The sequence below is a fragment of the Haemaphysalis longicornis genome, unplaced genomic scaffold, assembly GCF_048455015.1.
Source record: "Haemaphysalis longicornis isolate Haplotype H1 unplaced genomic scaffold, Haemaphysalis longicornis Haplotype H1 scaffold_140, whole genome shotgun sequence".
Lineage (NCBI taxonomy): Eukaryota > Metazoa > Arthropoda > Arachnida > Ixodida > Ixodidae > Haemaphysalis > Haemaphysalis longicornis.
Window position 1 is genome coordinate 383,614 of NW_027526246.1, and position 72,089 is coordinate 455,702.

A 72,089-nucleotide genomic window follows, 5' to 3' on the forward strand; every position below is an offset into this window, starting at 1 on the left:
ACTTGGATGTGCACTCCAAGCTGCTTACCAGCTGCGGTAAATCAGTGCTGTCGCTCACAAGGCCCAGAGACCCGTGACAGCCGCTGGAGCATTCAGCAGTGCTGCTGCCGTTGTCCCCCCTCTCAGATTCCTGTGATAAGCGAGCATAATTGCACTGTTAGACAAGGTTTATTGAGTGCATACCCTTCTCTCATTTCAAAGCATCCAAGAGAAACGTGCACATGATGAAACTCTACCAGCTGGAGGCAGACTTTTCTCTCTGGATTGGCTGCCAACATGCACTGAGAATGCACCAATGCTGCTGTGTTTCAGTAAAAAGCTTAGTTATTACAGGTAATGTTGCTCTGCGCTAAAATGAAAAGTGGACGCCTATTCGCGTTACAACAATAGTGTTGAAAACTCAACACGCCATTTGAGTATTTGTGAGGTAATAGCCGTAACTTTGCGTATTTGAAGAACATTTTGTGCAAGAACACGGCCAATCCCTACGGTGGGGCTATGTGCCACGAAGAGGAAGAAGAGGTGCTAGAGGATTCCGGCGAAGGGGACGGTGTGTTCTGAATTGCTCGGCGGTGATCGTGAGCAAGAGGGCCGCCTTCAGACCGGACGCCGCTGTTCCAGTACCGGGTACGCGACCGTGGTTCCCCTGCGACGGCCTAGAAGGCGACGGCCAGGGAACGACAGCACGGACCAGCGCCCCACGGCCTGCCCACGTTCGAGGAAGTTCCGCCGGTGCGCCGAAGACGCTCCAGCCAATCTGCACACTCCCGAACAGCTCATCCAACACGTGAGACTGCTGCAGTTGGCCAACTTGACTTCCGTTCAAACGGACTCGTGCTTCTTTTTAGTTAGCAGCCCTGTTTAGTTTTTTTTTTCCGTCGCTTCTTACTCCGCGTGTTTCTGCTACTACCCAACCCCATAAAGCGTGCCATCTTCTGTTCTTCGCCATGTTCCGGTGCCCTGTCTCGTTATTGTCCCGTCCGTAACGCTGGGGATCGTTAGAAGAGCCTGTATTCCATCACAGTATTATAATGGGGCCATTTCAAACAAGGCGGTCGGGACAAGTGTGAAGCAGTGCATGCATTTTCGCACACGTCGATGTTGGTGGTTGTCCCTATCCTCATCAGTCACGTCACAACACAAACACACAGGCCCATAAAGGTATGTGTGTGGTTACTGCTTTAGTGCAGTAGGGCTAAAAAAAGCAAGACAAATAACACCCAAAATATTAAAGGTGAAGGCCTGGCGTGCACTGAAAATGTCACAGCGAAATCTGCCTGGAAACAGAAATATGCTTACACCAGGTAGAACAGCTTGGGCTTCCCGGAGGTCGGCAGATACCCCTGCACAAATTCACAAAAAAATTAGTTACTACTGGCACTGAAATTCCTTGCAATACTTTAGCACCATCGTGCTGCCCACTAATATATTTACGGTTAAGGCAGTTCAGTATATACCATTCTAGCTGCAAACACCAAAATCAGGCAGTTGTCTCTCACTGCACAAATTCTAACTGCACATATACAGGGGCAAAAAATACTATCAGTGCCAGCCTTTATTCCATGCAGGGGGAAAATGGGCAGCGGCCGAGGGAAGATTTTTAGCTTTGGGCTGTTCGGTGTTTGAATTAATTTGGCTCTTGGTAATATGACAAATACAAACATGGGAGTCCCTCTTCGGCTATTAGGCTCCCGTGTGGTCAATCACGAAAACCTAAGGATCAAAGCTCACGGTTACAGAAAGTGTAAACTGCCGCGACGTTCCCAGGGCAACACGGCAATCGAACTCATACGCAAGTTCCTTTATCTTCAAACCATACGTATCGAGGTACCCCACCATGAAGGCTCGTGTGGAAACTTTAAAGTGGCAGAAAGGAATACCAATAATATTGGCTATATTTCTACTCAGACCGGGCAGAGAGCGCTGCAAAAAGAACGCATGTCAATGCAGCACGTATACCCAACCTTTGAAGCGCCCAACAAGTTTACGTAGCCTTTAGTGAATTTAAGAAAAAATGAATATTAATACTAATAGTTATATTCGCACTCAAATCGGGCGGAGCCAAGCACAGACCACTGCAAGAAGCGCTCATGTTAACGTAGCCCATATCCAACTTTAGAAGCGTCCGACAAGTTTACGCAGTCATTAGTGCATCTAAAAACCCAGCACATCTGTCTACACTTCGTTTCACCATTCATATCTGCTCACTACACCCCCTAAACATTCCAAGAAACGTGATGCCTTTTGGGCTATGCACGGCACCAGCAACGTTCTAAAGAGTCATGGATACTGTGCTAGCTGGCTTGAAGTGGCACACCTGCCTCGTATACCTCGACGACGTTCTGGTATTCTCCCGGACTTTCGACGAACACCTTGCAAGGTTGCAGTCTGTACTCGAGGCCATCCGTACGTCGGGGTTAACGCTGAAGCCTGAAAAGTGCCGCTTCGCGTACGAGGAACTGAAGTTTTTGGGCCATGTCGTCAACGCCGCGGGAGTCCGGCCTGATCCGGCGAAAACTTCCGCCATAGCGAACTTCCAAAGACCGAAAGATAAGAAGGGCATGCGGAGATTTCTCGGACTATGCGCATACTACAGGCGCTTCGTCGCAAACTTCGCCCGCATGGCAGAGCCACTCACCCACTTGACGAAAGATAGCACCCCTTTCAGCTGGGAAAATGCCCAAGAAACAGCCTTCTGCGAGCTGCAACAATGCCTGCAAAGCCCGCCTGTGCTCGCGGATTTCGACGAAAATGCCGAAACGGAAATGCACACGGACGCCAGTGATATAGGCTTGGCTGCCGTCCTCGGGCAAAAGCAAAGCGGGTGCGAGAAAGTAATCGTCTATGCCAGCCGTGGTCTGTCCAAGGAAGAAAGAAACTACTCAGCCTCTGAGAAAGAGTGCCTCGCTATTATATGGGCAATTTCAAAATTTCGCCCATACGTGTATGGAAGACCATTCAAGGTTGTGACAGACCACCACGCGCTGTGTTGGCTCGCCAATTTGAAGGACCCCTCTGGCCGTCTTGGTGGATGGAGCTTGCGCCTGCAAGAATGCCACGTTTCAGTAGTCTATAAATCCGGGAGGAAACACTCCGACGCCGACTGCCTGTCCCGCGCCCCCGTCAACCCACCACCACAAGATTCCGTTGAAGACAGCGCGTTCTTCGGAGTCGTGACTGAGAGCGACCTGGCCGCCCAGCAGCGTGCCGACCCCGATCTACGCGTCATGATCGACTACCTCCAAGGATGCAGCGTCGCCGTGCCCAGGGCCTTCAAACGCAACTTACCTGCATTCAGCCTGAAAAACTCCGTCCTCGTGAAGAAGAATTTCAGCTCCGGAACGAGAGCAAATTATCTTCTTGTGATCCCGGCAGATCTTCGTGACGAAATTCTGGAAGCGTGCCACGAAGACCCGTCTTCCGGACACCTCGGCACAGCTCGCACAATTGGGAAAATCAAGGCGAAGTACTACTGGCCCCGCCTTGCATCCGACGTTACCCACTACGTCCGGATCTGCCGTGACTGCCAACGACGAAAAGCGCCACCGACGAGACCCGCCGGACTTCTGCAACCGATCGCCGTCCCATCTATGCCCTTCCAACAGATTGGAATGAACCTTCTGGGCCCGTTCCCTACATCCCGATCCGAGAACAAGTGGATTCTTGTAGCGACAGACTACATGACGCGCTACGCAGAGACCGCCGCACTTCCGAGGGCGACTGCACAAGAAGTCGCAAAGTTCGTCATAAGCAAAGTTGTGCTGCGACATGGAGCCCCGGAAGTCCTAATCACGGACCTCGGAACGGCCTTTACTGCGGAGCTGATGCAAGGGATATTACGCTACAGCAACACGGATCACCGAAGAACGACGGCGTACCACCCACAAACGAACGGACTAACGGAACGCCTGAACAAGACAATCGCGGATATGCTGTGAATGTACGTCGAAGTTGAACATAAGACTTGGGACGAAGTGCTACCGTACGTCACCTTTGCGTACAACACGGCTATCCAGGAAACTACGCACATGACGCCGTTCGAGCTTGTCTACGGAAGACGGCCGACTACGATGCTCGACGCCATGCTTCAGCACGTAGAAGCCGACGACATCAACGCCGACGTCCAAGGATACCTTCAGTGTGCGGAGGAGGCCCGCCAGCTGGCTCGAGTTCGTACAACGAACCAGCAGCTGGTGGATGCCGTGCTGTACAACCTCCGACGCCGAGAAGCCGAGTACCACCCTGGGGATCGTGTGTGGGTTTGGACTCCCATCCGTCGACGCCGACTAAGTGAGAAGCTTCTGCGACGGTATTTCGGACCCTACCAGATTCTACGACGTGTCGGCCAACACTTACCTACGAGGTGATCCCCGATGGCGATTCCGGAACATCACGACGACGCACGCAGCCCGAAGTCGTCCACGTAGTACGCTTGAAACCGTACTATGCAAGATAACGAACTTTTTTTTGTTGTTCGTTCGGACTGTGTTTTATTTTAGCATCGGGTCGATGCACTCTCAGAGGGGGGGGGGGGGGGGTAATGGGGCGAACCATGTATGGGTTTGATTATTTATTGTTTGTTTTTACTGCCGGGACACGCCCGGCTGTGTTATCTGCGTTCCAAACGAAGCGCGTCTTACATTGGCGTTCTTTGGCTTTGGCGTTCTTTATGCCGCACGGGCTATCACATTCAGATAAGCAGACTGTTTCGCCCTACCGCCACTAGCCCAGAATAATCTTCTGTGATCTACAATGTTCTGGATGTGAATCGACGTTTCCAGAAACACTTGCGCCGAAAAATAAAAGCCTGCAGAGCAGAGGCCACGGCATTCATTCTACGACACTCGCCTGTTCTAGTCACTTTGTTGAGCGCTGCTTCGCCGCCTCTGTATTCTTTTGAGTTGTTAGGGGAGCACAAGTTCGCTCCAATAAACTTGTTTCTCCTTCAAGACAACTGCGTCGTCCTTGTCTTCGTGACAATATGGGCCCGTAAGAATTCATATAGGTCCCTATATGAATTCTTACAGGCCCGTATGAATTTTATGGGACCCATATAAAAATCATAAGGTTTTTTTCGATAGGGTCGTGCGTGCTGGGGCACCGCCAGGGGGCTACATGGTAGCGCCCCGGGTGTTCCTGATAATTCCCCTTCGAAAGCCACAAACTGTTGGCGTATATTCACCAAGCATGTATGCTTGGTCGCCTCATTCAAACAAACGCTTTGGCGTCTCAGCCAAACAAAAACTTTGCCCTGTAACGCCCACTGCCCTTAATTCACCCTACCCTGTATCAGTCCCCCAACTGCCCTGCTTGTGGCTTGAAGGACAGCATCATTCATACCATGTGGGCATAAACAAATATCACTTTTTAAAAATAATATGCCCGTTGGCATACAAATAATCTATTTACAGGTACAGATAGGCACTCGTCTCTCCGAGGAAAGCAAGAAGGGAGTGGAGGTGGGGTCCCCAGAGCCAGAGCTGGAGGTCAAGGGTTCTTCTCAGGTGGAGGCCTGTGCCTCTAAGGTGTCGACTTCTGGCTCAGTCCAGTGAAGGACACACCCATAATAGATCATCCGCTCAGATTGTTCGGCAGTAGCCGTGCAAAAGGGGCAGGTGTCATCGACGTGGCATTGTAGCGTGGCGGCCGCGTCCGGTTCACAGAAGGTAAAACAGCCACTTTAACGCCAATTCTGCGCAGCAAGACATCTTCCCAGCGAGAACGTTTACCGGGGAGGTCCGTTGCACCAGTGGGATGAGGGCACGTGTGGCGCGACGCAGATCTTCCTTCCGTTGGAGAAAGTTTTATGGCGGACTGGTTGTCTGCATTGGCAGCGGCCGAGGAATAGACCTACGGTGACAAGTTCTATTCGCTACAATGAGAGCGCGGAGCTTATTCCGCCGAATCCACAACAACCACGGAGGGCAGGGTACGTGTCTAGTAGGGTGTGGATGTCCCTTGAAATAGTGCAATTGTTGAATACTCGGCGCAAATCCCGTATCCCCGCCGTGGAGTCCCGCATAAAGATGCAGACATAGTATGAAACTCTAGGGATGCAGAATGGAACCCAATGGGCCGCTCTGTAGGGTCGTCGTGAGTGCCTGTAGGCCATCCCGGATGGCTGTGAGCTCCGCAAGTAGAGATGGCAGGGTGCGGATGGTTTGGTAGAGGCAAGTTTGAGAGACGACTGGGTAGACAGGACACTGCATCACAGATAAAACAGCATCCTGGGCGCCAGAGCCCACGAAGGTCTCTACCACCTGGTACCGGGTCTCAGCCGTCAGTAGTGGTACTCTCGCACCTGCTTATCTGGTCGAGTGAGTGTGAAGACGAGTCAGTGGTCGATTGTCCGTAATCTCTTGATACAGCCATGGCGTCCTGGTTACAGGCCGATCTTATGAAGCGGGTAACATCCCATGTAGCTAGCTAAGGCCGCTGTTAAGAAAGAAGAGGCCACTTAGGAACGGCTTCCAGTTAGTAGAGAATAAAGAGTAAGTAGGTGTGACGATAGCAGAAAACACCCGGCCCTTGTCTCCTTCTCGCGTTATTTCACAGCCACTGCCTATGTAACAAAAGGACGTTTGTGCATACAGGCTGAGCTACGTAGCTCAACCACTTCGTCAAGCGTGTTCAGGTGAGCCTCAGCCTGGAGAGATCGTATCGGGGTCAGCCTAAGGAGGCAGGTGGTCGGGCGCATCGCGGCTCTGTTAATGGCCTCAAGTCGGGCCCACTCCGTCTGTGTCATGTACTGGAACTGCGCCTTGTCGAGGCTGAAGTACTGACCTTCCACGAGACTTCTGCAAGGTGCATCGAATCCGATCAAGAATCTGGCTCGCTTTTTATCGGGGAGGTCGAAGCCACATGGCAGCTGACTTAGAGGCCGAAATTTCCAACCCTAGCATGCGAGAGATGTGGCAGTGCTTACGGGTTGGCTGGAGAGTTAGTTTGATTGGAGGAATACCCAGTGGCCCGACGACCCTGAGAACTAGCCACAGGCAGAACGACTGTTTTTCCACTGAAAGTGTCCGTGCAGCTAATCCGCACGACCTCGAAATTGGAGACGGCGCTGATTAGCTGCAACGGCAAGCTGCAACTACCGGTCACCACCCCCTCCTAACTGCAATGTGCAAAAAGGCTTATTTTGTCTCTCTCTGCATGGTTCAAGCACACGCGTTATTAGGTACACAAAATAGGTGGTCGAGCAGCTCAAGTTGCGCGAGCCATGGCACCTGTAACGGTGATCGCGCACCGGGAACGGGCGCGGGCCGCGATGCGTGCGGCTGGGATCGCGTTTCAGGAAAGGGCAACAGCAGTGCGGGAAGTGGGTGCGAGGATGGATATGAGAAAGGCGGACGCAGCGCGTGCCAGGAAAGGGAAACAGATGCTCCAAGGGGAGGTGGGCGGATGCCGCACATGCAATACGAGCCGTCCTGAGAGGTGAAGGAGGCTCCTTCACAGGAGGCTCCTGGCGATGGCTAGCAGGAGTATAAAGATTCGGAGGGTGGTGGGTGGCCAATGGGGTGATGAAGGGGGCACGGCCGGGACCGCAGAGTTAACTAGAAGGCAACAACAGCATATCAATAAAAAGCTCAAAATCAGATCAAAAAAGGTCCAACTGGGTTCTGGCCTTCATATTCTTAGGGAAATTTCGAGCATCCCCCTTTTTTTGTCTAGCAGCAGTACCCGGTAATGCCCTGGTGGGACATTATACCAAAATGTGTCTGACATAGAGTGATTCGTTTCTTGTCATAATTACTGTCCAATGAAGTTTACGCAGTTAGGAATTCCCGCCGGCTGGGAATACAGAAAACCGCCGGAACTTATGTGTCATAGGCACTAATCAGAAACCAATCCAGAAACGTCAGTGTGCTCGAATGACTGCGTACGTGTGGAGCATTTTATCTCAGTAGGCTTCGCAGATAACTAGCAGTCGCAGTTTTAATAGCCAATAGCGGGAGTAAACAGCGATGCCCAGGATGGCCAACCTACCAACGGGTAAATCAAAAACAACGGGCAGCTTCGAGCTAGTGGCGCGAATATTGGGCAAAACGGCGAACCTCGCTTATTTTTGGTTCGGCTAAGTTCATGCATGGTTATGTTTAGAGACTCGGCCAAGTTTTTTGCGTGGTTATGCTTGGAGATTCTGTTAAGTTTTCGTCGTGGTGTGGTCGCCAGCCCCCAAAGAGCAATGAGCACTCTGTCATTAAAATATGTACAATGTACGCCAGCTCGTAGCTTCAGATCTTCTGCAACTCGCTGGCGTCTCACCGCCCTTTCACCGGCGCGATATTCTGGATTGGACCGAAGTCGTCGCACCCCCTTCTTCAGTAGCGACGCGGTGGCTTTCGCACATTGTATCCTTTCTCCGGGATTGGCGCTCTTGATCTGTCGCCCCATCTCTCTCTTCATCGAAGACCCGGAAGTTGCATCTCACACAGATTTTTAAACTTGCCGCTAAAGGTTCTCCATGACTGGCGAGCCCGGATCCTTTTATCAGCAAGATTTCCCACCTCTCCCAAAGTCAACTACTCTAGCACGCGCTAGAACAGGCGGCAACCATATTCGCGAACTCGGCCTCTTCAGCGAAAGCTTTCCCGTGTTTCCCACTCGAAGAGCGAATGCGCATGAACTGACTAGGAGAAGAGCACGCGAGAATCACTCCACGAACATTAGGCAGAGTGTTTCCGAAGGTCCAGTGGTGGCGGCGCGCGCGATGACGCCATTGCTAGACGAGGTTTTCCTTCGCATTCTCACCGGCTTAAACAGCAGCGCTGCTAATATTGAGTTACTATTTTCTTGTCATAAATAGTTCGTTTCCAGTATTGTTACCGTCTTCGCTGATTGAATGGGCTCCTTCCGAACGCATCTGGTTCAGAAAACGGCTAAAGCTAGTGTTTTCAAGGAACAACCCCGAAATAAATAGCACGACGTTGTACTCAAACGGCAACATACGCGTGGGTAGTTTTTGCAGAACGTTTCTGAAGCGCCGATTTTCTGAACCTCAAAACGATCCCGCTTGCAAAAAAAAAAAAGTTGTGTGCTTTCGCCTTAGCAAAGAATTTCAGAACTGTTTATTACTTCACGTTAACGAAGCCAAACGAATACAACATGAATCGAGTGTGTTACAAAAACTCGCAGAATATTTATTACACCCGCAAAGTGGCCCAATATTTTCCTGTATTTTATTATCACTCATACGAATACCCGCACGCTGAATTCCAGGAATTCCCGAAATTCAATTACTGACGAGGTTGAACAAACTGACGTAGCGCGAAATATTTTTTTCCAGATGTTTACAATAAATTTTTGATTCATAACTGTTTATTTCGATTTTGCAGTAAACAATTATTAATGGCAAAAATCTTAAGAACAGAATATACGTGTTTCTAAAAATTCCACAACCAAAGGAATGTAGCCCTTAGGGTAAATGTGTAGCTTCCGCAATCCCACGCGGATATAAATGAAAACCTTCTTGGAAATACTACCACCACCAGCAACATCATCATAATCATAATCGAAAAAAAAAACGCTATAGCCGTCGTCGCCGGGAAGTCATCATCTTCATCATCATCGTCATCATAACTCTGTCTCACCACGGCGCAGCCACCCTGCGTGTGGACGTCGACAGCCCTGTTCTGAAGTGTAACCAGGAGCATTCCGGGCACCCTCCTTCCTGCGGGCGGTGTCGAGGGCCCTGCAACCTGGCGTCCCGAAGGCAGAATTCCCTTTGCAGCAGCCCGACATCAAGATAGTGGCCTCGCCGACAGCCGCCCCACCGGCGGCAGCAACAGCCGCGAATTCGAGTTGCCCCAGTCTGCTGCGACTGAACCGGCGAGAGGAAAGACATCGAGGCCGCTCTGTGACGGCAGTGGTGCGGTCGAGTCTCTGCGACCATCTCCGTGCCGATTCCTTCGCACATTCCAGCACCGGAGCTGCCTCGAACACCGGCTATACCGGGAAGCCAAAGAATTCGCGCGCCCCTCCTGCCGACCGGCGTACTCCCTGCACCGCCTTTCCAAGAGAATTTGGTGCAGGGTCTGGGAGACGGAGACAACAGAAGAGCCCATGTGGTTTGTGCCAACCCTCATTCTTAACAGTGTTATCTGGGGCTCCGTGGAAATGGGTTGGATGTACTCGCTGTTCAATTACTGCCCCAACTGGTGGCTAGCCACGCCGAGACTGGCATGTGCGCTGTTCGACGCAACCATCTTTTGCACATCATTAGGCCGCTTAGGCTTGCAGGATCTCTACGAACCACTTGCCCACTGGAGGCACCCGAACACCACTGTTATGGGTTCCATGAGCGGCAACCACTTGGAAGTACCGGAAACATTTGTTAAACGGCTAGCTCACTCGGCGACAAGGACAGTTACCGTTGGAAACACGTGTGTGTCCTTCCCTTCTGCGGTTGTACTGACGTGACCGATACACTGAGTGCCATCATTTGCACGCTGGCTGTGCCCTCTCCTAAAGTGTAGACCGGGGAGAGCAGCGCCATTATTAAAAAAAACTTTGAATACGTAGACTCTAAGCGTCCCGCTTTTGTTTTCCTGCAAAACATTCAGTGCCGTACCGCTCTGTGAAGTTGGATGGCCATCTGAGCTGTTGTCGGTTATTTGTAGGACACAAACCCTCACTCAAACAGCGCTTTCGCGCCAGCGACGTAGTGTGTTTTCCGAGTGCGGTATTCGGAATCCCCGACGGCATGCGTGCTTAAGCCCGTTCTACATGGTGCGAATTTACCTGCCAAAATCGCGGCTGCAGCGCCACTCGTGCGGCAAAGCAAAACGATTTTCATAGCTTCGGCAGCACCACAAGTCAATCGTTTCGCTGCTCGAGTGGCGCCGGAACAGCGAATTATATATAGAGAGGGTAATTCTCACCACATAGAATGGGCTTTAAACTTGGTAACTGCTGCCCGACCATCCTCGGTTTTCTCCTCCACCGCGTTCTCGCATACTGACTTTTTTTAACAGCTAAGCTGTTTAGCAAATTGTAATTTTTTCTGCCCGCACTTAAGACAGTTTTAGTTTAGCGCACGCATCAACGTAGCGCACGCAAGCAACTTGCGGGGCGCGAGAGCGCATGCGCAGTACCCAAGCGGGAGCTGCCTACTTTGCGTGCGCCCGCAAGTTTGGGCTTCTTGCGTCACAAGTTTTCCGGGCTTTGCGGGCCGTACGCGAGGCCCTTCCCGTCCTCTTTCCGGTCTCTCATCCGCGAAACGAAAGGAACAAAGGAATGGCGTCTCCCCCAAAACTGTCTTGCGGCTTCTTCTGGCTAGGTTTACGCCTGCCCATGGGGCGGCCTCTGTAGCATCCACCGTGGTCCCGCGTAATTCGCGCCAACAGCGCCAAATCCTCCCCGACTGACACGTGGGGTCTGAAAAACGTTGTATTAATTGTCATGGCAACAAGTGGCTAGGAGAGAAAGGGGGCTGTTGACGTCGCGGCCGCTGCTCACGTCATTTTTCGGCGGCAGCCGGGCCGCCGCAACCGACGCTCGCCCAACTTTCGCGCCTGATGCCGCTCCCTGATGGCACTGATGGGCCGATCGGGAATGGCACCAGGCGCGAATCGCACGAGGCGCGAAAGTTGGGCGAGTGGCAGCCGATGCCTCGGAACCAGTGTTGTACGGAACGGCGTTACAAGGAACGGCGTTCCAGGAACAAGCTACTTTTTGGAGCAACGGAGGAACGCCACCGTTCCATTATAAGGGTCGGTGGAACTGTAACGGCACCTCGTTAGGTTTTTGAAGGAACGGCTGGAACGGCGTTCCTTCTGCAAATGTTACATCGCTAGAAATTGGCTGTTTTTGATGACAAGGCTCGAGTACGAAAATCCGCAAGTCGCTACTGTGATTCTCTTCCCATAAGCTGGCCAATTTTCCCGCCCTTCCGCGGGGCGTGCTTCCTCGAGGGTCAAAGGCAGAATAATAACGGAGCAGCGGGCCGCCACTTTTGCTTGGTTTCGCGCCGGTTGAGCTTACGCGGCGTTGGACGGGTGAATAGCGCAGCCGCGAGAATTCTTTTCAACTTTCTTCGTTTGTCTGGGGAGGCCGGGATGCGCGTCTGGCTGATAGAATTGTTCCCTGCCGTGGAAAGGTTGTCTAAGTCCGAGCGGCGCGGCAGGCACCTTTTGAAACCACGGTATACTGCCAGGGGTAATTACCGCATTATTGCGCGAGAGGCGCGGCTGCGTTGTTTTAGGGAGCGTTGCGCTCGCTGTGAGGTCGTTCGAAGGGTCACCGGGATTTCAGGCTCACCGGGTAACCTGGAATTGTTTGGGATTGCGGGTTTGGACCCCTCAAAGGAAAGCGCGAGCTCGTTGTCGCCAGTTGCTTAATCCCAAGTTGTGAGCTATCATGGATCCCAGACAGTTCTATGGGAGACAAGGCGACCAGCGACATAAATACAGAGCTTGCTGCGGTGACCGAGCAATCCGGCGCAGATTTTGCCACCTCGTCCGCGCACGAGGATTGCTTTTCCTTTAGGCAGCAAACCCTTCCAGCCGAGGCACAGGATGAGCTGTCGCGCTGGTGCAAGTTGACTACCCGCTGTTACAGATGAACACCATCGCTGCCATCATTGATGCCACTCTCTTTAAAGCAGCCATTCACAACGCTTCTTGTTGAATCGCTCTTTTGTTCTTGATTTTTGTTTCTATGCCCTTTGTGTAAAAGAACTGCACCTTATGTATGTATCTTGCCACTCCTTTCTGTTATGCCCTATGGGCCTTGAAAGTATTTTCAATAAATAAAATAAATAATTAAACAACTTCGAGGGAGTGAACCAATTTTTCTTAAAGTAGAACAGTGTACGTCAGTACCCTGAAGCGCTTTCGTGGAATGGCTCTTCAACATCGCCAACGAAGTGTTCACGGAAAAACGGGTTCGCCAGTGCAACTCTTGCTGAGTTCAAACAAGGGACTCTACTTTGTTGCGACTATGCATTCGGGCATTCTTTTCCCACTAACATTTTTCACATTTTTTTCATTCAGCCTACTCTTTTGCTCTTGTGCCATATCCTGTAACTTTGTTGTGTAATTATCTTTTTTCTGCTTGAAGAACCAAAGAATTTTTCGTTTCTGTACCACGGCACGTGTTTTGTTGTTTTTTCATTACTTTTATTATTCGTGGTTGTTTTTTTTAACTTTATAGTGTTACACTATGTGTCGGACTGTATTTTTATAGTGTAGGTGGTGGTGAACGTTTATTGGATTAACAGGGGAAGGGGAAGGGGTGTGGGAAGCCTCCTTAGTCCAGAAGGCCTCGTGACCGCGCTGACTGGAGAGCCCGGGAGACCAGGGAATCTTGGCGGGCTGGGTCCAGGCTGGTCAGCTCATTCTCCTACTGCTCCAGGGAGGAGGAGGTGAGGGGATTAGGTGAGTATGGGCAGGAGAATACTAGATGGTAAATGGTGAGAGGGGTATTGCAGTGCTGGCAGTGGGAAGTGTAGATGGTGGCGGGAAAGTGGTGTAGGATGGCGTGATTGAAGAATGTGCCGGTTTGTAGTCGGCGGTATGTGTAAGATTCGTAGTTGGTGAGTGTGTGATGAGGAGGAGGGTGTGTTCTTCGTGTGTGGGTATAGTGAGATAGAAGGGCATTGGAAGTGGTGTCGAGGGGTGTGAGTAAGTCAGGTGGGGATAACTGAGGTGTCCGGCCCGCCGGTTCCTTGAATGGGAATGTCCGGGAGTGAAGCGCTCGGGCGCCAGCATGGGCTGCTTCGTTCTTTGGGAGTCCAGCGTGACCAGGTGCCCAAATGAGTGTGATTGTAAGATGTTCGGGCAGCCGTTGTAGGAGAGGGATGGCCTGAGGTGGGGCAAGGCCTGCTTGGTAGAGGCGGCAGGCCTGTTGGGAGTCGGAGATGATTGTTAGGGAGTGAAGTCTTGAGTGGGTTGTTGCGGCGTGGGCGATTGCTATGTCTTCGGCAGTGTCGACCTTGCATGAGCGGTATGTAGCCGCCGTTGCAATCTGCCCTGTGGAGTTGAGAGCGACAAGGGTGGTGCGGGTTGATGTGAGGTCCTGGGCGATGTCTGTGTAACGAATCTGAGGGTCGGCTTCATATTTCTTATTGATGTAAAGGACTCGTGCCTCCCGCCGGCCTCGGTTGTAGGGGGGGTGCATATGTTGTGGTATGGGAGTCACGCGCAGTCTTGTCCTGATGCTGGGCGGGAGGCGTTGGGGCTGCTCCGCATGATTCGGTGATGGGCAACCCAGCCCGTGGAGCACTGCCCGGCCTGCTGGGGTGAGCGCTAGCCTTCGCAGTTGAGAGGCACGTTGTGCCTCAATGTGCTCAGCGAAGGTGTTATGTAGTCCCAGCTTTAGCAATTTATCATTTGATGGGGGCAGGCTGAGTGCCGTTTTGTAGGCCTTGCGAATTAAGGCATCAAGCTTGGTGGTTCCGTGCTGCTGAAGGTTAAGGTACGGCGTGGCGTATGTCATTCTGCTCAGTAAGAGCGTTTGCACTAATGGGCATGTGTCCGGTTCCGTGAGGCCGTGATTTTTACTGCGTAACCTGCGTATAAGGTAAATCAGCTGTGTGATGGATGCCTGCAGTTGCGGGAAGAGTGCTGCTCCGGTGCCGTCATGATGGAAGGGGACTCCAAGGATCCGGAGAGTAGGCACTGTGGGTATTGGTTGGCCTAATATAGTTACTTGAGGGTCGGGGGTGGGTGGGGTAGCGAGTCCTCTGGACCGTGCCCTGAGGATGAGGAGGGCGGGTTTGGCTGGTTCACAAGTGAGGCCTCTGGGACGAAGGTAGGAGATGGTTTCGTCCACGGCTTGTTGGAGAGCGTCCTGTTGTTCGCCACTGCAGCCAAAGGTGGTCCAGAGGGTACGATCATCCACATATAATGCGTGTCGGAGGTTGGGTATATTCGCTAGTTTGTCCGGCAGTTGTAATAGAGCGATATTAAAGAGCAAGGGGGAGATTACCGACCCCTGAGGCGTCCCCTTGGTAGGCGTGTTGAGAGTTGGTGACGTGAGTGAACCGAGCTTGATGGTTACCGTGCGTTCGCTGAGAAATGCTTTGACATAGTTACGGGTATTTCTAACCACCGGAACTGATTCGTCCGTCGAGACTACATACCTGGCTATCTTTGGTTGTTTCCTTTATCTACTACGCGGGTCGCGTTCGGCATACTTTGCAAACCTTGTGCGTAGATTTCGTGTGTGACTACGTTGTTGACTTTTATTTTTTCTTGTTATCCTCTTCCAACCGGAAATTGTATTGAGAACCTCGTAGTCCTTACTTGCTCTACTTTGGTTTGTTACTCGCAAATTTGTGCTGTATGATCCGCAAAGCTTCACTTTTTGTAACCGCCTTACTAAATTCCCTGCAAAGGGGCCTGTAAAGTATTTTAAATAAACTGTAATTTTAAATCAGCATTCATTAAAGGCACATGTATTGTACTTGTCGGCGCGGTTTTAATGCAAGACATTTAATTACCTTCCAGCATGTAACTTTCTATTCGCATTTCTGAAGCACCGTAACCTTAGTGCGTATTTGTAAGACCGAAGTGGGAAGTGTCATATGTGTTGAACCTATAATAGAAGAGCACCGAAATCCCAGTTAGACATGTCTGGAGTTTGTCCTGTGCTCCCTGGAAAAAAAATCGTCTAGGAGCGTTTCTTCGGATTCTTTTTATCTCCTAATAAACTGCTGCTGGCAGTGTTCACATTCCTATAACATACGTAGTTCGATGCGAGTTTTATCTTTCTCACTTAGTTTCGCCTCAGGAATCCGACACCATATTTATTTTTAAAAATGAAATGTAACGTTAATGTACCGCCACTTTCCAATGTTCAAAGTGGAACTGGAACGCGTTCCTTTCGCAATAAAGGAACTTGTAACGAGAACTCGTTTCAAAATTGGGGTCGGAGGGGGGGGGGGGGGGGGGGGGGGGCGAGGAACGAACTTTCGTTCCTGTTTTAGAGGAATGTGTAGAACACTGCTCGGAACGGCCGCCTCCTGTCGCTGGGCATGCGTGTGCAATAACATGTTTATAGGTGAACGAAGAAAACATGCAGGTAATAGTGTGTTTCGTGGTGTCGAATTGTTGTCTTTGCCGCGGTATTAATTAGAGCGTTACGAACACATTATTTTTGCTTTTCTTTTATTCAAAATTTACATGAGGACGCCTTTGATTCGAAGGCATGAAAACACAAGTACTACACTCGTTTATTGCATAGATATTTTATGTACCCACTATTGCACTTCAAGCAAAAATGTAACATATGCAAATTCAGGCATACAATATTCCACCGTAGGAAAAGACGTGCTAGATACACATTTAGCCACAAAATAATTGATTACGAAAGAAGAACTTCGAAAATCCTTGTCACTACACAAATTTTTGCTAGCGCACGCGTCGGCGGGAAAAGAGTAGAACTTGAAAGTTTTGCTCAATGTATACCCATTCCTTGGGCACGCCTCGAGACAGGAGTGTTCCTTAGACGTTCAAAAAATTGTTTCAGTTCAGAGACACAATAATCGGGAACGTATAGTTAAAAACGAAGCATGCACAAGTATGCTTCAAGGCCTGCAATTGCGCCGGTTTACGCAAACACTGAAAGAAGGCGTTGATTCGGCCTTAACCTGTATACACTTCAGAGAAACCATGTTCGCACCAACAAAATGCAGCGAGAAAAAATGTGTTGCAACACATTACCCGTACTATAGACCACTCTTTGCTGGATTCGAAGTACAAAAATAATGCGGAACCACGTCGTATTTTCCCAGAACACAAATCCAAAGCACCCGGCCTTTTTTTTTTTTTAATTGCCAGTTAAAGCGGGATTCACACGACGGAGAAGCCCTCTCTTTTTGGCCCGTGGGACGCGCTCACCTGACCGGTTTTAGGCTCCGCCCCTTGGTGGGGATAGCCCGCGGTGGCTCCGCGAAAGAAAATGCCTCCGCATGTTTTCTCTCGACGACGGTGGCCCTCGGCGGGGAATGGAACCTGTTCCTCGGCGCTGTCGTCTGCTAGTGACTCCGCGTAGCTCCGCACGTGTGGATGCGCCGCCAGGCCGGATAATCCGGTCACGTGCTGTTGACGTCACATATCCGTCCGCCTCCGTGAGAGGGTTTCTCCGTCATCTGAATCCCGCTTAACAGTCGGCTTCACGGGGGCGGGAGGGGGGTGGAGACGCGCAGAAAAAAAAAGCGTCCCCATATTGTAAACCGCATCTACCGAGCTCATTACTTGCAGATATGGGCTAGGTTGTCAGAAGCTACCCTCTAGCTCGTGTCAGGGCGATGCTTATTATCTCATCCTGTCCGATACGGCACAACAATTCCAACTTTAAAACTAGGGAACCTAAAACCCTCTTTCGAAGATGACAATGCGTGGGCGCGTTTATAAAATGCACCAGCGAAAAGCAGGTACTATTATGAGCAATATGAAAAGAAACACAGGAACGCATAGAAAACACCCTCAGACCCAGGTATGCGTGATACGCAGCGGCTGCCGTCGAAAACAAAGTGGAAAGGGGGATGCTGTTCTAACAACTGTTCCCATTCCCGCCGTGCGTCTTATCGGCTGTCGGACGATACCACATTATCCGCCAAAATGACGTAAGCTGGTGCTTTGTAGAAATCCCAGCACGGTGGGAGTGCCAACAGTCAGTGGAAGAGCACCCTCCTTTCCCCTTTGATTTTAACAGCGCCATCCGCCTATCGCTCCGAGTATGTTTCGAGGCTTTGCCACGCGTTCCTATGGTCCCTTTCATATTGCTCATAATAGTACGTGCCCTGCGCAAAAATGTTGCTTTCATAGGCTACACATGTGTTTACGGCAGCCCTTATATTACGGGTACATACTTAAGCTAGCAGAAGGACTCTGCTTCTCAATCTCAATTTCCTTTTTTCGTTGTCTCCAACCCCCCCCCCCCCGTCTTCCCCATCACACGCATACGTGCGTGCGCGATTTTGGCAGCGGTGCTTTTTGCCTCCTTGATTGCCTTATTGAAGGCTCCTTGATAATCATTGGACATCACCTTGAATGGGGCGTACGCTGTGACGGGTCTTTCTCGTTCCGAGCAAGTGTTGCCACGATTACGGTGAACGCTGGAGTTTTTCTTTTCTTTAGCCAATCTTCCTAAGTGGGTATGCTTGGCTTGACAAACGTGCGCCGGGGACGCTGGGCGGTCGTCGCGAGGCACGCACACGCGAGCTTTAGGAATTTCCTTGGTTTTGTTGTTCAGGGATGTGGCTGGCGGAAGCGATGCTTCTTCAGGTTCCAGCTGAAGACTACCCGCCACTCTCCCCTCCAACAACGGTCATCAGCAAGGAGACACCAAAAGCTACCCCAACAAAGGTGAGCTGGTCAGCCAAACTCACGAATGCTCCCACTGCTCAAATCCCTTTATCCCCTACCCACCCTCTACCCCCTCAGCACAACTACACCTTCACTGTCATGCTTGAAGAGTTCAGACAGCAGCAACAACGATTCCAGAAACAGCTGGACGACTTCGCAAACAAAACCATACTATGACTAAAGCCATGGCCGACACCATCATAGTGTACCAGTGGAATTGCCGCTCTTTCAACAGCAAACGGCACGAACTATCTCTCTTCATACAGACTGAGCCCCCGGACGTAATATCCCTGCAAGAAACTAACACCTCCACCCCCCGTCTGCCTCAGTATACTGCATTCACGCAGGACCCTCAATACCGCACCGCCATACTAGTACATAACACCCACCCAGCCCAGCCCCACTACCTCAACCAGACCATCCCGCACACCTTTGTAGAACTCATCCCGACCCGCCCGTCAAGCCCAAGCGTTTATATCCTGAACATACATGAAGCCACACGGAAGGCCTGCAATAATCCATTATTTATCATTGGCGACTTCAATGCCCCCCACCCAGCATGGGGTTATCATTTCGCATCAAAAAAGGGCACTGCCCTACTCCATGCTGCCCAAAACAATCAACTGGTCCTCCAAAACGATACCCCTGCGAGAATCGGAAATAGCGTTGCCCGCGACACTATACCGGACCTCACCTTCTCAGTAAAAAAGCGCAGAAATGGGTTCGTTGCTTTCTAGAGCACCGACCCATTCGTCTCAACCCGCGGGACGCAACGCCCACAACCTACTACCTTGACAGAGGCGTTCCTCAAGGCTCGATTCTTGGACCTCTACTATTCAACCTGGCTATGAACCGCGTTGCTCGCACACTCGAAACAGACTCTGCTGCACGGTTCGCCATGTATGCAGATGATATCGTCGTGTGGACAGAAGCTGCCGACTATGACTCCAAGGAAGGTATGCAAATTGAGCTTCAAGCTGCTGTGTTCAGCTTGGAGCGCACCCTCGCTACATTCAATCTGCAATTATCTCCTAATAACACAGAATTCCTCAGCGTGGACGGCAAGCGCGCGACGAACCCGGATCAAACCATCGAACTTCAAGTGGCCAACAAGGTTATTACCTCTAAAAATGGCATTATTAAGCTCCTGGGGTTGCAGATAAGCAGCTGTAATAGTCCTGCTGCGTGGATTCGCCATTTAAGAACAACTTGGCGCTCCATATTACACTTAATAACTCGCATCTCTGGAAAATATGGCGGATCACGTCAGAATGCATGTCTCATGCTTGCTCGTGCCGTTGCGCACGGACGACTGACGTACGGGTTCCCCGTTTATGAATTGCGTCCCCGCCATTTAAACGAGCTGAACATCCTCAACAGACATCTAATCCGTACCATCTCGGGGCTTCCACTCCATACCAAAACAGACGTACTGTCGGAAGCAGTTTCGCTTCCCCCCATCGCTAACCTGGTAGAGGAGACGACACTCCGCTTTCAGAAGCACCTTGAACACGTGCCTCAAGGACAATCTATGTTGAAGTGGGACACATTAAACAGTACTTTTAATGCTGACACTTTTCCACCTGCTATTCCACCCTGGGAGCGACCCGCCCTGGGCCACCTCAGGCGCCGACCCATTTCTCGCCGTAACCGCGCCGTACGGGAACAATATGTCCGCACTCTCGCCAACGACAAAGCTCCCGATGAAATAGACATTTTTACCGACGCATCCATCAACGGAACAACAGCAGCGGTGGCCTGGACCTGCCCCGACATCCCCCAGCTTAATGGCTCTAGCAATATAACAAACACATACGGTCTCACTGATGAAGCCGAACTTTTCGGAATCCTCGGCGCCATTCAGGCCATACAAAGTGCGACCTCATTTATCACCACCAACAAGTTCCGTGTCATCACTGACTCCCATGTCGCTCTACGGGAACTGAACAGGTCCTTCTCGCCCAATTCTACGGCCACCAACATTCTTTACAAAATTCGTGACCTCACTCACGAAGGGTTCAAGATACGCCTGGTCTGGACTCCTGCTCACACATATGGAGCGGACAGAAACCATTCGGCGCATAATGCTGCCCGGCAGTGTTTACGCAATCCTCCCATGGTTCCCGTGTCCATCCAAGGAAGACCTGAGCCCCAACAGGCATGCGAAATGGACTGACAGCAAAAATACCGTCGAATTAAGAACCTCAGCCGGCAACGGCTTGCCGACGCCTCACCACCTGGTTTTCTTGCTCCTCTGCAGTCCCTGCCAAGAACAGGAGAAATTTTCGCTAATAAAGTCTACGCTGACTCGGCCTGCACTCCGGACGTCATCTCCAAATGGACAACGCATAGGCACCTTGCTAGTCCTCGGTGCCCCTACTGTGGCAGCAACAATACACCGAATCTTTTCCACCTCATCTGGGCTTGTTCAGCTTACTCGACTGACCGCGACCAGTTCCTTACGACGCACGTACGCCCGACGACTTCTGAAGAACATGTCCAACACGTTAGAAACAACCCCCAACTTTTACAGAAGATTAGAGAATTCGGTCTCAAAACAGGTCTCTATAAAGTAGTATGATGGCGGATCGTTCACCCTCTCTCTAGATGTACCCCCAAACACAACCCCTTGTGGCTCCTGAACGGCTCCTTTTGGATACCCCAATCATGGTCGTAGTAGAGTGCCCTCGTCACAACTTCACCTGTGCATATCGTGCTAAGTGAACGCTCACAGTGCAGTGCAGACTTTATATGAACAATCTTCCCCTCCCCTTTTCCCCGTGCCCCACACCAGGGCCTATTGGCCTCCTCCTGTAATAAAGTCATCCATTCCATTCCATTCTCAAAAAACTGTCCCAATACCACCTGGCTCTGCCTAAGCGAAACAATTGGCAGTGATCACCATATAATATCGACGAGCATACCCTTCGAAAGAAAACCGCGCAGAAAAGGCACTGCCCATTTTACCAACTGGCCAGCCTTTCGCAAGGACGACTCAGACCTCCCACCCATAGGCGAAAACCTGGAAGATTGGACCCAAGCCCTTGAGCATCAGGTCGGGAAACACACCCAACTCATTGCCCTCACGGAAGACATACCTGCGGTAGACCCCCACCTTATGCATATTTGGGATGCTCGGTGGAGCCTCACAAAGCGGTGGAAACGCCAAAAACACAATCGAACCCTAAAAAAGCGCATTGCCATTTTGACCCAGAAAGCCCAGACATATGCAGCCCAACTCCAAACCCAGAACTGGCACGATTTTTGTAACCAACTGCAAGGAACCCTACACACTAAGAAAACGTGGCACTTACTGTGATATCTCCTGGACAATAGCTCGACTCACAAACAAACGAATCACCGGATACAACAACTCATACGAAATAGTGCCCTCCCCCCAAGAGACCTCCTGAAATCCATAAAGCTACACCTCTTCGGAGATCCTGCAACTTACCCCTCCACACCGGACATTCAATACACCGGACCAACTAACGAAGCCCTTGACACTCCCTTCACCCTGGCTGAACTCCGAGCCATCCTCGCCCGGCTAACCAGCAACACCACGCCGGGTAAGGACCGCATCACTTATCGCACCATCCGCAACCTAAGCGAAGATACCCTCCAAGTTCTCCTTGACTACTACAATCATCACTGGCAACAGGGCACCTATCCAGAACAGTGGCGGCATTCCGACATCCCGCTAATCCTGAAACCTAACAAGCCTCTATCACCCACCACCCTCCAACCTATCTCCCTGACATCATGCCTCGGAAAAATCTACGAACATTTATGCACATCAACGCCTAACTACCCACCTAGAAGAAAAACACCTGTACCCCCTAACAATGTTCGGCTTTCGCCAGCACCTCTCTACGCAGGGCATCCTTATACAAATCAGAGAGCAAATACTAGACCACCTCAGCCGTGACGCTCCAAAGGCCCTACTCACATTAGATGTTAAGGGCACCTTTGATAACGTAACACACCAAGCCATTCTCAAAAACCTCAACCATACCGAATGCGGCCACCGAATCTTTTACTTCGTCAAGGCGTTCCTGGGAAACCGCACAGCCACGTTGCGACTCGGACCAATACAATCCCCAACTTTCGAAACACCGGCCAAAGGCCAGTGTTTTGAAATTGGTGAAATTACGGACCGGGTGAATTGGTGAAATTACGGACAGGGGTGAAATTATGGACCCCGCAAGGGTCCGTAATTTCACCCCTGCTATTTAACATCGCACTCCTCCAATTACCAAGCAAACTAGACAATATCCCCGGCATTCGTCATGCCCTATACGCGGACGATTTAACCATTTGGACGACACATGGATCGAGCGGAGAACAAGAAGACGCACTCCAGTAAGCCATCGACACCACCATTGCTTATCTCCAACCCAGGGGCCTCACAGCAGAACCTAACAAATCGGCCCTGTTGATTCTACGTTCCCGCACAAGAGACCGACCCCATCCCACTACCCCAGATCCCCAAGTCGTCATTCAAGGATCCCCCATGCCACAAGTTACCACACTCCGCGTGCTCGGCGTACCTTTCCACTACGATGGCTCCGGAGCGGCCCTTCTACCACAACTCCAAAAAACAGTCACACGGCTACCACACCTCATCCGAAGAATACGACGCTCTACTGCAAGCTAATCCAAGCGCTGATAGTCAGCCGCATCACCTATGGCACCCCATTTGTCAACCTGAAACCGCAGGAAATCAACAAACTGGACACCCTCATAAGAAAAGCCTACAAAGCAGCCCTCGGCCTCCCAACCTACACATCTAACGATCGTCTCCTCAAACTCGGCCTGCATAATACGTTAAGTGAACTGTTGGAAGCACAGCGCGCATCACACCTCCAGAGACTCATATTGACACCAGCAGGAAGAAAAGTTGTCCAGGACATCGGACGCACTACCCCTTCTTCACAGCAAGCACCGCAACGTATTCCTCTCACCATACGTCAACGCCTCAAGGTCCATCCTGTTCCAAAACACATGCATCCTACCTACAACCGGGGACGCCGAGAGGCCAGGGTGAGGCTCCTTGAAAAATGACACAGCTGAGACCCTCACACACGGTATTCAGACATTGCTCGATCTCAGACCACAAGCACAAAACCCTTGTAGTCCTTGACTCAACTGGTAAATTAGCAACTGCAGCCTCCTATCGGAACCTACCTGTAGCAACGGCCGAAGCGTAGCCATCGCTCACGCCACCACTACCCACCAACAAAAACCCTACTTGACCATCATATCGGATTCCCAACAAGCCTGCCGCCTATACCAAGCCGGCCTCGCACCCCCTCAAGCCATCCAGATCCTACAACACCTCCCCGAAGACATCGACATCTCTATCATCTGGACACCAGGCCACACCGGCCTTGCAGGGAATGAGGCGGCCCACGCCGTAGCCCGCGACCTCCTCAACTGGGCACTCCCAACAGCAAGGCCAGGAAGAACCGGACAAGCCCCACCTGTCCCACAGGCACTGACCCCACTCGACCTCACATACAGCTCCATTCTCTCTCATTACACAAACACAAGAAGGATATACCCACCTCCTCATCACACTCTTTCCAACCATCAAGCGTATATCTACCGGCTACTGCAAACCGAGACATACTACAACCACACCATCCTGTCCCACATCTCCCCATCTCTGTTCCCCTACAATTGCCCACAGTGTGACATCCCACTCTCAACTTACCACCTATTATACTCCTGTCCCCACCACCCTCACCCCATCCCATCCCCATCCCCGGAGCAGTGGGAGTCTGCACTGACCAGCTCGGCGCCGGAGCGTCAACTCGCGCTGGTGCAACGAGCCACGGATGCAGCGCAGGCCCGCGGCCTCCTGGACGAAGGAGGCTGACCACACCCCTTTCTCTACCCCTTGAGCTCAGTAAAGAACGTTTTTCACCACCACCACCACCTTGGTTTTGTTAACTGCCCGGTGGTCGCCACGAGACCCGCGCTCACGTGTGCTCGCTCACGTACGCGCGCTCGGCAGTTTCCTGGTATTTTAACTGTGGATGCGAAAGATTACGATTTCACAAAGAGCTTCGCTCTTAAAATATCACATAACTTTGAAGGGGCCCATTGTATGCAAAAAGCAACGTTATTGTTTCTTAAAAGACTGGATACGGCAACGAGCCAAAAAAAGCATTCATCAGACTTCTTTCGATGCTATACAACCTGTTTACCGAGGTAATGGTTAACCGCAAACTGACAGCCGAGGTTCGAAACAACTGAGAAGAAAAGCTCAGTTTAGAAAAGGATACCAAACAATCGACGCCTACCTTGTCCTCAACGAAGTAATTTAAAAGGGAGCACAATACAATAAACCTTATTTCATGATACATGTAGGTTACCAAAAAGACTGCTTCACTAAACAACCACCGCAGTACAGGAAGTATTGAGAGGCCAGAGAACTTATAGGAGACGTCCACAAAATGTATACAGGCCGGATGTTCCTCCAGAAGAAAAGCGAAAAGCTCGAGATTGAAAGGCAGTAAGACCGCGATACCATCTCGCCAAATCATCTCATCATCTCACATAGCTGTCACGAAGAAATATTTAGTAAGCCTCATTGCAGAACGGCGGATGCCGGAAAAACAGGGAATACCTCCACCACTTTAGGTTTGCTGACGACTTTGTATTGTGCAGTGCGTCAGGGAACACCTGAAAAAAATGCTTTAGCACCTAGCGTCATGTGTGTCATCAGCCCTAATGCAGCAGTATTCTTCCAGTAAGGGTAATGATTTGTTTGTATTTTAATGCGTTAATAATTACGCTAGTTGTATATATATATATATATATATATATATATATATATATATATATATATATATATATATATACAGAAAGATAGGTCGGCAGTCTACAACGCCAAAGGATGCATAGGGGTGTGGTTAGGCTCTTTTTTTACATTTAATGAAGTTAACACGTTTTTTTTTATACGGAAGAAAGAAAGAAAGAAAAACACGCGCCCAGAGTGGGGACCCAACCCACGCCTTTCGATTAGATCTGGAATGCCTTACCAATTTGGCTATCTGGGCGACTGCGCTCTCCTTCACTTTCTGGGCTATTTATATTTACTAGAAGTGTATCTGACGCTTGAAGGTGGTAGCCAGCGCCACTCTGACTACACGGGGAGAAGGGGACCTTCTTTTCAACCCCCGTGGCGTGACGCGAACGTCTACAGCCTGTCATGAGCGGGTAACTGGCAGGAAGCCCTTGTATGCTACCTACGCATCAAGGCTGCCTAGGTAGTTTTTTTTTTTTTTGCTCTTTTAAGTTCGTAGAACACATCCTCCGCCCCTGAAGGGAGCCGCGTTGTGCCGACATTTGTGAGACGAGGGGGACGGGGGGAGGGGGCGGGGCGGTGCGGGACGGTCCGCGTGGCAAATGCCCCTCCGGCGGAGGTGAGGTAATAAATCCTTCTCGGCCCGTCACCATTAGCAAAAGAAAATACCAAGAAAAAAATTCCCTGATGCAAGGCGCCCGGCCCGTCCTTCGCGCAGTGGCTTTCGCAAAAAAAAAAAAAAATACAGAGCGCAAGTGAGCCTGCGCCTCGTGAGGAGCGCACGGCGTCGTCCACGGTTGCGCATGGGCTTGTGGGACGAGAGGAGCCCCCTACTTTGTCGTTCCCGTCTTCGGCGCAGCAGTCCCGTGGCGCGCAGGTCGCGACAGCCCCCCTCTCCCCCTGATCCCCCCCGTGCCGTAGGACGTTGTTATGCCCACGTGAGGTTTTTAGGGGCGAAGTTCCTTAAGTCATGGGTATGTCCATCCCTTGTGTCTCGTGGTACGTGACCGCCGCATGCTTTCGGAGATGTCGCAAAGTGGGCCGCGTTGCACGCGCAAGAACCGGCTGCAACCGGCAGCGCAAACTCGGCACCGAGAGCGCGAGCTTGTCTGTGTTCGCCAACGGAGGCGCGAGCGCACGTGCACTGCGAGGGGGAGATCACGCAAGAGATCACGCCACGAACGCAGGCAGTCGTTCTCGGAGATCGAACGAGACGCAAGGACCTTTGCTCGTTTCCTCTCGTCTTGTTCGGGCACAAGTTCGCCCTAAATAAAAGTTTTCTTTACCGTTGTGTCCCATCCTACGTGACAAATTGTGGTGGAGGTGCGGGGTAGTCCTCGATGGCGCGGGGTCTGTCACCAGGTCTGGGCCTGGGAGCATTGACTCCAAAAATAAAAGTTGATTTGTACAATGTACGCACACAGTTTTACGTCTTTCTTAATGATGTAATGGGCGAACTTTCACGGGAGAGTTACGGTTACCGATGATCTCCCCATCTCGAGCTTCGCCCCACTTATCATCATTCATTCCGTGGATATGGCGTGATTTTTTTGTCTGGTCCGGGGTGGGGTCGTTAAGACAGGAAAGCCCTGCGTGAGTCGCTTGGAGGTGACGTAAGACGTCTTGGCGGCCGTTAAAGTCGAGGGTTAAAGTCTTAGGCTTCCGCTCGCCGTACGGGGAACATGCTCTTTCTGCTCAGGGTGCGGAGAAGCTAAGCCTACCCCAAGCTCTGGTTTTTCTCCAGCCTTGCACAACTAGTGCAAGGGGCGTCATTTTTAGTTCAATGTCTCCTAGACACTTTACGTGATACGCGGTTACGGTGTCGTCACCGGCAGCTTTTCTTCTTTTCATGCCCTGGAGCTCCTTTTGTACTTTCTTTTAGGTTATTAGTGAGACCTCGTAAAATCAGTAGGGTTCTCCCTCCTAACCTTGCTATAGCGCACAGCCTGGTGTACACACGATCCACTACCTTTATTGTCTGATTTAAGGCTGCGCGTAGTGTTACCCTGTTTATCTCTTAGCGCTTTCCTGCGATCTTTGAGAATTGCTAGCTTCTTTGCAGGTTTCTAGCTGTCTCAGCTCTTCCCTGTTTCCTCGGTCTTTTCCATGTGATACGCACTAATGTCATTAACTGTTCTTCCGTTAATCGATTTGGACGGCTTCATCAAGTTAGTTTGATGCATCCAGCTATGGGCCTCCTCGATTAACAGTCCCGGATCGTCCGTGGACTGCCCGAGACGTAAGCCGGCGCTCGATTTTTCCATGTAATTCTATGGAACTTCCAGTTCGAACGCAGTCGCCGGACTTCCCGAGGGCCGTACAAGACTGGTAAATCGAGGAGGCCCAATATCATGTTCCTGCGTTTCGCGATAAGCTACCGCGTTTTTTTTAGTTTACCTCTAGTTTATTTACCTTACCTCATTTCCTAGCCTGCCTGCCCACCCGCCCGCCCGCTCGCTTGCCTGCTTGCCTGCCTGCCTGCCTGCCTGCCTGCCTGCCTGCATGGCCTGCTTTCTCAGACTCTGGTTACCGTCGCCAGGTTGAGTGGTAAACCGCTAAAACTACAAACAATGGAAGCAGACAGAGAAATGCGGCAGTGCAAGACAAGAGCGCTGTTGTCTTCTGTTGCTGTCTCTTTCCTTCACGTTCATTTTTCGGTTTTAAGCGCATTCCCACTCATCTATGCAGGACCAACCAGACCCTTTTAACCCAGTAACACGTCGGTCGATTTCCATTTAGTTTGTCTACGCGTCGTCGTCTTCCTCGATGAAACGTTCATACATATACCAAAGAGGTATTTTAAACCCGCATGGTCTGGGTCTCATTAGCTCCATGAAGGGTTTCCTACTTTTGGCAGGTTTGTCCTTTTCTCTTTTCAGGTCCTCAAGGGTTCGTCGCCTCAGGATCGGTTGCTGCTCCTAGTCAAACCTAGCACTTCGCCGACTTGCGCAATACCTGGATTGTCACTTTGCCGGAAGTCAATACAATATCGTCACAAAGCCAAAGACGACGCAGTTGTCTTCAAGGAAAACAAGTTTAGTGGAGTGAACTTGTGTGCCCCTAACAACTAAACGAATACAAAGGCGGCGAAGCAGCAGTCAACAAAGTGAAGTGCGCGGGCGAGCGTCAGTAGGTCCAATACCGCGGCGTCTGCTCTGCACGCTTTTATCTTTCGGTGCGAGTGTTTCTCTAACCGTCAATTTACATCCAAACATTGTAGATCAAAGATTATTCTGGGCTGTTGACGTTAGTTGGAAACGCTCTCCCTATCAAAAGAGAAAGTGATAACACGTCTGGCATAGAAATAAAGAATGGAACACGCGCTTCCTTTGGAACACAGATAACACAGACCGGCGTAGCCGGGCGGTAAAAGCAAAACAAAAAAAAAATTCCCGCGCCTTCCCGCGAGGGGAACACGAGTAAATGCAGAGCATTGGGGCCTCAGTACTGATTGAAGGCAGTGCTGCTTCCATCGCTTCTTCCGTGATGCTGGAGTAGCAGACACGAGTAAACGTGGGCACGAGCGTCAACCAAGGAAGGAAGGAGCAACGCAGTGACTGAAACACGAGCGACCGCTAGCCGCTATATTTGCAGCGCGCGCAGTAGAGGGGGAGAGCAGTACGGGGGGGAGAGCGCGCATGCGCAAGCAGCGCGCGCCCTTCCACGACCCACCGCGCTGCTATCACGCACCTGTTAGGCCGAGACCGCGACGGAGGGAACGGGCTGACTACGACGCATGCGCGCGCCAGCTGCTGTTGAGAGAGAAGAGGGAAGGAGAGGCGCACCTGCTGCGGACGCGAAACTGTTGACACCGTCCGCCGCAGGGACAGGCGACGCTAAGAAATGCTCTGCATTTAATAAACGAACCCAATGCATTATTCGCGGCAATATGGTTTCACAAGCACTCCCGTGGTGAGGTGAAAAAAAGAGGTGGCCCGAAAAACGTTGAAGTTGCTCGCGCCGATCAGCGTGAGCCTGAAATCAAGCGCCAGGAAAGGGAAACAGAGCGGGAGCAGGTTCGGAAGAGGGTTCTGAGAAAGGGTGGCGCTTTGCGCGCAAAGAAAGGTTAGAGGACGCCTATTATTCACCTCCAATTGTATTATTTATTTATTTATTTATTTATTTATTTATTTATTTATTTATTTATTTATTTATTTATTAGCATTCTCGCTTTCTTAAGTACAGTAAACCAAAGGAAAAGGAACAAGAGGTGCCAAACTGCACCTGTCTGCTTTCCTGACTCCCTGCCTTCTGCATAACGGCGAAACAGAAACAAGCTCAATTACAATACAAACACACAGGAAACGTAGACATGGTATGTATAGGTACTGTGGATTATAAAAAAAAACGGTATGATATACAAAAACGCAAGTACATTGTAAAACAAAAACAGATAAGCAGTCAGCGTCACAAAGAAATTACAAACGACGTCAATGATTTCGTGAAAGAAATAAGAGATGGGCACTGGTCAATTATGTCCATTACGTTCGTGTTTTTATTTAAGAGGCTAGGAATTAGGTGCTGTAAACTTTAAAAGTCGTAATTTATTCGGATCTTCGGCGTTTTGTAGTTACTCGTTGTAAACTTGAAAAACAGATTTTTGGCCGCTTTGTCAATTAATTATATTGACTGAATATATCGTGCTAAAAGTTCTTCGTTTTATACCAAAACAGATACCCCGTCTTTTGGCCGATCGGGGGAAGGTCCGTAGCCGTGTATTTGCGTGAAGTTATCTTGGCCTTCCAGTTTTTAACTGTTCGGTTCTCAAGAGAGTGTCTAAGTACAGTCATGAGAAAATGTTGTACGGCGATTTACTGGAAAGGATGTTGCCTGTTCCGCTTTATCGGAGAAATTATATTGGCACAGCGGGTCAAGACGCGCTGAGGAGGGGGGAAAATGCCAGAAAAACCATCAGTTAAGTCGTTCTTTTTTAAGCTACACACGAACACACTAGCACTAAAAACATGGCTGCGTGAAAAAGGTTTGTTTGTATCATGGGACACTGCTTGTAGTCTTTGCAAAACCCCAGAAACTGTAGAACATGTGTAATTATTGGGACGCTGTGTTTCACTGGAATGTGCTGAAAAGAACCCTAAAAAAATAACTGCCCATCAGCTCACACGGTATTAGCTACTTGCCCGTTGTAATGATGGAGGAATTTCGTACGACATGATAATGTTGTTGAGCCTACACCCGTTGTGGAAAACTAGAAAATCTCTCGGCATGCAGATTCCCATGCCCGCCCGGTAAGGGAAAATTTCATTGAAAGTGTGTGCCACATATGCCATGTGTATCAAGCCCAGCATGACCCGCCGGAGTGGACAAGCATTCTTGATATTCTGGCATGTTTAAAAAAATTCTAGGTGCAGTAGATAACAAATGAGTTGGTGAGGTATCTTGTCTGTTGTGTGTGTATGTTTTGTTCTGTGTTTTTAACAGGCAATAAAGAAAGAAAAAGTCTTTCGGTCGATCGTTCATGTACGGTATGCGCCATCAATGAAAAAGCAACAAGAACAATTAGCAACCACGCCAAAAGAGAGTAGGCCAGACATGCACGAGCCGCGTTGAGAGGTTGAAAGGGCGAACAGTACACTCTTGGCGATGGCAAATAAGAGAAACGAGCTTCGGAGGGTACCGTCCAGGCAGTTTCTTTTTCTCTGTTTTTTTTTGCGTGCGTGCGTGCGTGCGTGTGCGTGTGCGTGTGTGTGTGTGTGTGTGTGTGTGTGTGTGTGTGTGTGTGTGTGTGTGTGTGTGTGTGTGTGTGTGTGTGTGTGTGTGTGTGTGTGTGTGTGTGTGTGTGTGTGTGTGTGTGTGTGCGTGCGTGCGTGTGTGCGTGTTGTTTATTTTCTTTGTTACAGAACGTGTGGGCCCTAAAACGTCCGCATTGTTTTAACATTTGTTTCTCTGGCTCAACATAGGATGTAATAGGATACGCTACCGCACGCTGTTCTTCTCTCTGCCAATGTATCAGGGGTGTAGGCCTTGGTCAAGTCTGGAAAAAGACTTTTTGCCTGCACCCTCGCGTCACTGCTTCCTCTGTAAGTGTGCGGTGCTAAATAAACTTGACAAACATGAGAAACTTGGTCAAGTGCAACGACGTTTAACCAGGTTCTACAGCACAGCAGCATAAGGTCCAGCTAGGCTTTGACCTTCACATTCTCAAATTTCAACCGCAGAGCTGTCTAAGCTTGAGCGTGGCGTTCGCAAAAACCTACTATCGAATACCAAGCGCCCGTATGGTCAAGTTGTGCTTCTTTCGTGGATTCTGTCTTGGTTGTAGGTTTTATTTCTAATCTACTGTTGTAAGTTGCCGGGCTTGTACTAAAAATATTCTATAAAATATCACTGTTTATTATATTATACCAATGGAGAACCCTTTATCCATAGCATTTTCTTCAAGCGATATTTTGTTTTTTGGCTAGTTGTCAAATGGTACCAGTATGCTTTATATGTAGGCAAGAAATTTATTTTCCTCCGGGAAACACGTTTGCATTTTGCAGTTAGGGATTAGCGCGATGGGCTGTCTCCATGGCAGAACAGGTGTCGTGACACTGTGAGGTGTTATTTCCGCATTTAGCAATGGCCCCAAAGACAAACTTTGTAGTGAGGATTGCCTTTGCTAAAACTAAACTGATTTCGAACTCCTTTTATTCGGGCGGAAAATATGCTGAACGCATTGGAAGTCACAAGTCAGCGTTGACACGTGCGCTGCTTAAAAGGGCATGAAGGTAGAATACAAGTTTGTTTTATTCGAAAGATTTCGCCTTCTATAGTGCCCCCACGGCTTGCCCGGAAGGAAACGATAATTTAGTCACTGCGAAATTAATCAATTTACGCTAAAATTTTGATTCTCGCGCCAACACGTATGTTTGAACGACGGTTGCAATGACATCATAAGAACAGGTCTTCCAGCTAAACTTGGTGTGGCGCGGAGACTTGCTTACTGTCAATCAACCTAATGGCGCCACCCACAGCAGCTAGCCGTTTTCTGCCTTAGGTTTCTTTGCTACCGTATTTGAAACTGGCTAGTTTTGTTCTTTTGTTCATGGAGGAGGAGGAGGAAAAACTTTATTAATGTACAACACGTTAGGCCTCTTTTGCGTGGGTGGTATTCCTCAGTCCGGGATGGAGAAAATTCGTGAAATATGGTGCTCGCTCGACAAATATTCTGACGTAAGACACCCTTGCTTGCGTCAATCGGACAGTATCCTCCGAGGCACCTCCAAAGCCCCGCAGGGATGTGCGTCTGACGAAATGCGCGCAGTACCAACACCAGCAGGCATCGGTACTTCTATGTTTACGTGTGCTTTCGTAACTTCCACTGTTTGTCCCACCATTCTTACGGACATGAAAAGAATGAGCCCTAAAATAAAGCACAAATAGCTCGTTCGGAGAGCTTATAAGTTCTGCCTACTTTGCGTTTGCTTTTGCGGGCTCCGCCAATCGCAGGGCTGGCTGGTATGACATCATAGGTTCCGTTGCGGGAAATGAGCTACTGGGTCACGTGGCCACTCCCTTTGTTCCTAATTATGCAGCTTATTTGGGCGAAGTTTGCGTTAAAAGTGGTGTCAGCATGATTCTAACAAGGCCATCTTTTGAAGGAACCAAACTTGCATTTTATTTTCATGGCCCCTTTAACTTGGCGAAACTGCAGAATGTGTGTCTGAAACTTCTACACCAAAAACGATGATAATTTTTCCAATCGTCGCGGGCCCGTTCAGTGCGAATAGACCGTCACATTACGACCCACAAAACGTACTTTAACCATCCACCATATGCTTATTTGCGCACTAGCGTCATGACAAGGCGCACAAGACCGATTCCAATTGCCGTTAGAATAATTAATAACTCGATAAAAGTCGGGTGCACAGCTTTAGACACCGAAAAGGGGCAAAAAACGTCGTTTCACAAAAATAACAAGTATACGCTGGTGTTAACGCGAATGTCATCACTGGTGTCTACGCTTGCCGCCTCGACGCGTCGGGCTTTTGTTCTTCGTGAGTTCTTTGGGGGTGGCTTGGCTTTTCGTAGAAGACACCGGGCTTTTCCCGTCGCTAACGTGATGTCCCGGGGTTGAGCCCGCGCTGCCCTCAGCGAAGCTCGTCGATGTGACGGACACCATTTTGGGCTTGTCTGGCGTGGCTGGGGATGGGCCGCCTCCTGTCGCGGACCCCGGAGTCTCCGCATCGGCGTTTGAAGGGAGCGCATGTGCGGCCATTTCGAGCACTTCGCGGCGGCGTTCCGCTGGCAGGAAGGACGGCAGCGCGTTCCTGTCGGCCTGAGTGATCTGATAGCGCATGAACTCCGCACGGTCACGCGGACCGTACGTTGGCTCGGGCTCCATCGCACCGTAAAGGTCCTGCAAATGTGAAAGCAGTGGGATGAAACTGTGCAGCTGTAATCTTGCATAACTTGACCCATGAATGTTTGGAATATTAACTGCGAAGGCAACGTACAAACGTTTATACGTATACAAGTGGACTGCTCTTATATACGCGACGCGGTTAAGTGTCAGTGTCCATCTTGAATGTTATGCCCGTTGATTAGGCTGTAATTTGCGGGTGGGTTGGTCCATCGCGAAAAACATTACGCAGCTCCAGAGACATTAAACTTATTCGTAAGTTTGAATATTCATCGCGTTGTTTCCGACACAGAATGTCTTTCCTGTTCAATCGCTCCGAAGTTCGAAGGAAAGCGGCGCAAAAAAATCAAGGACAGAAAGAGGACGACAAGGACTGCGCAGTCCTTGCCTTCGCCTCTCTGTCCTTGTTTTTTTGCGCTGTTTTGCTTCGATTATGTAACAACACGCCCAGTTTTCCACGTTAATGCTCGTAAGCTACTTTGTGTTCGTTCTGTAGACGCAACATGAGCGGCACCACACCACTACATCGCCTCGTGCTGGATACCGTGAAGTTTATGACTGTAATTACAAAAAATTGGCCGGCGATTACGATGCTCCCTAATGCGATATTTGGGCGTAGCAGCAGTGCGCTGAGTCAGCGCTCACTCATTAATAGGTTCTCCCGACGGCAGTGATGATGAGCCTCTACGTCGGCGGCGCGAAGTGCGTCTCAGTAATAGACCACGAACTGCGTCTTAAGCGAAGGCTCAAGCAAACGCCAAGCGTCGCGCCATCGGGCGCCTCGTGCAGGCACAGCACACTGCCCCCTCCGCTCCCACACCGCATACTTTCGTAGAGCGCTGGCTCGCGCCGCCACGGCGAACCGCCCTGCCCTCGAAATTTCGCGACACTCTTCTCCGTTGCTTTCTTTCCTCATTCGCTTTTTCTTTCACTTGTCGGTCTTGCCATCGTTCGCTCGGTTACACCGACAGTGCGGCTCAGCCCATACACAGCCGCCAAAGGGCTGCGCCCTCAAAATATTATTGCTTTGTTTGTAGTGCAGGATTGATGCAAGCACAATAATGTAAGAATGGCACGTAATCGCCATACGGAGTGGGTCTGCGCCACCTGCAGTAAGAAGACAACGTCACGGGAGATTCTCAAATCGGCATGTTGAATTTATGCCGTTTTGCATACACTAGAGACTTTGTGCTCACTGCAAGGCTGCTCGCTTTTAGCAGCGACATTTTCCTTTGTTGCATGGTGTTGTAGAACAGCGCTACGTGCTTTCTGATTGCAGTGCTCAACACAGCAATGCGGTGCACGGCCGCAAGAGGTCGCTGCGAAGCATCACAGAAAATGGCGGACACGGAATAAAGCCGCACTCCGGCAGATAGGTTGGGTTGTTCCTTTTTGTGTTCAGTCAAACCTGGATATGGAAGTTGACAAAATCTCGAAAATGTTCGTTACATTGATGTTTTGCATGCATGCTTCGAGTTAAGGCTCCCGTGAATGAAGCAGAAACTAAACCATAATGCTAGACATCAGTGAAAGTAAACTCACCGTTGAAGGACTTATTTCAAGGTAGAAAACTGCGTCTTTTGCCCCTGTAGCTTTCGCACAAGCTTAGGCACTACACGACGTTCCAAAGCGGCAAAGTCACTTACCCCCCGTATTCACCAGCGTAACTTAATTATCACTTTTGCCTTTCCAAACTTTTCGGTTCCAAACGAGTTTCAAGAACCAAACTTATGCTCAAAAGGACGCCTTTTTACGAACTTGACGCTCACTTACGTCAATTGTTGAGAGGGTGCCAGCTGGGACACAGTACCGGGCAGCGAAGTCTTCCAATTGCTTGTATTGAAAAGAGATAAGGTTTCGTTTTCTCGCAGCAGAACTCACCACAGACGAACCAGTACCACAGATAGCAGTGGAGACACGCGACTAGACGCCGACGGGCTGCCTTGGCACCTCAAAACCGAAGTGTCACTCAGACGTTGGAACGCACGGTCGTTCGCGGTGCGGGCTAAAAAAAGGTAAAATGTAGCTGCCCTCGCGACGTGGTGTCACGCTAGATAAGCGAAACCTCAAGCGGGTGCTGCGTCAGCCATCGAATGGCGCTAGCCGCTCCGTTCATTACCGTCATCATGGATAATTTGGATTTCGCTGATTCTAGACGTTTTTGTAACTGCTGGCTCGATAAAGCAGTGCTAGTATTCGGTAAGTTAGTTCGTTTCGCCAGTCTATTTTTTAGTAAAAGTTCAGAAAACAATGACTCATCAGCTTAGCGAGTTGGTTACAACAAGGTTAACCGCCGCAACGCCTTTCTTACATAGAGGTCACAAAGACATGGACTTCTATGGTGGTAGAAATGGGGAAGTGAAAAACTTCATTAAATCCAGCAATTCGTTACATAGAGGTTGATTACATCCAGGTTTAACTGTACAACCCAATTGCACCCGATTTTTACACCCGAATATGATTCACGTTAAATCCAGGAATTCGTTACATAGAGGTTTATTACATCCAGGTTTAACTGTAGAACCTAATTGCACCCGGTTTTTACACCCGAATATGACTCACGTTAAATCCAGGAATTCGTTACATAGAGGTTCATTGCATCCAGTTTTAACTGTACAACCCAATTGCACCCGCTTTTTACACCCGAATATGATTCACGTTAAATCCAGGAATTCGTTACATAGAGGTTGATTACATCCAGGTTTAACTGTACAACCCAACTGCACCCGAATTTTACACCCGGAACATGATTCAGGAGAATCGGGTTTAACGCGATGTATCCCCGAATGGATTTTTTCAAAGCAGCGATCTGCACAACCCTGGGCGGACGGTCCGCCGTTCTCAACCAGTACACGCTGGAAGCAAGCCCCCACAGATAGAGCTTTCGAACTCATTGAGAATTGGCATGACTCTGCCGCTCGCCACCCCAGGCTGTAAAATACTGCATTGAAATTGTCGTGCCTACTTAACGGATGCTGTGATGTTGAATGAACTTCTTCACACCTAAGATACGTATCGGACAGGTCTCGAATGCAGACCGACATGTTGCGCATACAAGTGATAATGCATATAGACAATGATATGCAAAAAATCTATGACCAGCTTTTTGTGAATCAAAGATTCAATTTCCTTGAATTTATCAATGCTCTTTAGTGTCATCATTACTGATACATTTTCAAAAAAACATTTGCGGCAGTATCTGCTAGAAAACCCTGATGTCGCCACGATTCCCAGATTGAAACTAACACCAATTTTAAAACGCTAGGGTTAAGAGGCTCATAGTACCCCACTATGAAATAAACTCAGTGGGTTACATCGTAAATCTGCAGATTTAACCCGAATGTTATAATAGCTTTACAAAAACACCAATTCTCCCCAATTATAAGTTTCAGAGATAGCACCCCCTTTTTACTCTCCGGTATAAAAAAAAAGCCCCGAAAACGAACAACCCCACAGATAGGTTTCCAATGTATAGAAGAAAACGGCCGCCCATCCGATTACTTCACAGCAAAAATGCGTCAAAAAACGATAGCAGCATGCTGCCGCACCTTTCACAGTATGTGACTTCACGTCGCCTACCATTTCGCACAAATACACACAAATCCTGTCCTTTCACACTCAGGTGCCACCACAGATGGTGACACCCCGTACTGTACCCCAGATATCCTCTATAAAAAATTAGCAGTGGCTTAGCTCGGCTTTGCCAGGATATACGTAGCGTGAGCTAAGGTTCAGCTGGTTATTCTTAGGTTTCCTGGTTGTATAGGATTAGCTTATTATCATGCTTACTACTGCTAAAGCAATTTCCAATCCAATCCAATTCAGTTCACTCCAGTCCGGTCACTGCTCCTCGCGAATGAGCGGCATGGCTCTCCAGGAGCCACGGGAAACGGCTATCAAGCGGCTCCGGCGCAGTGACAGACTTGGCTACTGCGCAACGGAGCCGACAGCTGGGCACGCGCCAGCCCCAGTGCGTCTGCCGCGGCTATGACGTCACTCCTCTCGAATGCGCAGACTGGCGAATCTGGAGACCCAATTCTCTACACAACCGTACTAGAATGGGATTGGATTTCCAATACAATTCAATTTAATCCACTCCAATTCAATCACATCCAAATTCAATCCAATCCAAGCCGATCCAATCCAATCTCATGCTCTTCGCGCGTGCGCAGTACGGCCCTTCCCGGCCCACGCGAAACTGCTCAGCCTCGGCCAGTGTAGCTTACGCTACAAAATAGGTAACCTAATTCCAACCTGTTTGAGATCAGTTGTAACAGCGGTATGGTGGTTTACTTTTATCGTTTCGAACGTCAGAGGACGCTCGCCGAGAACGGCGGTGCTATAGCCGCGCAAATTCTACTCTTCGCGCAAAGGAATCGTCTGTGGTAAGCGGATTTCGCGAAGCCGCCAGCGAGTCTATGAGCCTACTCCTACCTAATCGTGACGCACGACCTTTAACAGCTCCGACATTAAAGGGACCCTGCAACATTTTCGATAAGCGCTTTCACTTTTCCCTTCGTGTCCGGAACCACTGCGAAAGCTATAGTTATCGCCAGCACGGAGCGGCACTGCGTGATTTGCTCGTCGCACCAGATACGCCTTCCCGTTCTGTTTTGTTTTTGTGGCTTTTTTTTAAGTTGCTATCGAAAAGCGTTCATTGCTGCAACACAAGGAAAACCGGCCAACAGCCGCTACATGGCCTTAGTGACGTAATTCTAGCCGTCTAAGAACATGAACCCCGGGAAAGAGAGAATAATCTTTCGAACGAGTTTACAAGGTATCTGATGGGCACAAAGCAGTAATTTTTGGCTGAGGTACTTTGCGACCCCATAATCTAAGTACTGGGTGTGTCGGGTGACTACGTTCTGCAAGCACCTAAGATTTCAATAAAGAAGTTGAAAAAAGTTTTGCAGGATCCTTTTAATAAAATTCAGCCAGCTTATTCCCCCGGTGGCACGCTGAAGGTGGTCATCGCTTTGTGTACTACTCGTGATCACAAACTACTGCACCCGCCGCGGTGGCTCAGTGGCTAAGGCGTTGCGCTGGTGAGCACGAGGTTGCGGGTTCGATTAACAGCCACGGTGGCCGCTTTTCTGATGGAAGCGAAAAGCAAAAATGCCCGTGTGTACGAGATTGGGGCGCACGTGGTCAAAATGAATCCGGAGCCCCCCACTACGGCGCGCATCATCACCTGCGTTGCGTCGGTGCGTTAAACCGTACAATCAATCAATCAATCAATCAATTAATCAATCAATCAATCAATCAATCAATCAATCAATCAATCAATCAATCAATCAATCAATCAATCAAATCAATCAAATCAATCAACGAACCAGCGCTCTCCATTTTTGATTCTAGAGAAGGCAGAAACGAAGAGGGCAGGCAACTATTTAAGAGTCACAGAATTGTGGCTACTCACGTTTTTGTGTTTCCCGAGTTCGCTGGCTACGAAGGCGCCGATGAGCACGACCGCGACGGCGAAGATGCACACCTGGAACATGGTGATCCACTCGGGAAACTTCTGCAGACTCGTGCTCGGCGTTGCCATATGACCCACGGCGTGAGAGTACAGTCCTATCACCTGCCACGCACGCGCAGATCGACATCCGGTAAAGGCATTAGCATACGCGAATTTGCCACGACGTATTTGACACATTCAGGCGTAATATATCTTTCGAAGCGGCTTTCGCATAACGCAACAGACATATTCGTAAACAGAGATTGACTCCGGCACTGTGTTCGCGCAATAAAGGCGGCGACTGGTCCAAAACATCGCTTTTTGGACGTGTTGCCCTTGGTGGTAAGTTTGTTTGGTCGCAGCTGATGCTTTAAATTTAATTTGGGTAAAGTGAGCCTGGGAAATTCCTGCGTTGGGTGAGAATCGAGAATTCCTTAGTGAATCCTTTGTAGCGCGAAACGCGTGGAAGCTGCTTCTCCTGAGGGTAGCGGAAAGACCTACCAATTCCCTGAGCGTGTGTCAATGTATAGTATTTTGGGCAAAGGAGCCGCCAATGCAACAAATGCTGACCCCTACCCGATCGTACGCAATCGAAAAAGTTATTGATATTTTCCTTCCGTCTGCTCTGGATATTTTAGCCCACATTTTGTTTGGAGGTTGGCACGGGATCCTCTTAGAATAAAAAACAATGGAAGATGAATTGTTGCATCCTTAGTAATTGATTAGCTTCACAGCAATCACTGCCACGTCTCACTCGGAAACGTGAGAGAAGACACGATTTCCAACTTTCCACTTACAAGAAAGCCGCCGACCCGCCAGCATAATTTGCGGGTCGGCGGCTGTCCTGTGGGTGTGCTTGGCGAGCGACGTCCTGCTGGTGGGTCGCTTCGGCAAAGGTGTACTGGCGTCATTTCCGCGACGGATAAGACGTGAGCGAAATCTTGGTGTATCCCGGCATAAAACCCTTTCGTTTTAAAATATAAAACCAGAAACGAACAACACTGAGTATAACGTACTCCTTGGTTCTAGAGGTTGCTTCCCCGCAAGAAAACCCTGTGTGCAGAGGTGCACCCTTTACAGGCCGCTTGCTTCGTTATACTGGCGTCACTTCCGTGATGGATATGACGTCACTCAAATGTTTGCGTATCCGGGAATAAAACACTTTCGTGGTAAAAACGCCAGCGCTGTCGTCAAGCGCTACCACGCATGGAAAAACAACTCCAGCGCTAATGCTAAAGCTGAAAGACACCCTCCTTCGGAGAGGTCACTGCTGCCATCGCATTCTCTAAAAACCATTATGGATGATTTGAGACAGGGCTACGAGTGTGCCCATTCTTCCCAAGATAACTTGCAGGTCCCGCCACCTCCGCCTCGAGTAGATGGCTAAAAGCTGGTGGAAGTCTGCAATGCTGAGGATGATTTTGCAATCCAGCACTCGCCGCGGGGAAGAAGACGTTTTCGATGAGTATGACGACAATTACTAGCAACGCAACTATGTAAAAATTACGACCATCTTCCCGCGAGGGAACCCTGATGTGATGCGATGCATCGGGGGGTTCAATTGGCGCTTCCATTGGGTTGATTCTCTAAATCGGGTGAAACGTGTTGTGAACGCGTAGGATGCATTCCATCACATGCAGGTGTTGTCATACCTGGGAAGATGGGCGTAATTTTCATTATTTTACTGAGAGAGAGACTGGTTGCTGTTTTTCGAGCTAGAGCGAGCGCTTGACTGAACCGCCGCAGCGCGCTACCCGCTTTATATTCACAGCGCCTGAAGGAGAGGAGACAGCGGAGGAGAGTCGCACATGCGCGCGCTTGCGGCGCCGGAGCAGACGCGATCGTAGCGAAGCGCACATGCGCAGCTGTTATGTTAATGAGACGGAGTGAGAGTGTTGCATGCAGCTGTCGGAGAGAAGAACGGGAGAGAGTTGCACATGTGCAGTGAGCGTGCGGACGCCGCGACGACAACAACGCTGATGGAGGGACATGCCCGAGAGCAAGAGATCTAATCTAATCGCATCTAATAAACAATGATACCAAAACTTAACTATGTATGCGCCAATGCTCACCTGCAACAGCTGCGGCATTAAGGTCTTGCGCGGCAGTTCAAGCTTCCCTGATTTTTTTTTTTTTTTTACAGAACAACGCGCCTATTTGTACTACGGCGAATTTAGACCGTTTATTGTTGTATTCCAAGGATTCGCCAATGTTCCTTGATAGAGTTCAGAAATGTTTTTGATTTGAATGGCGTTCTTAGGGCTAAGACGCTTCTGGGTTGGGTTCGAGTTGGGGTATCTTGACATTCTGTGTAAAATTTGACAATGTTTGTATTGTGAAGTTGTAAGGCTGTTCATCAAAACTCGTGTTTCGGCAGTTTTGGTAACGTCAGCAGAGGCTGCTGGTGATAACATTCCAAAGATTATCATTGCCACACCCCATCGCTAAGCCATGCCAAGAGTTTCAGAATTACTGAGACTCGGTCGTCTCCCTACAGTGGATTGTAAATCGTGTTACAACTATTCAAAGTTTGATTCTGGTTCCCACAGTGATGGTACAGAAGGCAGTGTGGGCAGTTTCGCATCATAGCTAAATGAGGAGCTAGTTGGTCTTGACACGGTAAAATAGTAGGCGCAAACTAGGGACGGGACGACGTTTGCGCACTTTATTTCAACCTGCCCACATATTCCAGAGGTTTTTGAAGCTGCAAAGGAGGCTACAATTGCCATGGTGATGGCTTCCTCTAAAGCTAAAATTCTCGTCTGTTGGGGTGGGAAGGGACTGAGTGGCCCCGTGCAGGGAAATATTTACCATTACTGATTAGAACGGGTAAATATCCACCGGTTTACAAGGCACACAATACGTACCAACCTGAAGCATCGCGCCTCTTGCACACACTATCCCCCATAGAGTTTCGTACTAATATATACTAGAGGGAAATCTGGCGCCAATGTCTAGGGGTGCCGCACTTCAGCGAGCGTTCCGTCATGAGTTGTCTATGAGATTCCCTACAGTGGTAGCAATTCTTATATTGATCAAACAGACATATGTTTCAACGACAGAGCGCGTGAGCACTGTTGAGCAGTAAAGAAGAACGCTGGTTGCCACATGGCTGAGCACTGCAAAAGCTGCACTCTGCAAGGCGAAAACTGCACTCGGCTCTTCGAACTGGCGACGTTTTTAACAAGTGTCAGACATAAGCCAGAAAGAGATATAGTAGAAGCGTACTTCATTTATAAAGCGGGAAACAAGTGCATCAGTACACCGTCGGTCGCATTATCACTCAAAGAAATTGAATTCTTAGATGGACACGTGTAGGTTTGCACACGTAATTGGTGTGAAGTTTTCATGACGTGAAAAGAGTGCATTTAACCTACGGTTTTCACAAATAAAGTTTGGTTGGAAGTAGCGCCTTGTCTGCACTTGCGTGTTTCTTCTGGTCCCCGTTGTTTAGCGCCTCAAAGTTTACCGTATGTTCGACCAAGTAGCCCTGGTCAGGCTTTTGTTGCTGATAACGTTATTTTTTTCTGCGCCCTTTTGTTTCTCCTACATTCTTAGCTGTTCACGCATCACCCAAGACAACACGAATGCATCGAGGCTTTCTGTTCGTGTTTGACAGTGATTAGAGCGAAGGTCCGAAGGGTTTCACTAGCGGTACTGCCATGCAACTCCCGGGTGTGCTAACGTAACAATTATTGAGTTATTGCTTACTTGTCAGAATCATCACCGTGGAAGTATACACGATTACCTGCTGTGAATGAAAGGGCTCCGAGTTGTGTTGTTGCGGGACACGGAAGGAACTCGTGTTTTATTGGAATTACTACACAACTAAACGCATGACGCTACTGTGCGAAAATGGCGATGGAATAATGTGATTGATAGTAATGAGTACTAAGGTTAATCGACGGGGATTAAGGTAGATTAAGATATATTCAAGGAGTATTATATTGAACCGAGATGGACTAAAAATTAATGCGAATGAATGAATAATAGAAATAGTTGGTATTGTAGTGGATTAAGATGGATTAGAGTGCATTACTATTACCAGAGTCCTTCAATGCTTTACCATTGAAGGACTCTGCTATTACTTAGATGTAATAAGGTGAACAAAAAAGAGATAAGGTAGAAAAATGTGGATTAAGATGATTTAAAGGAGCCATGAAGAGAAAATACGACTTCGTGTAATTTGAAAGAACTAGGATTCAGTATCTCACCCAGCTCCATTACACCCCCAAAAGATGTTTTTTAACGAAAAAAAAGCAAGAAGTATTTAAAACTTTCAAATTTTGCGCCACAGTGACGTGTTATGAGCAAGAATGACGTCATACGGGCCAACAATAAAACATAATTTTCAGCGCGTTAACTGCGCGTTAGCACTCAAGTGATGCGGTCAAATGGAACTAGAGGCCCCACTACAGACGTCCAGTCATGTGTCATCGCGACAGGTCAGTTAGGCGGCCGCCAATCGCACAAACAAAGTTCCGTGACGTCATAGAAAAGTTGCGAGAAATTGGCAAGGGGGTCGCGACTGCGTCACACGTTTTCTTTAATATCTCCGTTTTTTGTTCGAACATTTCGATGATATTGGTATCATTGTCATCGGGAGTAAGCAGTCTTTCTAATAAACCCAACTTGTATTTTGTCTTCATGGCTCCTTTAAGGTGGATGAAGAGAGATTCAGACAATTTAGAGGGAAAAGATCATAACAAGGTCGTGGCTGCTGTGAGCAGGTGTTGACGTGTGTATAAAGGTACCCGTCCCAATAGTGCGGCAGGCTTTCCCCTTCAAAGCTCGTACGCAGACTTTAAGTACTCAGAGATATTTTACATAGGTTACCATATCTCCCTTCCTTCGAAATTGCGCACTCGGTAAGGCTGGGCTACCCTACTGTGTCCATTCAAGATCTGCTTCCAAGTAAAGGCAACTGTAAAAAACCATTCTCACAACCAAGCCGATGGGGCAGGTGTACCGCAAGCAGAAAGGTAGGTAGCGCACTGGAGGCTTGTCGAACATGAACTTGATGTCCCCGAGAAGTTTATCCATGCCTGCAGTAGAAAACGAGGTCGACTGAACGCACCTATTCGGTTTTTCTGAACATCTACAAAAACACATTTGCTTCGCACGCGATCCGCATGCCTTCTGACGCCTGGTAGTTAAAGTGCAACACATCTTCCGCCCTTGCCCTCTAAGTGACGCAGGCACGAGAAAGGAGCCTTAGGCCTCTGGCCATTTTTTCAGTCGTCGTTTGGCTTGAAACAAAGAACACAAGGAAAACTCAAACGTTTCATTCTAGTTTTGTGCCGAAATCCAGGAAGCGAAACAAATTAGCAGTTTCAATGCGACGGATCTGGATGGACCGTCACAGAAAACCTCTTCTACACCGTGGGATATTGAGAGAAAAAATTGGCCGCGTATCTGCTCCTTTCGTTGCAAATGTCGTCAAAAGACGATAGTCTTTGTTGAAATTTGCCAAGGAAATGCCCCCTTTTGCTTTCCCGCTCACCTCTCATGCTGTTCTTGTACCGCCGCGCTTATCCCAAGGTAAATGCACTCTAAAAGTTTGCGCAAGAGGCGATTTGAATTTACCGCGTTCCACTGCTGCAGGCCGGGTTCCTCGATGCCAGCGCTGCAATACGGCGGAGACGCGCGTGAATGGCAGCGGCCGACTACAAGGTTTATAGAACCGCGTGGCTGTGCTCCACGTGCGTTCCAAGCAGAACGTGGAACCTAGCTAGTGGAACATTTTGTTGCTGTTGCCGCGTGATTTTTTATATGCCGCCAGGAGGCGGCGGTTTTCTGCAGTATATGTAGAATATCATTTGCTATCGAAAAACCAAGCATCCATGAATTTGTTTATGAAGTAACACTGTAAATAACCCTTGTGTACTAATTTCCTGTCTTATGTTTGCGTAATGTCTTGTTCTTCTTCAACGAAGTTGACAAATATAAACCTATAAACCGGGCTTAGACGTTTACATTTGGCTGTGAATACATAAGACTATTGCACCGTTTCTGTTTCACTTTGGCCGGGTCGCTGAATCGAGTCGCAGACAGACAGACAGGAACATACAGACAGACCAAAATTTCTGGCTTTAAGTAGCCCAAGAAAGACAATTGTCTTTAAAATTGCCCAGGAGCAAGAAAGAGGATAAAGGCACAGGCACATAGCCAGGATTTTTTTTGGGAAGGGCGGGGGGCAGTGATTCTCAAGCCCCCCCCCCCCCCTCTGCCGCCCCCCCCCCCCCGAACAAAAAAAGCGCAGTAGTTTTCAGGCGCCCTTCAACGCTGTGAAGAAAAAATACATGTTTGATTCACTAAACAGACTGCATTGTACCGATAACAATCATACCAATTTTATCGCAGGCTTTCAAGGAATAATCGAGATATTAAATAAAGCACATGAAGCAGCGGCGACATTGCTAGGCGGTAGCCAGTCGTGTTTGCGTAATAAGAAGGCCGGCTTATCTACGTAAAAAGAATGCCGAGCCAGCAAGAACGAAATCACGGCGATCTTCATGACAGAATTGATCGTGGAAGATAATATTATGGATAATGTACTAACAATCAGCGCTTCGATTATGAGTGACGCTTGGTAGTAACAAAGCTCCTTTAGGGGTACAATGCAATGCTTTCGATAAGCGTTCGCACTCTTTGCTTCGTGTCTGGAAGCACTGCGAAAGCTATAGTTATCGCCAGCACGGAGCGGCCCTGAAGGATTTATTCGTCGCAGCAGACAGGCCTTCTGTTTCTCCTTTGCTTTTGTGGCTGTCTTTTTAAGGTGGCTATCGAATGCGTCCATTGCTTCAACTCAAGGAAGGCCGGCCAATAGGCGCTACACCGCTGTAATGACGTCATTCCAGCGGTCAAAATCGCCGAGACCGGTAAAGAGGTGTAAACATTTATTGAGCAAAAGGGCGGGAGTGAGGGGTGGTGGTCAGCTTCCTACGTCCAGGAGGCCGCGAGCCTTTGCTGATTCCAGGGCCCGTTGCACAAGCGCTTTTTGGCGCTCCGGTGCCGAGCTGGTCAGCGCAGACTCCCACTGCTCAGGGGAAGGGGAGGGGACGGGGTCAGGGTGGCGTGGGCAGGAGTAGACGAGGTGATAGGTTGTGAGAGGAGTGTCGCAATGCGGGCAGTTGTAGGGGTATGTGGATGGAGATATGTGTGCGAGGATGGTGTGATTGTAAAAGGTGTCAGTTTGTAGTCGGCGGTAGATATATGCCTCGTAGTTAGATAACGTGTGGTGGGGGGGAGGATATGTTCTTCTCGTGTGGGTGTAATGTGACAAGAGTGAGCTGTAGCTGTTGTCGAGGGGTGCCAGGTGGGTAGCTCCACTCTCCGTGCCCCTCAGGGTAGCTTGCATTGAGGATGGGAATGCCCGGGAGTGGAGTTCTCGGGCGGAAGCGTGTGCCGCTTCGTTCCCAGCAAGACCCGAGTGACCAGGAGTCCAGACAATGGATACTTCTATGTCTTCAGGCAATCGCTGTAGGATCGGGATGGCCTGGGGTGGTGCCAGCCCAGCTTGGTACATTCGGCAGGCTTCCTGACAGTCCGAGATGATGGTAAGATAGGGTTGATTGTGGTGAGTGGTGGTTGCATGGGCTATAGCTAGAGCTTCTGCCGATCTTGTGGATAAATCAAAGTACGTTGCTGCAGTGGCAATTTCTCCTTTGGAATCGACCGTGACCAGGGTGGTGCCGGGTATCTTGGGATTCTGAGCGATATCCGTGTATCGGGTATGACAGTCGTCTGCATATTTCTTCGTAAGCTGGCGGACCCTTGCCTCACGGCGGCCTCGATTAAAGGCTGGGTGCATATGCTTGGGAATGGGAGCAACCTTGAGTTTCTTGCGTATGTGTAGCGGTATTCGTTGAGGTAAGTCGTTGGTGGTTGGGCTTGGTCTTCCGATGTCATGAAGCACCTTCCTCCCTGTAGGAGTAAGTGTTAGGCGATGAAGTTGTGAATTTCGCTGGGCTTCAATTAGCTCTTGAAGAGTGTTGTGTAGCCCCAACCGGAGTAGTTTTTCATTGGAGGTGTAAGTGGGGAGGCCTAAGGCCGTTTTGTATGTTTTCCGTATGAGGACGTCCAGCTTGCTGATCTCTTGAGGTTTGAGTTCAATAACGGGAGTCGCATATGTTATCCGGCTAAGTAGAAGGGCTTGTACCAATCGGCATGTGTCAGTTTCGGTGAGACCATGCTTTTGGCCTCTTATTCGGCGTATGAGGTGAGTAAGTTGGGTCACGGTTCTGTGAAGTTTCGGTAACAGGGCCGAACCCGAACCATCATGGTGGAAAGGCACGCCAAGAATTCTAAGTGTTCGCACTTTGGGAACGGGCTGCCCGAAAATTGTGACGTCTGGGTCCGGAGTGCGAGGGGGTGGGCGTCCTCGCGTTCTTGCCCTGAGGATGAGGAGTGCTGATTTAGAACTATTTCATACCTTCAACCAAGGGGACTGACATGTGACAGTCCCCTTGGTTGAAGGTATGAAATAGTTTCATCCACTGCCTGTTGGAGGGCGTCCTGCTGCTCCCCGCTGGAACCTTCGACTGTCCAGAGGGTTAAATCGTCGGCATAGAATGCATGCTTGAGATTTGCTATTGCATTAAGTTTTTCGGGAAGTGCCAGTAGCGCAATATTAAAAAGTAGAGGGGAAATTACAGAGCCCTTGGGCGTGCCTTTGGCAGGCGTATTAAATGTAGGTGACACAAGCTGCCCAAGTTTGATGGTGGCTGTACGGTTGCCAAGGAAGGCTTTCACATAGTTGAAAGCCTTGGATCCGCAGTGAGTCTGGTTAAGATTTTCGAGGATAGCTTGATGGGTGACGTTATCGAATGCACCCTTGACGTCGAGTGCCAGTATTGCTTTTGGGGTGGTGCGGCTAAGATGATCAATGACCTGTTCCTTCAGTTGCAGGAGTACATCTTGAGCGGAGAGTTTCTGCCGAAATCCGAACATTGTTAGAGGATATAAGTTTTGTTCTTCAAGAAAGTTGACCAATCGTTGATGCACGAGGTGCTCGAAAAGCTTGCCTACGCATGAGGTCAGAGATATTGGCCGTAGTGACGTAGGCGAGATGGGTTTGTTCGGTTTCGGTATAAGCGTTATATCAGAGTGCCTCCACTGTGCCGGTAGCGTGCCCTCGTCCCAATGGCAATTGAAGAGCTCAAGTATCGATTCCAGTGTTTCGTGATCCAGGTTGCGAAGAATGCGGTTAGTGATTCGATCCCTGCCGGGTGTAGTGTTCCGAGTGAGATTAGCAAGGATTGATCGCAGTTCTTCAAATGTGAAAGGAGCATCAAGTTCTTGATTTGGTCGGCCTGTGTAACACAGTGTTGGGGGAGCTGGCTGGGTTGTGGGAGTTCCAAACAGGTTGTTGCGGATAGTTCGAAGTAGCTCTCTGGGGTGGAGGTCACAGTTTCTTATTAGTTGCTGTATCTTGTGGTTGACTTGAGTCCGAGAGCTGGAGCTGTCCAGGAGATGGCGAAGAAGGTGCCAGGCTTTTTTGGTGCTTAGGGTGCCTTTGAGTTTGTCACAGAACGAGTGCCAATTTTGTCTTTGTAAGGTGACGGCATATTCTTGCGCTTGTTGGTTGAGGAGGGCTATACGTTTCTTAAGCGTTCTATTGTGTTTCTGGTGCTTCCATCTCTTTGTCAAGCTCCTTCGCGCTTCCCATATGTTTAGGAGATGTGTGTCTGCAGCTGGCGTGTCTTCAGTAAGAGCGATTTCTTGCGTGTATTTTTGCACCCGCTGCTCCAATGCCTGTGCCCATTCTGTTAGGTCTGTTTGTATGGGCGGAAGCGGGGTGATATCCTCGCGGAAAGCGGACCAGTTTGTTAGTTTGGCTACTCCTATTTTTGTGGTTTTCTTCTTCATGTATAGTCGCAGAGAGATAATGTGATGGTCGCTCCCTAATGTTTCCGGCAGGCATAACCATTGCACATTTCGGCAATTTCTCGTGAAACTCAGGTCGGGGATAGTATCTCGGTTAACGCTGTTGCCAATTCTGGTCGGAACGGTGAGATCGTTTTGAAGCGTAAGGTGGTGGTTTTGTGTGGCGTGCAGTAATTGCGTTCCTTTTTTTGAGGCGTGCACGTACCCCCATGCATAGTGCGGGGCATTGAAGTCACCAACCAGGAGGAAAGGCTCGTTTTTCGTCTTCTGTGTGGCTTCGTGGATTAAGGCGTCAATTGCGTGAAGACTACCGTTGGGAGGGCTGTATATGTTAAGTATGTATGTACTTGGACAGGAGGGTTGTGCAGATATGAGTTCCACAAATGTGTTGGGTATTTCTTGGCTCAGCTGGTGCGGTTGGGCGGCGTGCGCGTTGTGAACAAAGATAGCTGTCCGATGTTGCGCGTCCTCTGTGAATGCGGCGTAGTATGGAAGGCGTGGAGTCGGGGTGTTCGTTTCTTGAAGTGCAATAATGTCCGGAAATGAAGATGCAGCGAGGAGGGCCAGTTGACTTCGTTTGCTATTCAAGGAGCGACAGTTCCACTGGTAAACGGTGATTGCATCGCCACTGTCCTTAGTCATGGTAAGGGTGATGTTTCATCTTTTTTGAAGGGTGGCTAGAGTGAATAGTTTCGTAGAGGCTTTGGATGGATTTTTCTAGCTTATTTTGCCGATCGGCGAGCCCTTTGAGGCTTTCGCAGAGGGGAGCGATGTTTGCTGCGTGCGAGTCAGTAATTTTCTTCACAATCTGTGCGATTTTGTCGTCAATTACAGCGTGGATTTGCGCGGGTTCGAGTGTGTTGGTTGGTGGACACGGAAGGGGAGACGTGATGATAGCGTTAATTTTCGTCGTAATTTCTGTTAGTTGGCGTTGAAACTCTTTTTGTTGTTGTTGGAGTTGAGTTATGGCGTGGGCATAGGAGGGGGACGTGTGGTCTGGTTGTGAGGGAGGTGGGAAATCATGGGACCTGCGAGCAGTGGGAGCATTTGAAACTGCATCTGACCAGCTCACCTGTGGTGGGGTTATCGGGCAGTCCTTAGGCCGGGTGGTTGTGGGGACGGGCGGTAGAGCTGGATACTCGTTGTCGTAAAACTTGGGTTGTTGCTTCTTTTGCTGGGCAGAGGATTGCTTGGGCTTCGTTGTTGCAGGTGTCGGGAGATGTCGCCTTGGGCAGTCTTTCCCCGCCGTGACGTGAGGTTCTTCGCAGAGTTTGCAACGGGGTGTGCAGAGGTGGTCTTCCTGGGGGTCCGAGAGGCCGCAGACCGGGCAATGGGGCTTTTCCGGATGCGGGCAGACGTCTTGGCGGTGGCCGACATCTCCGCACCGCTTGCAAACTTGAATGGTGCGTCGATATGGACGGCAGCGTATGAGCTCACAGTTCACTTTTACATAGTATGGGACGCGTGTGCCGTTGAATGTGAGGAGGGCTGATTTGGTACGGCCCATTAGCCTAGCGTGGATGAGGTACGGGCGATTGTTCTCGGTGTATTCCAGGAGCTTCTCCGGAGTGATGTCGTCCGGCAGGCCGTGAATGACGCCACGGGACGTGCCCGGTGGAGGCTTCATGTAGGCGGTGATGTCATAGTTGACGTTGCGGAGAGGGATGCTTGTCAGTTGTGAGAGCCTGTCAGCGACGTAGGGGTCAGGTGTACCGATGACGAAGAGATTGTTTGCCGGTTGCACTTGGGTAGTAATTAAAGCTCGGAACTGTTTTTCTGGAATCCCGCTGGCCAGAATGAGCGCCTGGGAAAGCTCTTGGTTGGTCCAATCATGAACGCGGAGGCCGTTGAGTGGCCGGAAGACTGTGACATAGTGGTTAGCAGGAATGCGTGGCGGCGGAATGGCGCGCGTCGGCGGAGTAGGCTTTGGAGAAGTGGTAATGCTTGCCTGTTTGTCGGTGCGCTTGCTTTTGTTGCGGGAGGATACGACCTGTAGCCATGGGTTTGGTGGGTGGATGGCGCGGCCGCTTAGGGCGTCATATTCCATCGGTGCGGCGCTTGTTGAGGGCGGTGGTTCTGCTTGCGCGGCGCAGTCGACTGTTGTAGCTTGGGGAGGCCGAGAATCGCCTTCTCGAGCGGCATTTTCGTCTCCTAGCACGAGCGGAGTCGGTTGTGAGTGCAGCTGTGAGGCTTGCATTGTCGGGCTGCGCCGTCGTGGCGGGAGAACTGCTGTGCTCGCTAGGCCTGACGGTGAGACCTAGCAGCGAGCCGGCGTGGTCGGTCGTTCAGGCGGCTGTAGTTTCGCCCCCCGATTGTCCTGGGGGGCAATTCCGCTGTCCTGCGATTCCTCTGGACGTCAGGAATCCGTTGCTCCGTGTGGCGTCGTGGTCGTTGGACAGCAGTCGCGTCTTGAAAGACAAAAAGCGGAAGCCGAAACAGTGCACGTCCTACTGTGTCGGCCCCCTGGTGGCGAAAAAATCACCGGTAAAGAGAATAAAATATTTTGATCAAGTTTCTACGTTATGTGATAGGGATACTGGAGTAATTTTTGGCTGAGGCAATTTGCGACCTCCAAATCTTAGTATGGAATGGGTTGATTGACGATGTTTTGCAATCATTAGAGATGTCGAAAAAAGGTTAAGAAAGGGTTGCGATGTCTCTTTAAAGGAGCCATGAAACATCGCCTGCTGTATTTTATAATGCCAATCCCATCGCGCGCTTCCCAATGGGAGTGATTGGTGCGCCTGCAGTGCCCACCTGTCTTAAGGTGGGGCCCCGAGCTGAACCGCGACCACCCAACCGTAACTGAAGTCGAGAGCGGCTTGTGCCTGGTTGCCAAGGCAACCGTTTTTCGAGATTTCCAAAGCAATGGCGCTCGCGCCAGCGTTAGAAAAGGGATCCGCGGCGGAGCACGTTTTGCCAACGTTGCCGCTTTCCACCACGCGTCACCCCGAGATGAATCGGTCACGTGACTGAAGTGCTGGGAAGGCTACAGATTGGGGGCGAGTGACCGGAGTAGAAGGAGAGGGTTTGGTTGGCCGGTCTGGGCTGATGCGTTTGGTATTGTAAAAATACAGGAGGCGATGCATGAAGACAAAACACTTTTAAGTTATTCAAAAGATTTAGTGTTTTAAGTGCCCCCAGCGCTTGTACGAATGCAAACGATGCTTTATTCACTGAGAAATTAATTAATATCAGTTAAAATTTTGATTTTCCCGCTAAATCGCGCGTTTTCGTGTTGCAATGACATCACAGGGGCTTTTTTATCGTTAGTGAACTTAAATGGCGCCACCACACCGCGGCAAGCCGGTTTCTGCCTTTGGCTTGCTTGTGAACGTATTTGTACCTGGCTTGTTTTGTTCATGAACACAATCGTTTTGTGAAACATGGTGCTCGGTCGACAAACACGGCCACGTAAGACATCGTCGCTTGCGTCAATCGGCTAGTGCCGTCTAAAACAACCCCAAAGCCCCGCACTCGTGTGCAGCTAAACCAAGCATAATGTGTGCAGTACCAACAGCAGTATACGCATCGGTACTTTTATGTTTACGTGTGCTTTCGTAACTTCCACTGTTGGTCACACCATCCTTAGGGCTTCAAAAACAATGTTCCCTACATTTAGGCGCAAATACCTCATTGGGCAAGCTTATAGGCTCTGCTTAATTTGCGTTTGCTTCTGCAGCCCTCCGCCAATCGCCGAGCTGTCTGGCATGACATCATAGGTTGTGTTGCGGGAAATGAGCTAGTGGGGCGCATGGCCATTCCCTTTTTTTCTAATTATGTAGGTTATTTACGTTAAAAGTGGTGCCAGTATAATTCTAACGAGGCAATCTTTTGAATGAACCAAACTTGTGTTCTCTCTTCATGGCTCCTTTAAGAAGTCGTTGTGGAGTCCAAAACGGTTTTACACAATTCATACAAAAACGAAAGAAAAATAGGAAATGCACCGAAACACAGATGGAAACTGATTGCATATAACCGAATATGCGGAATGCACATCTCAAGTTTCCCACTATAAAAATATTCATCCGCCATTCCACTCTGCGAATGTGGTTGGCCAGCGAAGGTTTCTGGCAACACAACGGTACGACACTGCTATCACATTGCACATCACAATCTAGATTATTTTGTAGTAGCCGTAGCGTCGTTGCCGTCTCAACGTCGTCTGTTGCTCTCGGCGTTGTGCGCTCACTTGTCCTCAACATCGCCGGATCTGCGTAACCCTGACACTTGCGCTTGCTATCGGGGCCCCATTGTGACGGTTATTCCGGCAGTATTAAATCCTAAACTGTGTTGACACCATCGAAGATTGTCAATTATTGGCACCCTAGAATATCTATACCCAGTTACATTTACTCTCGTATTACTAACAGCCATGCGATTGCCTAAAAGGCATTGCTTCTTGTTATATGACCTGCACAGTTTTGCACCAGTGAATGACGTCATTGATTATTAAATTGAGACTACTCTGATCTGGAAAATTTCCAACACTAGAGTAGTCCAACAACTCTCTGGGAATCTAGACTCACGAACAATGACTTCCATGCAGAGATGGGACATCATGGAGATCGCTAGCTTTAATGGCGATTATGTAACGGATGCAGTAGCTCGACCGAGCCGCCTACGTGATTATCGGCATCGACGATGATACTGTAATCATTGGAGCAGCAATGATGATACAAAAGTTTCTAAATCTTCTCCGGCGACTTAGAAGACCGATCAGTCTAATTCCCGTAGGTAGAGGCGCTGCACTTTCCAATGTATCATCTTTCCATACTGAAATCCACACTTTGCTTTATGAGCCAAGTTTGATTTCTTAGCCTACCGTTGCGAGCTGGAGTCCAAAACGCGCGTGGATTAGTATCGCCGTTGCCGACCACAATTGGTCGTGTTTTCAGCCCGTCCGATGCCCTTTGACGGTTCTTGCTTTGAGGGAGGGGTTCATGTGAGTACCCTCTTCCTCGCCACGGCCAAATTTCCTGTAAACTTCCTGTGCGCCTTCTCGATAGTTTTTTATGTCTCTTCGAAGTCAATCCATTTGTAGGGTCAGAGACATACATGGTCGAGCGGCTTCTCGGAAACTGGTAGGTTGTCGGGAAGGTCTGCATTCGTTTTCCAGGGAAGAATAACGGCGTGTCGGCCATCCTGGTTTGACATGAGCCCATCAAGTTCGCACATAACGGAGTCATCTCGATGATTTGTAGCTTGATCGTTGTTTTGAATACTTTTCGTCACCAGAACTTCCTCAAGAGATTGTGTCAATTCTGCCTGTTTGGTGCATGTATAGAGTGCTACGACCTTTAAGCAATGAACTCTACTTGAAAGTTCGTGTCCTTGTCCTAGCACTGTCCATCCATGTAGAGTCACGACTGCTTTTGGTCTGGGTACTAAATATTGAATATTGCCATTCCCAACATCCCAATAAAAGTCTGATCCAATTAGGACAGTGATGTCGCTGCAGCCAGCATGTTCACGCTCGAGACTTGTAGTGTAGATGATCTGTTCTCGCAAAGCTCCAATCACAGTTTTATCTGGAAACTGAACGAACTGGTTGCAAGTCGATTTCACCTCAAGCTATTCTATTGTTAATACCCTAGATTTGGTTGTCGAGCTATGCAAGTGTAGTCGTACTCTATTGAAAGTTTATCTGATTTCTTTTCCCCAAATACTCCTATAGTGAGGGTTTCTTTCCTACCAACTCACAACCCAGCTTCTTGAAGACTTTCGTTGCGATAAAGCTCCGCGGACTGCCTCTATCGAGACGAATTCTGCCGTTTAACTCTCATGTCGGTCCTGACACGTTCGCGGTTAGCGTTTGGAGGAGCACAACAGACCTCCCGTGTCTGTGCAACAGCTGAGTTGGATTTATGGCGGCGCCCTGGTTTTCGTTCGTCCATTGGTCTTCGTTACACATCGAAGAAGCATGTCGCCGCGAGCACTACTCGCAGGTGACTTTTCTCCTGCATTTCCTAGGAAGGTGCCCTTGCGTCAAACAACGAAAGCAGCGTCCAATCGAGACAGACGCGCCTTCTCTTGTAACGTTATCGATTCAGAGAACCAAGACGCTGGGTCGTGCGTGGAAGAACAAAAAACAGGCATTTTGTCGTCCCATGTGTAGTACTCTGCAGGGATGCTGCGGACGACAGTTGGGGACATGTATGCTGCTGATGCGAATTGGAATCGCCTAACTCGTAGTTCGACGTAGCCGGTACCATTTCCTCCCAGCATTCAGGTTCTTGCCCCAAAAAGTCATGAGTTTCTCAAAGTTCTTCTAGTGGACGTCATTTTGTTCCGAAGGGTCTTCATTCATGGTGGTTGTTATGGCCATCTGTGACCACTGATGATATCTAAGCACCAGATGTGGAGGTAGCGTCCGGAGCAGAATCTCTGTAAGCATGGAGCAGTATGTAGTAGGGCTCGTCCAGAGGGCTTTTAGGCTTCTGCAATGGGCTTGAACGTGGTCATAGAGGTTTCGTAATCCCTCTACGTCGGATGATAAAGCAGCCGGTTTCAATTCAATCAGGGCTTGCAAATGATCCCGCAGAAGCAGCGGCTGGCCTTCGCACCTCTTCTTCAGTAGTGCTTTCACGTCCTTGTAACAGTGCTCTGTCGGAGCCATTCCAGATACTGCGGAAGCGGCTTTTCCAGTTAAACGTTTGGTTTACTATTGGAATTTCTCTGCAGCTAGAAGTTCGGGGTTAATGTGTATCGTAGTCTCAAACTGGTTCCAAAATTGAAGCCACTTTCGTCGCTTTCCATCAAAGTTATTTAACTCGAGGACTGATAGTTTCCTTCGCGTTGCTACGGCCCGGGAAGGCGGTGGGCTTGCCTCATAAGGTAGAATGCAATACTCACCGCTCGGAGGTTCGCGCGACCGAAAACGAAGCTCTGCCATACCTTGCAAAACTCGGTCGTTGAACGTCGCCGCGTTCGATGTTGCCGCTGGGACGAGGTCATCGCAGGTGTCCAAAAAATTTCCTTCTCTAGCTTCTGGATCTGTCGGAATAGAAACTCGGTCCGCTCATGAGAAATGGACATATCCATTTGCGTGGTATGATTTCCATTCCGAAGGCCCTCTTCGACGTTCCGTGCGATGCCTTCAAGCTTATCAAGCAGTGTGCTCCGGAGCCGTAGCTTCCTTCCAACAGAGGTCATTGTAGGTCCCTAGAGTCTGGTCCACTGGAGCAGGAGTCGTCTTAATCAGGCTGCGGTCCTGCTGCTCGTTGTCTCCGACGTCAATTCCCGGGTTTCGGCACCGATTGTGGGAATCTAGGCTCAGGGACAATGACCTAAATTCCGACGGGCGACCATGGAGATCGCTAGCTTTAGTGGCCATTAGTGAAGGATGAAGTAGCTCGAGCGAGCCGCCTACGAGATGATCGGCATCGATGATGCTACTGTAATCGGTGGAGCAGCAATGATGACACCAAAGTTTCTACAAACTCATTAGTAGCGTACAGCCATCATTTTCATTGATGTGGATCATCAATGCCATGAATACAAGGGAAAAAATGGCGGACCCATGAAAGAACGTTGAGGTGCGTTTGAGGTGACAGGCAGAATTTTAGGATCCCTGTCGCTGGTTGTGGTTTATGTGTAGCATGAAGTAAGGAGTGAATGAATCCATTTGGACAGTCTTACATTTTTGAAGAATAACGCGTAGCTCGATCCTTAGGTTTATATAAAGCATCTTCTGAAATGCTTTCGAGAAATCTGTAAATATAAAATTTGTTTACCGTCATTTACAGCTACATTGTCGAAACAATGCGGCTGAAACCATTTCGTGCTGAGGATAGAACCACATCTGTGGGTAAGGCTAAAGTTATGCGTTGATGATTGATTATTATAATTCGCCCCAAGTGCTAGTTAATGATAGTTTTGCATTGCTAAGTCTAAACACTGCACCTTGGGTGCTGTCGCCGCTCACGGAAAGCATCTAGGCTCAGCACCCCTTATGGTGGCGGTCAACCAGTGTCTGAGCATCAGTAAGGGCAGCAATGGGCTACAGGGGCGCATTCTCTGTGATACTTGCTGTTCGCACATCACACATTCACTACATCGTGAGGAGTATGCTTAGCTATACCTCTCGTTTTTGTCTCTTTTCACTAGCTCAGAGGCGGCTTTAATAAGAAATGGATGAAATACAGCCTGGTATGCTGATGCTGCTTTCCGTCAAAAAACCTGAATTTGTAACTTAGATGATACAACTTCAATGACAGCTGCACCTTGCTCCCAGCTTTAGCCCGAGAAAACGAATTGAATTCAATTGAATGAATTCTTTGTTTCCACTTAAGTACCGATTGTAAATTACCGATCGTAGACGTACCCCTAGTAGAACGTAGGTTTACCGCGTGGAAGTCTTAGTGGTAGTGTCATGACAACTGCTACTTCGTGATAGCATCATACAATCGGCTTAGAAATTACTCTTCCCCTGAGCATACGCTCTGCTTCGGGTAACACACGCACACTTTCGGATCAGCGCGAGTGGAAATTTGTAAATTAGACTATTGACAGCGACTGCAGTAAACAAAATTCCGCAGAAATTTAGGGAATTATTCACTAATGCGTAGCATTTTTATGCCGCTTGTCTTTAGTGCGAGTTTTTACAGTCAATTTTTTTTCTATATCCGGTCCGACCAATTATCTACATTTACGCTATTATAATAATTCGAAGTGGAACATTCGCGCAATCTGCATTATTGTGGAAATGCAGGGCGTATACACGGTTCGCCATTTTCTGTCAGTTTTTTATGTTTTTTCTTATTTATGGTGCTTCAAAATTTCTTTCTACAAATTATCTCATTGACGCTAATATAACTATTATAGGTGCTACTTCAGCAAACTCTGCATTACTGTGGAAAAGCAGTTCGTTACACGGTTCGCCATTTTCCGTATTGTTTTCATATTGTGACGTGGTAACGAAGGGGATGTATTCAGATGTTGTAATTACCAAAAATAGACGGGATATTAAAGGCAGACAAGGCAGCCGCGATGTCCCAGGTACTGCAAGCACACCAACATCAGCGAGCGTCTTCTTCTTATCTAGCCTGTGGGTTCACTTATCCCAGAGGGCGCATACCCGCAGACCGGGGTTTGGACACTGGCACCGTTTATACTAAGGAGCCAAGGGACGGAGCCCGTGACATGACCCCCGGCGGTAAAAGCAGCGTCCCGGTGCTGAAGACGGCAAAAGTTGAGGGCTGAACATAATCACGGACGAAGTAGGGCTTCAGGCGGGACACATGCACAATTTGAGACGCTGGTTGCACAGTTGACGGCAGGGGCGTGACTAGAATAATTTCGTACGTCACAGGAGTAACCAAGCGAATGATGCGGTTGGGGCCTGTGAAGCGGGACAGTAGTTTTTCACATAGCCCAACAGGGCGTGAAGGCGTCCAAAGGAGGACCAGGGAACCAGGTGGGAAGCACACATCACGGTGGGTCTCGTAGTAGCGGCGCTTCTGACTTGCCTGTGACGCCGTAATCTTGGCGCGGGCGATCTGTCGGGCCACATCAGCCTGGGCAATGAGATCGCGTGCATACTCAGTTCGTGGCGTGGTCGAGTCAGGCAACATGGTGTCCAATGGCAGGGCAGCGTCACGGCCGTAAAGGAGGAAGAAAGGAGAGTAGCCGGCAGTGTCGAGGCGTCACGAATTGTAGGCGAAAGTAACGTGAGGGAGAGAAACGTCCCAGTCACGGTAGTCGGTGGACACGTACATAGCGAGCATATCCGTAAGCGTCTTGTTAAATCGTTCAGCGAGCCCATTGGTCTGCGTATGATAGGCCGTGGTGAGGTTGTGCTTAATGCGGCAGGAACAAAGAAGGTCGTCGATGACCTGAGATAACACCGACCACGGTCCGTGATCAGCTGACGAGGAGCACCGTGATGCAGAATGACGGCGTGTAGTAGAAAATCGGTGACGTCCGTGGCACAGCTAGTAGGAAGGGCACGGGTGATGACGTAACGCGTGGTGTAATCGGTGGCAACGGCGATCCACCTATTACCAGAGCGGGATAAACGGAAAAGACCGAGAAGGTCTAATCCAACCCAGAAAAATGGTTCAGGGGGAATATCAATTGGTTGAAGAGTGCCTGCTGGAAGTGACCGAGGCGTCTTGCGGCGTTGGCAAACGTCACAAGCCGTGACGTACCTTCGCACAGACCGGTAAAGGCCGGGCCAGTAAAAGCGTCGCCCCACACGGTCGTAGGTCCGAGTGACGCCCAGATGGCCAGCAGTCGGCACGTCATGAAGCTGGTAGAGTATGTCGGGATGGAGATGCTGAGGTACGGCGAGAAGGGCGTCAGGGCCATCCGCCCGGAAGTTGCGGCGGAACAGGACGCCATTACGCAGTGTAAAGGCGTGCAGAGATGGGTCGGAGGGCTCTGAGCTAAGACGGTCTATAACCTGCCGAAGCGATGGGTCACGTCGTCGGTGGGCGGCTATGTCGTGCAAGTCGGACAGGGCAAATACGCAGGGGTCATCATCATTCCACGCTTGATCCGGCGGATCACCAGGATGACGAGACAAGCAGTCGGCGTCCCGGTGCGTGCGACCAGACCTGTAGACCACCGAATAGTCATACTCCTGGAGTCTTAACGCCCAGCGGCCGAATCGTCCCGATGGATCTTTTAGCGAAGAAAGCCAACATAGGGCATGATGGTCGGTAATGACCGCGAAAGATTTGCCGTACAAATATGGGCGGAACTTGCTGACTGCCCAGACGAGTGCGAGGCATTCACGTCCCGTGATGGAATAGTTACGTTCAGCGGGGAACAGAAGTCGGCTGGCGTAGGCTATCACCCGGTCGTGACCAGTCTGTTTCTGAACCAATACTGCCCCTATCCAGTGGCCACTCGCGTCCGTGCGTACTTTTGTGGGAGCCAACGGATCGAAATGGGCCAAAACTGGGCAACCAGTCAGGCGGTCAACGAGAGCGGCAAACGCTGCGCTCTGCGCGGTGCCCCAGAAGAATGAGGTATCGTCCCTAAGGAGATCTGTCAATGGCCGGGCGATCTCAGCAAAATTCTCGATAAAACGACGAAAGTAGGAGCATCGTCCCACAAAGCTGCGAACATCCTTTGCCGAACGCGGGATTGGGAATTCTTGGACGGCGCGTAACTTGTCGGGATCAGGTCGGACACCAGCAGCATCGACTACTAGGCCGAGGATCTTGAGTTGCCGGCCACCGAAACGGCATATTGATGAATTGATCTGGAGACCGGTGCGCCGGAAAACTTCTAAGATGTCTGCAAGACGATGGAGATGAGTTTCAAACTTCGGGGAAAAAACGATGACGTCGTCCAAGTAGCAGATGCAGGTCAACCACTTGAAGCCACGTAAGAGGAAGTCGATCATTCTTTCGAAGGTAGCCGGCGCGTTGCATAACCCAAAGGGCATGACCTTGAATTGGTACAGCCCGTCGGGCGTCACAAATGCAATACCCCGCAAATGCAATACCCCACAAATGCAAAATTATTACCCCGCACCTCCGCCACAAGATGTGACGGACAACGAAGGGGATGTATTCAGATATTGTAATTACCAAAAATAGACGGGATATTAAAGGCAGACAAAGCAACCGCGAGTCCCAGGTACTGCACGCACACCAACATCAGCGAGCGTCTTCTTCTTCTCTAGCCTATGGGTTCACTTATCCCAGAGGGCGCATACCCGCAGAGCGGGGTTTGGACACTAGCACCGTTTAAAGTAAGGAGCCAAGGGACGGAGCCCGTGACAATATTTTTGTTATTTATTTTGTCACAATTTCGTTCGACCAATTATCTCCATTTGCGCTATTATAACGATTACAGGTGGAACTTTTCCGAAATCTGCAAATGTGGAAATGCCATGGGTTATACGTTTTGCCATTTTCCATATGTTTAATATTTTTCTTATTTTTTAGATTTTCAAAATTTTGGCCAACCAAATATCTCCATGTACGTTATTGTAATTATTACATTTGGAAGTTTCGCGAAATCTGCATTATTGTGGAAATGAGAGGCGCTACACGGTTCGCCATTTTCCGTAATTTTTTGTTATATTTTTGTCGCTGTTTAAGTCTTTCGACATTTCGCTTGACCAATTATCTCCATTTACGTTATTATAACGATTATAGGTGGAACTTTCGCGAAATCGGCATTGTTGTAGAAATGCCTTGCGTTATACATTTTGCAATTTTCCGTAATTTTTTGTATTTTTTTTATTTTTTTTATATTTCAGAATTTCGTGCGACTAGCTATCTTCATTTAGACTATTATAGCGATTACAGGTGGAACTTCCGCGATATCTGCATTTTTGTGGAAATGCAGGGCGTTACACGGTCCTGGCTGTGGAGGGTACTCGGCAAAGAATGCTACGCATTAATAGTAAAGCAGCGTTGCGTATCAACGAGCGACTTCAGCCGATTTGTGCGGTGCACGGAACACTTGCATGTATGCCCCATCAGAGTACCGTATAAACCAGAATATAGGTCGAGTTTTTTTCCAAAAAAATCCGCACAAAAGTCACCCCTCGTCTTATATAGCGGTCATTGGCAGAATGTAAATCGTTGTCCGGCAACAATGTCGTGTCGGACTGCTCTCTCGCACTATCAGGCCTTTATTTGATTTCGCTTTTGTCTAGTTTTTCGTCTTTTACTCATCTATTGTGCGTGCGTGCGTACATTTCTGTACGTCTCTGTTACGAGATAAGTGGCGGCAGTCGACGCCAGTTTACCGCGGCGTTTAAGCTGACGGCGATTGAGTCACCGAGCAGAATGGGAATATGGCGGCACAATGCCAGTTAGGCTTTTCGGAGAAAAGTGTGTGGTACTGGCGGAGCCAGAAAGCTAAGCTGTGCGCGTGCAACCCCCGAAACCGATCGTTCCGTGGACGTCAAGCGGTGCACCCCGAGTTGGAGAACAAAGTGGCGGACTTCGTCCGGGAACTTCGCTCACGATCGCTCCGGAGGCCATGCGCGCACCGGCTCCGCGAACAGTACAATGAGTGGATAGCCGGCGACACCGGTTGCGACCGTGTCAAGCTGGGTGTCCTTCTCGGGGCAGTCGCTGCCCGACGACATGGTTACACGAGCGTTCAGGAAGTGCTCCATCAGCAACGCGCCTGGTGACATGGAAGATGACAGTGCGAAGCAGTCATCCTCGGACGACTCTGAGAGCTCGGACGAGTGACTTCGGCAGGCATAGTGAGTGGCAGTGACGGACGGGCGTCGAAAATAAATATAGACATTGTGAGTGCGCTTCTGTGCCGAATTATTTTTTTGTCAACTTTTCCCACCTCAAGGTAGGGTCGACCTATATACCGGGTCGACCTATAATCCGGTTTATACGGTACTTCTCGCCACAATCATATGCCTCGAGGGAATGCACAATAGGCATGCCTGCTTGCGCGGTTTGAGCTAAAAAACCTACAGAAAAACCTGTATTCTTTGTAAAGGCTGGTCTGTTCCGTTCCACGATATTATTTCCGCCACTCTGCTTTTCACTACTTCTTTGGGAACATTATCGCCATTAACGATAGCAATGACCTTTTGTCGGCCGTCCCAGTTCGAATTGTATCCCACCAATCCCCAGGGACAACGCGAATCCGCAGCAAGAAGAATGCTGGTTCCGGTGGGTATGCCCAAAGGCGCCAATTCGTCCCAACCAGATTCAAACTACAGATTTGCATTTCGCTGAAAAGGGCTGGTGCCGCTGGAACGCATACCATAGAAGTACACCACGACCATCAGCTGAGCAAATCCAATGCAGAGAGTCATGTCGCTGGAGACAACGCTCTCGACGAGCTCACTCACGTAGTAGCCACCCTGCGTACGAACAGAGTGCGTGTTGTGGATGCGTTCACTTTAGGAGCAGGGAACTCAAGTTAGCAGACGACACTGAGCAGGTGCAAGCTAGATTTCAGTGTACGTGTGTTTTGCAAATTCGCCTTACAATGGGTGCAGTGTTCAATCTCGCTGAAAAACGTTGATAAGCAGGTACAGATAAGCTATACGAGATTTGCACGTTGCTTACTTGTGGTATCTCTTAGGGCGAACTCGCGGTTGCATGCTCAGATTTGTTTGTTAAAGAAACTTGGCACTCGCACAGTTGTCGGCACAAAATAAAGTACGCATGTGCAGCTTTCCCGCTCATGGCAGTCCTTTCAACAGTGATTACTCTGAAATTTTTTAGCGAAATAAAAAGTTCTTTTGCACAGCTAATATTTGGGGTCAATACTTGCATTGTGCACAGTTTCAAGTCGCGCACGTTGCGCGACTGGGTTCCTGAGCTATGGGAACTATCCCATAGAAATGCATGGGTGGTTAGATTTGACAGCGAATTACACAAATACATATTCGGAAACCTGAAATGCTCTTTTAGCATTTTAATCTTCACGTTGACTTCTAGCTTTATGCCAAATATAATTTTCTTAAAGTGTTTTTTCCAGGTTCCCGAGAGGTTGTAATTTTGAGCGAGAAAGCTGGGTATGTAACGTTGTAAGTGTAATTTCCTGCTCAAAGTACTCGATATGAATCGAAAAGCTCCTTCCAATCGCGGTTTTGTCTTTTTAAATTTCAGATGTTTCAGTAATTCTGACTCAATTTCACCCTGTCATCATAAACAAAACTTTACTAATGCTGGCCGCTTACCAAATAGGCTAAAACATTTGGCACGTAGCTATACTGAGAATTTCCAGCAACGAATTCAGTGTTGAAGTCTTTGAAACACTTCGATTTTGACATGCAATATTTATACCGTGAAAGCAGACTCTGTAGACGACAGCCAGAGCCATATAAAGTGTACCACTGAATCTGAACAAATATATAGGAAACCATCTTTGTAAGCGGGTGCCCAACAAACCAGTTCCAATGCTCTTGCGTTTAATATACGCATTCAAGAAAAAAAGCACGAAGTTGAAGTGATTAATATCCCATGTGAGGAGATTTATTCGCATTCAGTTGGCTTTTCGGTAATTAAAGACTTGTCCTCACACATAGAACAGTTTCGGGGGGATGAAGGAGTGTCGATGTTCGGGTTGAAGAAGTACGGGGAGATGCACCAGGCACTCGAAAACCCATCGTGGCAACAGCTTCTCTGGCTTCCTTCCTTACAAAATAGAAGAACTCTGAATTTGTTTGTCTCTGTTGGGCTTGTCCTTTGGGCCACAAATATATGTCTCAGGCGGGAGCCCTTTCTGAATATATGGGTTAACATATTGCTTCGAACGCGTTTATTTGTTGGCTAATGCAAAAAATACGTGCCCGTGCAAAGTAAAAGAACAGTGCTAGTATCAGTTATGTATTTGTGCTTTGCCGCAAATATTCCTAATGCTTTTTTTATATGTAACAGTGTTCACAAGAATAATACTACAAGATTTAGTGGTTCAGATTGGGTTTGCCTGTATAAACGTGCGGTTGCATCATTCATTAGTCGTATCGCTGGGCGTCTAATTCGAGAAACTGGAGGACACGCGTACGGGCAGACCAGAATTTTTGCGTTAAGTAGCGCAGGAAGGCCGTATCTGAAACGCCATAAGCACGCGTTGTGCTGCAGGTGTACTGCTGCTCATAAAACTATAGTGGGCCTGTCCATTAGGGCAGTGTAAAATTGGTAACGTATATATGCGCGCTTAACATTTGTCTCAGTGATTGACTACTGCCCTTTGCGGCAATCTTGGCAGTCCTCAACGAACGCGAGCGTTGAAGATTAGGTACAAAAAAACGAAACAACTGGTAAAGCGGATGGCTTAACTCTGAGCGCTCAGGACGGAAGCAGTCCCCCTATGCTTGCCTTTCTTGAACAATTTTTTTTCCTGGCTGAGGCCTCGCTTTTTACCAATATTTTCCAGTTTCTCTGAGACATTTTCGGACAAAGTACCTGAAATGTCCAAAATTCAACCTGCTGCACTTGCCTCAAGTACTTCTTCGTAGCTGCAATTACGTGGGCGCATTGTTGTTGTACGTAAATCCCTGTAGAGCGCTACTGTAGATTTGTGTTCGCACTTTCCCACGTTATGGTTGTGTTTTCTATGGTTCTCGTGTTGGCCCTAGCCTGAGCAAGCGGGAGCAGCTGCACTGAGACACTTGGAGACATCCTTTAACGCAACAACAATACACAAGGACCAGTCCCACCTGGAAGGCCATCGGCACGGTGACGCAAAAGCAGCCCGAACACGCCAAAAGGGCCGTCAGGGGCGTTCGCCGCCGGAGTACTGGGTACACGTCCTTCGCTGTTCCCAGTACACCCTCCATGACGGCCATCTGTGCGAGCACGGCCGATGTAGACAGAAGACAAGAAAGAGAAACCACTCTGAACGCACACGTTGGCAGTATTCCATGCCATACTTGACGTCTACAAGCGGCAGGCGCCAGCAGTAATAAGAGAAATGCAACTACGCGTGGGAAATCCTAGCCTTGTCTATCGCAGATGGGAGGCAATATAGTAACGGAAGGGATGCTGGTTACCATCCCAGCTACGTATTTGGCAGTACTGAAGAGTCGTTTACCTTACAGATATCATTTCTAGAAGGCACCTCAACTTTGGACACCATCACTCGACGCAGTTTGCGCTTGTGAACCAATATTTTGTTTGTTGCGAAGCGAATCTGTGGGGGAGAGGCATAAAAATACGTTGTAACGTGGCGGCAGGACGAGGCGAAGCAGGGTTGAAGATGGCCGGAGGTATTTACAAGGCTCCGATGACCGCCCCTAGCAAGGCGACGTTTCACGCACTCCTTCGTCGTCGACAATGGTAGGCGAGCATGGCACACTGCGCCATTCCCCACATCTACTTCTTGTGTCACAGATCACCGGTCGAGGATGACCGTTCCAGACAATGACACACAAAGGTGATGATTGCGATTAGACGAAGCATTCCAATGGGATGGAAATAAACAGTTAAGAATGCGCCCGTGCACACCATGCAAGGGGGTAAAAGCCGAAGCTGTAACGGGTGGCCGACCAAGCTCCCGCCACTTACTTCTAACTCCACTCCAGTGAACATCGCAGGAGATGCACAGAACGTGAAGTGAAGCCTAAATTTGACGAGTGATAGCTCGGTTTTCGCGTCGAGAGAGCACAGTAAACCCGCACATATGCTCATGGCACACGCCCTCAATCTTTCCTTGTATTCCTGCTGCGCACACTCCCGTTGCGACGAAATAATAATTAAGCGCTTTCACTTTACGCAAGCGTACGTGGTGCTGGCGTAATCTTGGCTGGGCTTTAAGGTCACAGTGCCGAAATCAGGCGTCATTTCGATACGTACCTTAATAGAGATTTTCCTCTCAAACTGCGGCCCCCAATAACAACAATAGTATTTGTGATGAGTCGCAAATTTTTTACCCACGGGCACTTTCTCTGTCACCAAGAAATTTTCTCGTTATTTTTCTTCAAGAGACCCTGCAACACTTTCTTCAGCGTTTTTTTTTTTTTTGAAATCTTAAATGCTTGCAGAACGTAGTCACCCAACACACCCAGTACTTAGATTAGGGGGTCGCAAAATAGCGCAGCCAAAAATTACTGCTCTATGCCCATCAGAAAACTTGTAAACTTGCTCAAAAAATTGTTTTCTCTTTCCCGGTCTTGACGTTCTTAGAAGGTTTGAATTACGTCACTACGGCCATGTAGCGCCTGTTGGCCAGTTTTCCTTCAGTTGCAGCAATGAACGCTTTCCGATAGCAAAAAATGCAACAAAAACAACGCACAAATGGAAGTTGTATCTGGTGCGACGAGCAAATCCCGCAGTGCCGCTTCGTACTGGCTACAACTATAGCTTTCGCAGTGATTCCTGACGCAAAGGAAAGAGTGAAAGCCCTTATCGAAAGTGCTGCAGTGTCCCTTTAAACTACATTACGGGTCCAACAAGAGTTACTTTCAACGCAATGGACACGCACGGAATGTTAATAGAACCATTCCGAGCCAGCCGTTGGAGGACATCATATCTTCGGCTGTCCGCTTCCCGGCTGGTATCGGCTGGCCTCTATGTGCGTCTCACGTGTTGGAACACGGAGTGGGGCCATGGTGGAGTTACTGTTGACGCGGTGGTAGTGTTTCCCGGCACCGCCAGCGTACTCTGGACGGTTGTGTCCACGCCAATATGGTACGAAGATGTGGCCAGGATGGGGATGACTCGGCAATCTCCACCACACATGCTACGTGGCGGTTCAAGATGGCTCGGGCTGGCTTAAGTGGCAAGGCAGCCATTACAGCCCGAGGAAGGCCGCGGGCTACAAGCGCCTTCGTCGCCGTCTGTAACGGGTAGACATTGCTCTATGTGCCATTGTCTACTTCTGCTTGTTCTATAAAAATTGTTACGGGGCATACGTGGGCATTGCCCCATGAAGCCATCGCCTGGAATCGACGACGACGAGGGAGTGGCAGACTGCAGCCTGCGCGGATTGCGTTACGGTCGCTTGTAAGTAGATGGTCCTCATCTTGCATTTAAATCGCTTCAGCACCAACCCAAGTCCATGTCATCTGTCCCGCCACCACATTACAATATTCGCAACCTATTGTCTACGTGAAAGCTAGCCGATGCTGCCAGTACTGCACATCATATGTGTGGTCCTCATGAGTTTGGTTTGCGTATTCACGCTTGCTATATACCGAACGAATAGTAGAGAACTCGACTGGGTTGAGGAAGAGATGCTCAACACCGGTGCCTAGAAATTGCATTTTTCGGTGTTATACTATCGTGATACATTCAAATACTAGCAATAAACTGTGCGCCTTTCAGGACGCGCTCCGCGTTCTGTGTAAGGGCCGCGTATCCGGAGCAGAAAGGCCATCGTTCGGCGTGTGAGCATTTTGATTTGAACCACCACCACGTCGCACGCTCGTTCACTCTTACGTTATCTGACTTGGTCAGTGCGTACGGTGAACACAGCCACACAGCTATGTTCTTTCATTTTTCAATTTCATGTTGAGAGTGCGAAAAACAAACATAAAACCTAGCGGCGCACGATGCCTGAAGGCAGTGCTCTCCAACCTGGCTGGAAAGCCACAGAGTGCTTCGTTTTAAAAAAACAAAAGTCTCGAGGAACATTCACTAAGCCCTGACGGCAAAGTTACATAACGGCAGCGAAAAGGGGCACCAAATGGGGTGGTGGCGCTGGTAATTCAAATGAAAGCGCTCTTATGTCGAACGACGTCCTTTCCATAGGAGCAGGTTGAAGTCAAACCCTCGCAATTTACTCCGACTACGCATACGGGCGCGTTTCCAGGATGCGCAGCATTCACTCCCAGCTACGTGCGTCGTTGTTCCCATTTCAACTTCACTTCAATGTACACTGTTCAAAATAGGGTTCGCCAGCTGTTAATCTTCCTACATCCGCACAATCCTATCGGATAGGAATTCTGACAAGACCTCTTGCCCCAATCGCAGCAGGACGTTTCGCAAAGCGGGTGTGAGGCTTAAGACAGAAAATACTCAGGCCTCTTCATGTTAGGCCAACAATGGTGAGGGATTCTCGTGAGGAATTTGTTCGCTGTCGTTGCCGTTGTTAGGGTGCACAGAGCTTTGGTGATGGGACGGCCACCACCAGTGAGGCGCAGGAAGCTTTGCTTAAAAAATTCCCCGGGTCCTTCAGTCTGATTACGTGATGCCATAGCGAAACCCTAGAAATTGTTGAAGGCTTCTTTCCTGCTGAATCGTGTATGCAAATTTTTGCATTTTGCTTCTTTTCTCGGTCTCCAGCGTTTAGTGCGGCAGAACGGCCGCACTTAACGAACGCTGAAGCTTCAGAGCATTCACCACGTATTACCGCCCCTCTCGCCTCCCATACCACCCGCCCAACCTTCCATCAGCTACACGGAAGAACGGCTCTGGAGACTCCTACAAACTAAACCTCTACCTAACAGAGCTCTCCTTCACCGGATACACCCCTCCCTATTCCCCTCACCGAACTGCACATCATGCGGCGCGAAGGCCACAGTAGAGCACCACATGTGTGCCTGTCCCTACGACCTCCTACCTCCAATCACCACCCCGGAGCAATGGGAGGCGGCGCTGGGCTGCTCTGACCTGACGACGCAGCAAGCCCTCACGGAAAGAGCAGCTAAGGTCGTTGAGCAGCTGCGGCTGTTGGCCACCCGCCCCGCCTAACAGGGCTCGAGTTTAATAAAGTGTTTCTCTCTCTCTCTCTCTCTCTCTCTCTCTCTTCAAAGCATTCGCGGTGCGCTTCCGCGTGCACCCATTTTACAAAGCTTCTCTCACGTCCCACCCCGTTTACCTGCTCTGAAATATCAGACAACATAGACTGCGATGAGCTTCTTACGGAGCTTGCTAGCTTTGTAATTAAGAGTAGTCCAGCGCAAGTCGTGTAGCAGGGCGACGCTATAGTCCGTCACACTGACTGAAAAATTGTGAAGTGGTAACTACGTTATAGATGTTTACTAGGTCTGAAGTGTGAATTGAGTGTGAACTAAGTGTGAACTGTGAAGTGTGAACTCTGAAGTGTGAACTAAGAAGTGAAACCGATCATACTCTCAATACTCCCCTTTCCATCTCAACTTCAACCACCCCTCATTGGCTATCGCCTTGCTGTCAAATAAAAGCTTCGACTAACTAACTCACTGTTCGATATTTACAGGTTGCCTGGATGGTACTGCGGTTAGGGTGCTTGGCTGCGGCTCGGCAACCCTGGTTCACATCCTGCACGAACTCATGTTCTCTTTACATCGGCGGCCACATGGGTACCAGTCATGTTTACACAGACAAATACCACGAGAATGGCTACGACGACGCTAACGTTTCGCGTTTAATCAGATACCTAAAGACTAAGCTTATACAGCGCACCTGTGAACCGTAGTTGAGGAGGAACATCATCGTGTAGAAGGCAGTGAACCAGATCCGGTCGTTGTAAAGCTGGCCTACGATTTCTGGGAAGGTGACAAAGCCGTATTGTATGCAACCTGCGTTGGAAATGACATTCACACTTTGAAGGAACCGTCAGGTCACATTTTTACTATTCGCGACACGGGACCACGCATTCCTTTTTCCATGTTACGCAGATGGAAACCAGCGCGTGGGGCGCGATGGAGAAGAAATGAAATTTTTGCTTCCTTTTTTGCCGCAGGTTTCACTGACATCTCTAATGCTATTTAATGCAGGCCGCTCACAAATACATACTATGGAACCCCGCTCGTACGTTCCTCAGTGCTACGATTTCCCGGATGCTACGTTGTTTTTGTCTACTCCTGGCGCAGCTCACATAGAGTCCTATGTACTGAAATCATCACTGTTACGTCGTGGCTCAGAGTACATTACCGGATCATTCGTCGCAATCTGACACACCGAACCCTCCCGGGAAACACGCGCGGCCCGCCATTTTGACGTTTGACCAGCCTTGGCCAGGCTTCGAAACGGAACTGACTGCATGAAGCCGCACGTGGGTGCGATTCGTCACCACTTGATGGCCCTATGTTACTGCATGCTACCACCATTATCACTGAGCTTACAAAGAAAGTTTCAATGCGGAATGCCGGAAGTGCGTGTTTCCTATAAAAGCACCACCGCAAGAATAGCACGCGCTCTCGTCATCATCGTGCGCTTCAAGCTTTCAGAACACCATTGAACTTAAAACCGCGAACTTTTTCGTTCCGTGAAGGCGTGGCGAAAACGGGAGGCGCTTTCCCGTCAGGAAAAGCTTGACGCGCTAAACGCAGTAGACGAGCACGCAGCGCGGAAGAGAGTCGACATCGCTAGGGACCTTGCATGCCACGCGTGTTTTCCAGCGATCGCAAAAAGCGGCAATTGTTAATTCTCGAGTTTTTTTGTAAGGCTCGAAAGCCGAAGTTGCAGAAATACACGGTTTAAAGTCAAAGCTACACAGTTTTCCTTCATTTTCGAAGGTTTCCTCACTGCTGCGCTTTCCCTGGTTGTTACGTTTCGTTTTCCCGGTCCGTTGAAATACATGGTTTAAAGTCTAAGCTACACAGTTTTCCCTCATCTTCGAAGGTTTCCTCACTGCTGCGTTTTCCTGGTTGCTACGTTTTGTTTTCCCGTTCCGCCGAAAAACGTATGAACGGGGTTCCACTGTATCTATGTTCGCGACTTCGGATTGTGTCTTCAACTTTACCTGGATTTGGGTAAGAGAGACACTTACGTTGAACAGCCCTCTTGTTTGAACTGAACCGAGCTTTGTTCCGTCTGCGTGTCATGGGCCAATTACGTTTTGCGCATTTTCCATGGCCGCCTCGTTCATTAGGCGCGATTTCCCTTACAAGCAGGGTCCACTTCCCATGCTTTTCAATTCGGCTCAAGGGTAGAGTGCCATTCCGGGAGTCTTTTCTAGCTATTTCACCGGTAGGGGCTCGTCGCGACCAAGGAACACGGGTGCACACAGTGGATTCCACAGCCACAGTGGACCCTCAACTTGATAGACGCCAGTGGAATGACAGGGGCAGGACCCTGTCCCTCCCTGAGAATGCAGTGTTGTTTTCCGGGACCCCGCCAACTAAACAAGGATCATGTATTCATAGATACAGGAATACAGGCAGGTCTCCAGGCGTGCATTCCATGTCAAGGGTGAGCACTCAACCGGGGACTCCAGAAGTCATTAAAAAAAATTAAAGCCATCCCACTCAATGTGAAAGCTGTCGCAAGTGCAGAGAAGTGATTCGCCTTAACGGGCTGTACCGCCGTAATCAGCTCACTGCAACCACACAATGCAATTCAAATTCCCCGCCTTCGAAGTGCATCGCGCGCCCCCTGCCTGAAACTTCTCAAGCGGGAGCTGCCTTCTTTTTGTGCTTGGTTTAATTTCGTATGTTGGAGCTGGTTTGCGTCATTTCGAACGCACCATTTTTTCTTGCGCGGCCGCTTATTTCTCTTACTGTCGTAAAAATCAACCCAACGAGCGTTTTCAACTGATTGAACGCGGGGGCTGCCGGTTAGTTACGTATATTTTGCCTCAAATGTACTTGTAGTTTTGTTCGCGCTAAACAACGGGAATGTGTGACAAGCTGCCGCGGTCCCAGAGCTTCGAACGCTTATGACCATATAAATCACTTGGATTTTGAAGCCTCTTGGGTACGCCGCGACAGCAGCGCTACAGCGGAGGGTCCAGCGAGCCAGCTACCACGACAAGGTGAGCGCCTAAAGTGTTCTGCACTTAAAAATCGTGCAGCCCTCCATGCAACAACGACTATGGTTGAACGCGAAGCTTCCTCGTGACGGAATCTTTGGTTGTCGTCTTTTTCCAAACAGATTCGACATTGTCGAAAAGCAGCCATCAGGTAGACGCCGGCTTCATAACACGAGAGACCCAGGT